Source organism: Acinonyx jubatus, chromosome A3 (assembly GCF_027475565.1).
Source record: "Acinonyx jubatus isolate Ajub_Pintada_27869175 chromosome A3, VMU_Ajub_asm_v1.0, whole genome shotgun sequence".
NCBI lineage: Eukaryota > Metazoa > Chordata > Mammalia > Carnivora > Felidae > Acinonyx > Acinonyx jubatus.
In genome coordinates this window covers 812,282-871,185 of record NC_069388.1, presented here as the reverse complement: position 1 = coordinate 871,185, position 58,904 = coordinate 812,282, and the positions used below count along the sequence as shown (strand labels likewise).

The window sequence follows — 58,904 nt, the reverse complement described above, 5'->3', positions numbered from 1 at the left end:
GGGGACAAAGGGCCGAGAGGTGGCCGCCGGGAGACAGGACACGGGACGGGGGTCAGTGGGGACAGAGTCGCAGCTTCAGCGGATGAATCCACCGCGGACGCAGGTGGCTCTGAGGCCGCACAACGTTGGGAGTACATTTAACGCCACTGAACCGCACACTGAAAACGGCTGAGGTGGTAAATGTTGTTACGCGTATTTTACCACAATAGACGTTGTTTTGAGAAAAAGAAAGTACTGATCCGTGCTGCAGTGTGGATGAACCTGGACAGCACTAGGCTGAGGGAAAGAAACCCGATACTGATTCCACGGAGACAGACACAGATTGGTGGTTCCCGGGGCTGGGGGAGGGACTGCTTGGTGGGGACAAGGTTTCCTTTTGGGGAGATGAAAATGCTTTGGAACTAGACAGAGGTGATGGCTGCACAACATTGCGAATGTGCGAAAATGCGCGCTCTAAAACGGTGACGTCCATGTTCTGGGAACTTAGAACTTACCCTCCATGAAAGGATCTGGGTACCGGGATCGTTCCTTGTTCTTAGGCTTCAAACATGTTTCGGTTAGTGTAGCTTATTTGTCTTTTCACACCAATTCTAGGACCTGCTTGTCTGTTTTCACTGATCTCGCAGGGACTTGACTTGCATTGCCCTAAGTCTGTGTATCAGTTTGGAGGAAGCTGGTCTTCGCTGTGTTGAGTCTCCGTTTACTTAGGTCTGGCTTGACATCTTCCTTTGGCATTTCGCTTTGGGCACACACGTCTTGCTAGGTTTATATTTAAGTGCTTCACGGACAGAGGGTAACTATGAAAAATGGTATGTTTTAGGGGCGCCTGGATGGCTCAGTCGTTTGAGTGTCAGGCTCCTGATTTTGGCCCAGGTCATGATCCTAGGGTCATGGGATTGAGCCCCGCATCAGGCTCTGCCCTGAGAGCGTGGAGCCTGCTTGGGATTCTCTCTCCCTCTCTCTGCCCCTCCGCCACTCACACACATGCTCTCTCTCTCTCTCTCTCAAAATGGGTTAATAAACTTTAAAAAGATAAAAATGAAAAAATGTCTGCTTCCAGTTGTAAATTGCTAGCGTGTCACAATATGGCTGACTCTGCCTCGTGCCAGTCACGTTTGCTCTATCCGCTTGGCGTACTTTCCGTGACCACAGAGCATCATGTTGTCGGTGAGCAGGGATAGTTGTATTTCTCAGTCTCAACCCATAGGCTTTGTGTTTCTTTTCCTTGCCTTATCGTACCGGCCAAGACTCCCAGGAGGTGTGGAGGAGTTGTAGCGAGAGTGGACGTCCTTGCCTCATCCCAGTCCTGGACGGGGGGTGCAGACCTTCTCCAACGTGCACAATGCTGAACGTACTTGGCATGAGCTCTTCGCCAGTGCTCTGTATTAGATTGAAAACCTTTCTGATCCTCATTTCCGAGCTGTCGTCACGGACGGATGCTGGGTCCCCAGCACACGGTATGAATGCTCCCGGTTGCTGGTAACAGGTGCTTTCGAGCCTGAGTCCGATCATCCAGCATCTGGGCCTCCCAGGCCTGTTTATTGTTTCCCACACCAGTTGAGATTTTCCTGGGGCTTTTATGCCAAGTAATTTTGGGTTTTGTCCTGAAACTCAGAATTCTTGATGAATGAACTCTTTTCAGCTTGTTGTGTGCCTTGAGCACTAAAACGGTTGTTTCTGACAGTTTTTTCCAGGTGTATAGTCGCATTCTGGGGAGAACATTTGTTGACCTCCTCACTCCTTCATGCCCAAAATCTGTAATGTCTTTCATTACTCAATTCATCCTTTCATCAACTGTATTTATTGAATGTCTACTACATGGCCGATTCTTTCTTAGCCATTGGGCGCACAACAGACACAAACGCTCTTCCTGTAGATTTTGTTTAACCAACAAGTAAACAAATTAGGCTATTCCCAGCAGTGAAAAGCACTGTTAATAAAGATCATGTCTAACTTTCACCACTACGTGCTCAGTGCTGGTCTAAGCGTTTACATCTTACAGGTAGGAAAACGGGAACAGCGGTGGGGCTTGTGGCCCCCAAGGACATCGTCCGGCCACACAAAGTGCCCCCACATCGTTCACCAAATATCAGTCAGCTGTTTTATTTTCTTCTGCAAATGGTGACTCCACCTACAGAGGTGCCAGTGCATGTGCTGGAGAAGCCTGCAGAAGCTGCTGCCTGGGGCACCAGGGGCTGGGGCTGGGCTGCTGTGCTCCCGGGGGGACCCTCATTCCCCAGGAGTAGGCTGAGCCCTGAGGGCCCCAGACCTGGCCTCTGGCTTCAGCACAGGTCTCACCTCAGGGCAAACACCTGCGGCCAGGGTGACAATCCACACACTCACACAGCCACAGTGCCCGGCTATGAGGGGCTGCTGTGAGCCTTGCCTCTCCCAGCCCGTCACCACGGAACACCTGTTAGGACCGCACGGTCGTTACCCTGACCTCTCATCTCCCCAGAAGGGAGTGGAGGCTCCAGATGTCACACGGCTGTGACACAGTTGGGACTCAAGCCCCAGTCCCAGCAACCCCCGGGGCCTGAGCCTTTCCCTGCCACCCTGCGGGAGCCTGTGGTCGCGAGAGGGACGGCCACTTGGTGTTCAGCAGAGATGTCCGCCCACCTTGTGCGACCAGCCCGAGGCAGCACGCACGTCTCTGCCCCACTGAGTGATTATTCTGTCACCGTTTCCCCAGTGGCTGGAGGCTTGGGTGTTTCCCAACACAGAACCCAGCCCTGTGCACCCTGAGCACGCGATCACCCTCCAGGCACATGGCCACACTCCCCGCAGAGCCAGCGGAAGGGAAGGGCTGACCTGTCCAAGCTCCGACCGCCCGGCCCAGATACTGAGCAGCTGGCTGGGTGGGGGTCCTGCTGCCAGCAGCAGGTGGAGGCAGATTCGACCCCAGGCCTCATGGCCCCAGAGCTGGGGACGCCCCCCCCTCCCATGTTGGAGCCACACCTGGGGGCCGGCCGGCAGGACAGCGGCCCTGACTCCTCCTCTCGGTGCCTCGGTGGACACCAGACAGGAGCATCGCCCACCTCAGGCCATGCCACGCAGTCTGCACACGGGCTGGGGATGCACCAGTGGCGATGGGTCCCCACTGTAACCAGGTTGTCCCACAAGCCCCCTTCTGGGTCCCTGACACTTAGTAAGTGGGGGGACTGGCAGAGCCTCCACCCTCCTGGCTCAGTAAATGTAGCTTTTCTGTTTACACTTTAAAGAAAAAAAAAAAACCACCTCCTTTCAGATTTTCTGTTCTTGAAGATGCCGGTGAGGCTGGGGATGTGTCAGCTGGCCCAGCGGACAGCTGGAGGGTGGCCTGGGGAGACGGGAGACGCACTCCTCCAGGGAAGGCCTCGCTGCGCGGCTGGGGTGGTCAGCACACAGTCCCTGCTGACAGCTCCCGCAGGGCTGGCCTCCATCACAGTCCACAGAGCCGCCTCCCCTCAGGACTCCTCCCCAGGCTGGTCTGAGTGGAGTGGGGGCCAATGCAGGTTACCCCTGACTGTTCCTTCTCACGCCAAGGACCCCCACTGGCCCCGCGGCCCCCCCACCCAACATGCGCCCTGCCTCTCAGTCTCCATCTCACTTCTGTTCCCGAGAGCCTGGCCTATGACACTTCTACAAGGGGGGGCCCCAGAGGGGAGGTGACCACAGCCAGGTGGCGGCCAAGTGCCCCGCCTGCCTGGGCCCCCAGATAGGGTCCCCGACCCTGAGGTAAGTGACTCTTGGGCATGGCTGGCTTTGCCCTCAGCCCTAGAGGGGGGCTCACAGGCTCTGCCTGGCATCCACACCCAGCACATGTCTGCACCCAGCCAGGGTGGGGCGTCATGTGGCCTGAGGAAGGGCCTGGCTGGCTGGAGCTAGAGGGTCAGTGTGAACGGAAGCAAATCTAGTCAAATTGAAGTGAAAAGCACCAAGTCATAGAAAAGTCATAGAACCGGTGCTCACATGTGAAAGAGGGACAAAATGTCAAGAAGTCACAGCTCCAAGCCACAGAGGCCGGCCTGACCACTCCGGGTCTCTCCTGTGAGAGTCTGAAGCTTCTGTCCATGCGATGGAGGCAGCCGTGCCTGGGGTTGGAGGTTCTGCAGGAGGGGGGTCAGGACCCCAACTGCCTGGCCCCTCTACACTTCTCCCAGAACCCTCTGCCCCAGATGCCCGGGCCTAAGAAGACCCGAGAAGCCCCCAAGAGGCACAGGCCTGGGTCCCTGGGGAGCAGCTGCGTCAGGGCCCTCACTGTTGTGAGCACAGCTGAAGGAGGAGCTTTGAGGCCTCAGGGAAGGACTGCCCAGCCTGCAGGGCCGTGCCTGGTGTGCCCACTTGGGGGGAGGCAGAAGGACGCCTCGCCCGCTGCTCCCCACCAGGAGGCAGGACATAGCTTCAACCTCCACGCACCTTGAGCCCAGTGTGCGAGGGGTTTTGGGTCCAGGGCCTGTGTACCTCCCTGCCCTGGGGGCTGTGACAGCACGTTCTCAAGCTCTGGGGACTGAGCCTGGGACTGAGCCCTGGGAGAGCAGGGGCTCCCACTCATCCAGCTCTGCACACACAGGCCTTGCACTGCCAGGCACACAGTAGGCTTCCAGTACTCTCTGGAAGAACAGACAGACGAGCCTCAGCCGGGAAAGCAACGTCAACACTGGCCTCCAGCACCAAGCCCCTCCCAGCAGAGGCTGGGCAGCCCTTCTGTCCCTGGGAGCCCCAAGCTGGCCCCATCCTTCCAGGTGGCCCCCAATCCCAGCTGTCTCCACTCAGACCCCCCCCCCCCCCACACAGGATGGGTCTGCCCCAGGGATCCCAGCCTGTCCTCCTCCTGCTCACACTGGTGTCTCCCCACCCCCAGGACACTCTCTTTGACCCACCCAGGCCCCCCCGAGTAGCACCAGCCTTTGCCACCCCTCCAACCCCAGCTGCGCCCCTTTTGAGTGACCACCATGCCCAGGATTCAGAACAGACACCCCACTGCTTCAGAGACTGTGGCCTGACCTCCAAGCCCCGACCCCATTTTCTGGCCATAAGCGCTGTCCAAGGTCCTCAAGCCCTGAAACCACAGTCCTGTTGGACGCGTGTGTGAGACATACAAGACAGTCACACACTCAGCCACAGACCACAGGTCTGTGGGTCTTACTAGAACGTTGCTCCCTCCTGGTCAGTACATTGACCAATCTGCCTTACGAGTGACCCTCAGTGGCCCCAGTGGGCCGGCCTGGCCCCTCCCCATCCCAGGGTCTACCAGCCTCCCTGCTCTCGCCCGGCAGCACTGAGAGCTGGGTCTCAGGGTGTCCCTGCCGGTCCCTCCCCCCATCTCCACCTTCCTCAGATCTCAGCTTAAACCTGACACCCCCTCTGCTGTCTTGCCTCACCGCATTGGGTCCCCCTGCACTCTGGACTGGCCTTTCCACTCCTGTCTGGCTCAGCCATTTGGTCATAGTAGATATTCAACAAACCCATGTACTGAGTACCAGAACGGTGCAAGGTCTGAGTCAGGCCCATCTCTGTGTTCTTGGGGGCATGAGAAACCCCTCCCCAGCATCCCTGCCTCGCTCTCTGTGTCTTTACTGTGCAGTGAGTGCAGGTGCTATTGGCCTCGGTTTCCCCCACAGCACCCAGCACAGAGCTGGCACCCAGCCACCCCAGCCACCTTTGTGGACCACAAAACACCAAATCCAGTCATTCTCCAAGCCTCCTAGGAGCTGCCCCTAGCTTGGGAGGGGGGTCCGGTGCTTCTCAGGGGAGGAAGAGTCAGGCAAAGGCACAGGCACCCCGTGAGTTGGGGGGGTGCACATGGGCCTGGCCCATTCGAGGCCAGCATCAGGAGCTGGCACTGAAGCCCATGGCGGCACCCCAGCACGGACCCCAGACAGCCACTGACCCACTAACCTGACGGAGGGGCTCGAGGTGTGGTGAGTGTGAGGGTGAGGTAGAGGATGACAAATGTCCTTTAATAATTAAATGTGATTCGCACCAAGTCGCACCTAGTTTATGATCCAGAATCAGCCTGACGCAGGGACAGGAAACTGGAGACAGTGGGAGTCGACGAGAGGGGAAGGTCGTCGGCTGTGAAGGCGGCTTGGGGTTGTGGTGAAATGAGAGCAAGCTGGCGGGGGCCAGGCTGTCTCCTCCATGCGTGTGGCCTGGTTGACCCCCTGCGTGAGAGGCCCCCCGGAACTGCCAGCAGGGGACTCGCCCATGGGGAAGAGAGGGTGAAGGTGGAGAAGGAGTGGGCATTACCCAGACTGAGCTCCTCTTACAGTGCCCTGGGCCACGCTGCTGCCCAAGCCAGGTCCTGGTCAGAATGTCCAAAGCCTCGACCCCCCACCCAGCCAGATAAAGGGTCACATCCAGGGGCTGCCAGGTCCCTCCCGTCCTGAGGCCTTGACTTCCTGTCTGCTGGGTGAGAAGTTGGACTGAGGTCCAGGAATCCTGGAGGGGTCCTTGCCGGGGTCTGAAGATGGGGAGGGCCTGGCAGAAGGCATTATGAGATCTCCCTGGCTTCTCCCTGATGCCCGCGGGACTTCTCAAGACCCTCCCAACCATCAGGGAAGAGACACCCAGACAGGGCCTAGAATGCAAAAAGCCAAGTTTGCCTCTCCCTGCAGAGGGAGGTTGGGGCTCGGGGCCTTTGACAAGGAGCTGAGGGGCTGGGGGGAGGGCTGATTTCCACAACAGAAAAGGAAGTTGTCGTCCTGGTTGACCAACCGGGGTGTGGCAAGGCCCCAGACACTTCAGAGAACATTCTGTCGTTGCCCCAAACAGGGGGCCTCTGTTTCCCGCTGGGGGAGACATCCTCAGATGGCAGTTCTTTACCTCCACTCATTCAAATGAGGCCCCCTCCCTGGCCCGCTGCCCTCCCACCCCCACCCTCCCCTGCAAGCTGTGCTCACAAGCAGGGGGATGCTGGCTGAAGCTGGAGGCCTGGGGTGTGGGTCCCAGAGCCACCAGAACTGGGAGAGGGACACCCCGGAAGGGCTTCGTCTGCCACAGCCCAGCTGGAGGGCTCCAGGCACCACCCCGAGCCCACAGAGGCAGAGAAGGGAGCTGCTGGGGACCCACATCTGGTTGGAGGGCTGGGCACGCAGAGCAGAGGCCCCAGTCTGTCCTGGGTGACAGTGGGACTGGCTCTGTCCCCAGGGGAGAAGGCTGAAGGAGAAAGGCACCGCAGGGGCTGGGCCTGTGTGGCCACGTCCAGCGCCCCCACCGCCTCTGAAGGGCTGGAGAAGTCGAGACAGGTTGGACCACCTGGGGTCCCGGGGTTTCAGGAAGGGTGGACAAGCCTTGCTCTGGGACAGGAGAGAGGGTCTCTTCAGGACAGGGGAGGTGGCCGGACAGGCACTGCTCCGGGACGGGGTAGGGAGGTCATTTAACCATCCCAATCCCAGGCCAGGCCGAGACGGGCTTCCCAGGTGGCCCCAGACCGGACCGATGCCGCAGGTCGGCACTTGCACCCTGGCCAGCCTGCGGGAGCCAGGCCACTAAGGGCGGGGTTCGGACGGACCCAGGGGCGGGGCCCAATGGGACTGGAGCGGCCCGGGGCCGAGCTCGGGGCGGGGCCTCGCAGAGGCGGGGGTCGGGAGTGGGGGTGTGTCTTGGACGAGCGGGGCAGGGCCAGTCTCGGGGCGGGGCCTCGCCTGGCCTCGCCCCCGTGACGCGAGCGCGGAGCCGCTATATAAGCGGCCGCGGCCGCGCGTGCGCAATCCGCGCGCGCTTCGGTCGTGGAGCGGCCTTAGGCGGTCTCGTCTGCAAATGGGCTCCGTGGCCTAGCGTCCCCGTCCCCGCCACCCGTGATCGCGCGCCGAGGCCCGCGAGGGGTCGCCGCCTAGGTGAGGACCCGGGCGGCGCGTGAGTGGGGTCGAGCGATCCGAAGGGGCGCCCCCGTGCGCCACGGCTGGCGGGACAGACAGACTAGCGGACGGAAGGCCGGACGGCCGGGGGCGCGGGCTGGGCTAGGGCCGGACGGGCCGGGCGGGCTGGGCAGGTGCCCGGAGCCCCGGGCCCGCGGCCCCGCGCACAAAGCGCCTTTGTTGCTCCCGCGCGGCCGGTTCGGGCCGGTTGGAGCCGCCCGCGCCCTGCGCGATGAAGGCGGCCGGGAGTTCCGGGCTCGGGCTCCGCCTCCGCTCGGGAAATAAACTCAGCGTGGCGGACTCCGCGGAGTCTGGGTGGGGGCGGGTACCCGAGTGGGGAACGCCCCTCCCGAGGGCCGGCGGGTGACCGGGGGGCTCCCCGACCCCTGTGTGCGCAGGCTTCCACCGGCCATAGAAGCGACAGCATGGCAGCCATCCCCTCCAGCGGCTCGCTCGTGGCCACCCACGACTATTACCGGCGTAAGTCAGCCCCCTCGTCCTCTGCCCTACAGGTCCCGTCGGGGCGGGGGGTGGGCCGCTAGATGCGCTGGCTCTGCCGCTGTGCTGCCAGCAAAGCTAGCGCTTGGCCTGGTGGACAGGGCAGGGGACTCGGTGCCCTGCAGAGCTGACCAGGCCTCTCTTCTCCAGGCCGCCTGGGTTCCACTTCCAGTAACAGCTCCTGCGGAAGTGCGGAGTATCCTGGGGAAGCCATCCCTCACCACCCCGGTGAGCGCAGGGCCACTCCCCTTCGGTGGGCGGCACTATGTGGAGGGATCCCACCAGGAGTAGGCAGGGGCACCACCACCCTACTTTGCCTGTCTCAGGTCTCCCCAAGGCTGACCCAGGTCACTGGTGGGCAAGCTTCTTTTTCGGGAAGTCCACTCTCCCGTTCATGGCTACAGTGTTGGAGTCCCCAGAGCGGTGAGTCCACATTCCTGGGGGCCAGCATGGGAGGTGGGGGCAGGTGGAACCCCCCCTGACCCCAAGCTCTCCCCCAGCTCGGAATCTCCCCAGGCGTCCAGCGGCTCCATCGCCTGCGACCTGGCTCTGGAAGCCATGAGGAAGCAGCCTGGTGGCCAGCCTGGCAAAGCCAACACCAGGCCCCAGTCCTGAGCGGCCTGTGCCAGGCTGCAGGAGGCGCTAGGCTCATCAGAGCCCGTCCCCTGCCCTCCCTTCCCCCCTCTCCTCCCCTCCCCCTCCCCTCTCTCCTCCCCTCCCCCCCTCCCCCTCTCCTCCCTCCCCCTCCCCTCTCTCCTCCCTCCCTCTTCCCCTCCCTCCTCCCCTCCCCCCCCACCATAGACTAGGCGGGCTGCGGCAGAAGCACTTGGGTTCTTTTATATCAAAATAACAACAAAACACCAAAAAGGAAGTCGAGAGAACCCCACTCTTTACTATCCAAGCCACACGCAAGCCTTCCCGACACCCTGTGACCGTGTGCCTTGCACCAAGTGGAAAATAAACCGAGCAGCCAGTAGCCCTGATGGTGTGTGTGACCATGTGTTCCCGGGGCCCGTGGGAGAAGCTGATGTTTCTCAACCTCACTTCCTGGCAGAGGTGGAGAGTTGGCCCTGTTCCCTGGGCCTTCCTGGGTTCCCTCACTGGGGAGCCACCTCTTGGGTCTGGCCCAGGTTCGCAGCGGCAAGCCACCACAGCGAGTGTGGAGCCTTGGCACCTGAGAAGGGGTGGGGGGCCTGGAAGAGCAGGCAGTTCAGAGGTTGGACAAGAAGCTCCGGGGCAGCCGCTGGAGTCCTGGGCCTCTGCTTGTGGGTTTAGGGGCCGTCAGCTGGAGGCACCTGGTGCCCCTGGAAGGACCTTGGCAAGGGCCCCTGCCCTTGACACCCTGGAGGGCAGTGAGGGGCCGGTACCAGAGCTGTCCCAACTGGTGTGCGGCTCACGGGGCCGGACTATCTCCCGGAGCCTTCCTGTGAGGGTGTCGTCTCTTCTAGCCTGTTGCAGGACGCGCTCTGGGTAGGGTCCCCCAACTCTGGGGGCGGGGACCCAAAATTAAGACTGAGTCGTAAGTGGTACGGGGGCGTTCCCAAGGGACCTTCCCACCACTGGTGACCCGGCTCTGGACGAACTCCAGCCTTGGGAGGGTGTGGCTGTGTCGTCCTCCGCCAGCCTCCATGGGCGGGCGTGATTGGTGGACTGTGTGTCCACACACCTTCAGTGGCCAGCAGAGATTGGCCCGGGTCTGTTGGGCAGGAGGGGGCAGCTTAGGGAGGGCGTGGATGGGGGCTTGGTATGAAGTTAGGGGCCCCACGGGCCACTGAGGGAGCCCAGCCTCCTCTTTGGCCACTCTGCCCCCACTCTGTGCTAGAAACGGTTCAGTCCAATCCAGGGCATCCCGTGTAGCTGATGGCCCTCAAGGGCCTCTGTCCTGTCTGCCCTCATCGTGTCAAGGCAGGCTGCAGGGTCGGTGCAGTCTTACCCAGGCCCCCTGTGCTCCCAAAGCCGGTAGTCCGTGCTGAGGCCTGTACGGGAGGCCTTCATTCCCACCTCACACGGACCCAGGGTGGGGGCAGGTGCCCAGTCTCCTGCTACAGCGTCCAGATGAGGCCCTCAGGACTCCTGGTGGCCGCTGCTGATGGCCACGGCCCTGGGTAGCAGACTGCAGTGCCCCACCAGCAAATAGCCCGTTTTCACAGAATACTGAGAAGGCCATGTCGCCCCATATCAGGAGTTGCACACAGGCCAGGTGACCCAGGGTGAGCCCGCCCCAAATCCAGGCCCCTCCTCATGCCCCACCTGGGGAGCTGCGCCCTGGTCCTGACAGCTGATGGGCTTTGAGTCAGGACCAGGGACAGGTCCACTCCCTTTGGAAAGAAGAGTGGCCAGGCTCCTGGAGGGTTAGAGCTGGCTGCGGAGAGTCCCGGCACTTTCCAGGAGCTGGTGTCTTTGAAGAAGCAGACGGGAGGAATGGGCAGCCTCAGCCCCCCCCCGACTTCAAGGGGACTGCTTCCCCCAGCCCTGGGGCAGGGTGGGCCCCTGGCTGGAGGATCTCCATCCCCCAAGCGTTCAGCCCGGTCCTGCGAACTTGTCCACACCTTCGTCTGCCCGTACCCTTGATCTGAGGTCCAGGGCGGCACCCGGGCCCCCCTTCACAGGGCCTCGTGGCCTCAGAGGCAGCACCAGAGGGGTGTCCCTTTCAGAGCGGGTTCTCGTACCTGCTGACACTGGAGAGCTTCTCCCGCAGGGCTCTGAAGCAGGGTCTCTGCTCCGGGTCCCTGTTCCAGCACGACAGCATCAGCTTGTACGCAGCGGGTGGGCTCTCCGGGGGACAGGGCATCCGGTAGCCCGAGTCCACCCTCAGGAAGGCCTCGTGGTTGGACATGCCTGTGGCGGGCCGGTAGCAGGGGCTGCAGGGGCTGTCCCCTCACCACCTTCTTCCACCCTCCCGGGGGACCCTGGGCCACTCTCCTGCCCTCTGCATCCCCTGCACCCTCCTGACGCCGTCTGGAGGCCGCCCCAGGGAGGCAGCCTGGCGCTCTGTGTGGCGCACTCCCCGAGTCCAGGTGGCGGCACCCTCCCACCCTGCCCACAGCTGGGGACGTCGTTGGGGGCCAGTACCTGCATAGGGCATCTGACCCCTGCTGAAAATCTCGTGGAGGAGAATCCCGAAGGACCACACGTCCGACTTGATGGAGTAAAGCCCTCTTGACAGGGCCTCCGGGGCGGTCCACTTGTAGGGGATGTTGCGGCCGTGGGAAAGGTAGATGTCCTCCTGCGAGCGGAGACGTGCTGGGGCAGACCACGGGGCAGCCTGCAGGCTCTGGCCCCGCAGCACGGACGCATGTGGGGACGCACGTGGGGAGCTGGGTTCGCGGTGGGCCAGAGCAGACTGGGCACTGATGATAGACAGTTGCCACTAGAGGGAGGTGGTGCTGGCACTGGGAGACAGGCAGGCCCCGGGCCACCAGATTCAGGGGCTGGGGGCGGGGGGTGCGCAGGAAGCACTGGGATACACGTGGCCCTCCCCAGGTGGTATCCGTGTCCCAGAGGTCGGCCAGCGTGAGCTCGAGCAGGGACAGTGCCTGCCACGCTGGAGCCTGCCGGTGTGTTCAAACCATGGGCTCATAGAGACAGCCCGGATGGGCTGGCCACCAAGCGAATGAGGGAAATGCCTTTCTAGAAGTACCCAGCCTACAGTCAAGGACTACAGCATCAGGGTATCAGCCCCTGAGTGGAGGGCCCTGGACTCTGGCCATCAGTGCCCCACCATGCCAGGGGAACTGAGGCAGAACCCACTCACCCACTGACAGACCCCACCCTGAGTGGAAGGCCCTGCCACAAGGGGGGTTTCTGGGAAGAGGCCCAGCACCGAAGGAGCCGCAGGGGAGCACAGACTGAAGGGGTCAGGCAGTGGGAGCAAACAAATGAGTTCTCGGTTCTCGGGAATTTGGAAACGTAGCTCCGAGGGGGCATGTGATGACCTTAAGGAGTCCCACTAATTGTCAGAAACGTGTCTGTGTCTGTTTCTGTCTGGAGTCTCAGTGTGCACGTGTCGACCTGGGTCTAACCGTGGAAGGAGGGGACACCGGATGGGGCTGGGGAGGGGGCTCGTTACACCGTTTTGTCCACGTTTGTCTTCAGAACCCTCCACGATAAAAGTGTCTTCTGTGGGGGGGACATTGCCCTAAGCTCACAAGCCACTCCCACCCTCTCCCCTCGCTGAGCGCTGAACGCAAGACACCACGAAAGAGTGAGCAGGTGCCCCACCCGCCCAGGAGCGCCCCACCGGCCCCCGTGTGGCTTCTCTCTCCTCCGGGGGTCCCCCTGCCCCTCCAGCTCTCAGTCCCCGGAGAGGCCTGCCCACCCCATCAGGGCTGCGCCCTGGGCCTCGCCTGGGAGCTGCCGCTACTCCGGCGTCCCGCCCCCTGGCTGCTCAGCCGGCCTCCCTTGAGCCCCGGCTCCATGCGCAGAGGGAGTCCTGCGTGCTCCCCGGGCCCTACCTTGATGAGCCTGGCTAGCCCAAAGTCCCCGACTTTGCAGATGTTGTTTTCCCCCACAAGGATGTTCCTGGCCGCCAGGTCCCGGTGGATGTAATTCTGCGATTCCAGGTAGCACATGCCCTCGGCCACCTGTGATGCGAGGCCCACCAGCTCCGAGACAGGCAGGGTTTTCTCGTCAGAGCCTGCAGAGGCCAGGGGAGGCCACGGTCAGAGGGGCAGGGGGCCACGTCCTCCCCTCCACCGGCCCTGTGTGCCGCTGGGACAGAGGGTGGCTGCCTGACTTGAACAGTGCACCTGTCATGGCCCTTCTGGAAGGCCAGATGCGGTCCACGCGTGTGCTCTTTGCCCCACTCCCCGGTTCCCTTCCTGGGAATCCACACGGAAGTGTCCGTGCAGAGAAGCTCATCACAACGTTATTCACACGACTAAAAACCTCAGAAAGCTTCAACGAGAGGGGACTCGCCAAACAGGCACAGCTCGTGGGTGCGGTAGCGTGCCGTTGGTGGGGCCGCCTTCTAGAGAAGGGCTCGTAGCAACGGCGCCCCAGCTAATAGGCAGTGGCCGCGTTCGCTTTGGGTGTTCGATGAGGTACAGATGACGAGGTCTGTGAGTCCGTGCATGTTGAAGTGTGTGCGTGTCTGTGTGTGTGTGTGTGTGTACCACATGAGGGTGTCTGTGTACATGCGTGGGCAAGTGTACGTGCACATTCGGACACCAGAAGAAGGTCAGCACCTTCTAGAAAGAAAAGCCGTAAGAACCAGGCCAGCGTGTCCCCCAGGCTAAGAGGTGGGCTGGCCACGCCTGGCATTTGAACACAATGGTCTCAGTTAATGGGGATGGAGGGCTGGCCTGTCTAGTCTTATCTCACTTGACCTCCATAGATGAACGGATGGTGCATTTACCACAGGATATTTGAAATCATTTCTTAAGCAGGCAAGGCTGTCAAGGAGCCCCCGGGCTGTCCTATCCCTGGTACGGGCGCAATTTGGGTTTTCTCTTTCTTTTTTTATTAAAAAATTTTAAATGTTTATTCCTGAGAGAGACAGAGAGTTGAGCAGGGCAGGGGCAGAGAGAGAGAGGGAGACGCAGAATCCGAGCTGTCAGCACAAAGCCAGACACGGGGCTCGAACCCACGAACCGCGAGATCGTGACCGGAGCCGAAGTCGGACGCTCAACCGACTGAGCCCATGTGGATTTCCTCTTTCTTTGTGCAAGTTTCCCATGCCCTCAAGCACATGTCACTTTTATCCCCAGGAAAGGAGCCCCGAGTGCGGCCCCGCGGCCAGCTCACCCCGCAGCAGCTCCAGCAGGGCTCCCCTTGGCATGAGCTCTGTGATGATGTACACGGGGTCCCCCACGGACACCACGGCATACAGCGGCAGAATGTGTTTGTGCCGAAGCTTCTTCATGGCCTGAATCTCCGCCTGGAAGTTGTGCTGGTGCGGGAGGTCATCTGTGGGGGCAGGCGGCCTCCGTGGGTGCGGCCCAGTCCCGGCCTCCTCCCACCCGCCCGCTCGCGGCAGCGGCTCGGGACACGTGGGCGCCCTCCCCGGGGCGCCCCAGCACTGCCCCACAGCGTCCACGTGAAGGCTGTGCCGAGCCCACCACCTGCTGGCCACACACCGGGCTCCACATTGATGCCCTGTCCCCAGCCTGACGTGGAGTGGCTCACCCTCCGGGTGTGTCTCCACGTGCCCCTGCCTCAATTCCTGAAGCGGGGGGTCCAAACCTCTAGTGGGTTCACAGGAGACTTTAGACGAACCCTTTCAGATATCTAGTGATCTGTTTATTTTAATAGCTTTCCATGTACGTTATGAATTTAAAATTGCCTGGGTGCCCGGGGGGCTCAGTCGGTTAAGTGTCCAACTCTTGATTTTGGCTCAGGCCATGATCTTAGGGTTCATGAGTTCGAGCCCCGCACCGGGCTCAGTGCCGACAGCATGGAGCCTGCTTGGGATTCTCTCTCTCTCTCTCTCTCTCTCTCTCTGCCCCTCCCCACTCGTGCTTGCTGTCTATATCTCTATCAAAATAAATAAAACTAAACTTGAAAAGAATTTAAAATTCCCTTTTAAAACAAATGCCTTTAAGGATGCCTGGGTGGCTCGGTCGGTTAAGCGACTGACTTCCGCTCAGGTCAGGATCTCCCAGTTCACGAGTTCGAGCCCCAAGTCGGGCTCTGTGCTGACAGCTCGGAGCCTGGAGCCTGCTTCCGATTCTGTGTCTCTCTCTCTGCCCCTCCCCTGCTCATGCACGCTCTCGCTCTCTCTCTCAAAAATTAATATACATAAAAATTTTTTTTTCATAAAATAAACGCATTTTCAGTAAAAACATGCACATTGAAAGGAAGACGCCACGTGGACACTGTTGGAGACGACGCATGCAATGCACATACAGCCGCAGGTGGTGCGGGGGATGGCGGGGACGCTTGGCCACCCCGCCCGTCCCCAGGGAGCAAGGCCCGAAGTCCCTGCTGGGGCGCCTGGCCTGGGGCCCACTCACCTCGAGCAATCACCTTAATAGCCACTCGGACCTGGTCTTTCCAGAGCCCTTCAAAGACCTCCCCGAAGCAGCCGGACCCCAGCTTCCTGCAGAGTGTGAACTCCTCCCGTGGCATCTCCCAGTCGTCGCAGTGGGGCAGGGGCTTGGGCTCATGCTGGAGGGACAGGCAGGGTGCCGTGCCCATCACCCAGCCCACCCACTCTGACCCCAGGATGGGAGCCCCTGATCTATCCTCGGATTCAGGGCAACGCCCCAGGGCCCAGCACGCAGCCAGGCTTTCCCAGGAACTGCCCTGGTGACCCCAGCCATGTGCTGCAGACACCCTCACCTGCCCACTCTAGGCCAGTGACATCCACCTGAGTGCCAGTCCCACAGAGCTCTTGTCCCCAGGCTCCCACTGCCCCAGAGAGACTCGGGACTGGCAGGAGCACAGGCCTCTCCCTGGCCCAGGGGCAAGGGTGACCCAGCAAAGGAAGGCACGGCCCTGCCCCCACGCCCCGCTCTGTGGGAACACGGCCGGAGACGGCCAGAGTCCCTGGGGCCAGGTGTCCCCGTGCCCCCTCCACCCACGTCAGGAGAGAGGGAGGCGGGCGACGAGTGGGGGCAGCAGGTGCAGGCGACCCTACCTTCCAGCAGGGCACAGTGAGCCGCAGGCCGTGGGACAGGCTCTGGGCTTTGTGGTGGTCCACGAGCTCGGACAGGCTGGGGAAGGACACGGCCTCGCTGAGGTGCAGCCGGCCAGCACGCCCCCAGATCCTGTAGTGTCGCACGACCTGGCCGTCACGCACTGGGGAGCAGGGAGGGTGGGCTGAGGCAGGGACGCGCGTTGACACGCGCCCACCATCACTGTCCCCTCTCGAGAAGCGCTCGCGGGCCCCGCGTCCCGCCCCCGGCACGCCCAGCGGCGATGGGAGAAAACCCAGACCCAGGACCACTGGGACGAGCCGCCCTGGCCGGCCGAGGGCCCGCCCGCCGGAGGGAGGTCCTGGCTGTGGCAGACAGAGAGGCATAGGCCAGCGGGGCTGGGTTTGGGGGCAAGCGGCCCCAGGGTCAACTGCACGGGGGACACGGGGGGAGAAGGGCAAGGGAGGCTGTACCTGAGAGAACGTAGTCGGCGCCCGGCTTTTCGCTGACCCTGACCAGGAAGGCCCCGGCTGTGTTGCCCTCTGCCTGCAGCCTGTGCAGCGCTTCGGAGCGGGAGATGCGGCCAAAAAACCACCTGCAGGGCAGGTTGCAGGGGGTGGGGGGCGGTCCTGAGCCCCCACTGACCTTCGTCCCCTGCCCTCTCTGCCCCCGCTTCCTCCCACCCTGCCCACGCTGAATCCCAGCCCCAAAATGGCCCGTCCGGACACCAAGGGAAGGCCTGCCCGGGGAGTCCCCTGTCTGTGGGCTCAGAGCCACTCCTGTCCCAGAGACGTGCCATCTTGTCCCGTGAGAGGGACCACGTTGTTCCGTGACCCTGGCCACAGACGCTCTGCTGTGAGACTGTGGGGCCCGGGGTCGGCGTCTGAGCGGCGAGGCTCTGCACGTGTGCCCTCACACACGCATACCCACACTCACGCCTGCTCATACACACCCGTGCCCAGGCGCGGGCGAGCCCCGGACTCTGGGCTGCAGGGTGGGGTCTACAGAATTACCTAGGTGACTTCTGCTGCCGGCTGCTCGGCCCTCAGCTCCCCCTTTCCCTGCAGGGGTCCCTGGAACAGGAAGCCCCCGCGGGGAGCCTCGTGAGGGCCACGCCCCCGCCCCCACCCTGAGCCTGGCCGAGGTAGCACCTCTGGAGTCTCTCTCGTTGGCTCACCCCTGCAACCACCCTGCTTCCTTCCTGCTTTACAAATGCACTAGGTTCTCAGGACCTCGGGGCCTTAGCACCAATCACGCCCACCTCTGCACGATCCCCGTGGCCAGACCCTGCCTTCTGAAGTTGTGCGGTTTACGACCCTGTTGCTCGTCCCTCTTCAGCAGGAGGAAACCCCCACGCCCGTTCACCGTGCGACAGCACCGGCTCACAGCAGCTCCTGGGGCCTCTCACGCTGGACCGTCCTGGCCCAGAGCTCGGGGGGCTGTGCGGACGCCCACTCCAGGCTGCCCTTGTGGCCCAAGTTTCCTGGGCAGCCCCTTGGGACCAACCACCACCTCCAGGAGCCTCCCTGCCGGTGATGGGAAAGCCCGCGGCCCACGCCCAGACCCGGCATGTCGCAATTACCTTCCTGCTCCCTCTAACTAGGTCATGCATCTGGTTTGGGTTGTTTGGAAGGTGAGCGAAGCTTTGCTCCCCAAAAGGCCCAGTCCCTGCCTCGGACGCCTACGCAGACCACATCCCTGTCGGCTGGTCCGGAAGCCCACCGTGGACCCTTCTGTCCTGTTTAAGTCCTGGCACCTCCAAGTGACCGTGGGGGAGCCCAGGGAAGGGGCCGCCTGCCTCTGTGGCTCTGTATCCCCAGATGTCGCACAGAGAAAGCCTCGTCAGCTCTCCCGGGACCCGCGTGGTGGGGTCTGGCCCCGACTAGGGACCATAGGGAGATGGAGTCCCATGTCCCCTATCCTCACCGGCCTCCCCAGAGCCCAGCTGCAGCAGTGCAGAGCTCTGTCCTGAGGGCTGCCCTACCCTGAGCTCCCGAGGGGCCACAGGGCCCAGAGTGGGGGGGGGGCCTTGGGGTGACCCACGAGGGCCATGGGGACACTCACGGTTCAGACTCCACCGTCTCCTTCTCGGCCAGGTAGCTGTGGGGCACGTAGCCCTCAGCCAGGGCCCTGCCCGCCTCGTCCAGCCGCACAGCCCAGCACCACTCCTCCCCCTTCCTGGCCACGTGGAACAGGTCCCCGGCCCGGAAGCTCAGCTCTTTGTCCGTCCGGGCCTCGAAGTCCCACAGGCCCACGTACCGGGGGCCCGGGTGAGGCTGGTCCCGGGACACCATGGCAGGTGCAGCGGCAGGACTGGCTTCCTGGCCTCAACACCTGTCACCGGGCTGGTGGCGGCACCACCTGTGGCTAGGAACGGCGGGTGGGGCCCGCCCTGACAGGCCACCTCCACCCGGCTGAGAAGCCAGCCCACTTCCTGGTACCGAGGCGGCTAAGCCAGGCCGGCCGCACCCACAGCCCGGATGGGCCTCTGCCCTGGGCTCCGCCTGTCCTCCTGCCCACTGAGGCCAAGTCAGTCTGGGTACTGCTCCCGCCCACCTGCCCTGGAAAGCGTGCCCACCACATGGTCGCATGGCTGGACCTGAGCCCCCGCCCTCCCCGGGGGGGGACGAGTAGCGGGTCAGACAGGGCCTCCCTGGGGTCCAGTTTAGCAACCGGGGCTCTGGCGTGAGTGGAACCTAGGTGGGAGTGAGCGGGAGGGGGGTTGGAGACCCGTGGGCTCATCAGCGCTGCCCGACCCCCAGGGCCGCTGGGGCTGAGCTCTCCAGAGTCACCCCTGGAGCCCCGGTGGGTGTGGCCTCCCATCCCCTCCCTAAAGGCTGACTCCTGGGGGCCCACCACACACTCCCTTCCCCAGATGTCCGACCACCCAGGGGAGCTGCGCTGGTCTCCAAGACACAGGACAGGGTGGGCAGGTGCCGGAAAGAGGGAGCGGCACCGAGGCCTCGGGGTGGGGGCAGGCGGGGCCCAGCCCCCAAGGGGAGCCGGCAGCCAGGGCGCGGGGAGGGCTCCAGGTGCGCCGTCCATCCGTGGTCGGCCTGCCCCAGCCTGCCCCCTTGATGGGAGGTCCGGGAGGACAATGACCAGGGAAAACCAGATACTAAGCCTGATTTCTTGGCACTTCCCTCTTTTGGAAAGGGAAGGGTCAAGAACAGGAGTGTGGTCACTCAGTAAGGTCACAGTCCTACTGGCAGAGCAGGGTGGGGAGGGGGCCCAGCTGGGCGGGGCCTGCGAGGCATCTCCCACACCCAGGGCTCCAAGGCAGCCCCCCCCCACCAGCCACGAGGCCTCCCTCATTGTGGGGCCATTTGCTCCAGTCGGCTCCTGGGCACGGACGTCCCGGTTCTGCCCGGGCCACACCTGAAAGCCCCTGAGCACCAAACCCATCCAGCTTGTGGCTGATGACACACGCCAGGCACGCACCGGTGACCCCCACGCACACCTGCGTCTGGTCCAAGCCCAGCTGTTCCCTCCCTTCCTTCCCTCAGAGGCCACGGCCCGGCCCCACGCCACACTCACCTGCTCCTCCGTCTGTCGCGGGCAGGACCGGGGGGTAGGGGATGGGGGAACCTGGGGCTGCCGCCAAGCCCACCCATTCCTCCCTGCCCCCCCCCCCGTGAGGGCTGGCCCACGCCCGGCACCCAATGTAAGGAGCCCCCGTCCTCTCCCCGCTCAGCCCTGACTCACACACACCCGGGCCCTGCCGTGTCCTCCCTCCTCCCTCTGTGCGGCCCTCCCCTTGGTGACCTCAGCACCCTCCCCTCTGGGAAGCCCCCTACCATCCAGCCCTGCACAGCCTCCTGCCAGCCCAAGGGCAGGGCCTGTCATCAGTGGTGATGTGGGAAACAAAGGCCAGCTGAGGGCTGAGCACAAGCTACCCCCTCCCCCGCCTCGGGCCCCTCCCCCATGGGATGTGTGTGACTCTCTTCACGCTCTCCTGGCCCCCAGAACAAAGGAAAAGGGGCAAACAAACAGATAACTGGTAGAGATCACGGTCACACAGGACACGAGTCTGTCAGTCTACAACCGTCTTAATGATTTACAAGGAAAAAAGCCATTTTATCAACAGCCAAACTCCCAGGAACCTATGGATTCAATTTCCTGAAGCCCCAACGTCACGTTCCCCTCCATAGGATAGAACATTTTATATAACCCATCACCCCCCACAACCCCAGTGCGGCTCTTGCTGCCCACAGGTCCTGTCCTCACGCTTCAATAAAACCACCTTTTGCACCAAAAACATCTCAAGAGTTCTTTCTTAGCCGTCGGCTCCGAACCCCAACACTTCACGTCAAGCGGGGCGGGGCTAATTGGCCTCAGCAGGCGCATCCCTGCCTCGAACTGTGCACATGGGCAGTTCTCTCCAGGGGACGGTAAGCAGACTCAGCCGCCTCTGTCCTTCCGTCCCACAGGCCTTCGGGGCGCAGCTGTCATCATGGGGGGCACAGGAGTGGAGGGTAAAGACCCTGAGCATAGATCTCCCCTGCCCGGGGCCCCCGGCCCTCCATCTGTCCGTCTCTTAGTGACCAGAGCTGGGCAGGATGATTGAGAAGCAATGCTGTTCGTCCCCGCTCCCCTCCCAGCACCCAGCACCTCATTCAGTGACATCAACAGTGGCTTGAAATCAGCCGCTGGGGGAGCAGTCACACGCTGGAAACCGCCCGTTTCCTTTTCCCCAGAGACCGGGTTGTGACCCAGTTGCCTGAACACCGTGGCATCCAACCCCACCCCTGCCTGACCCTGCACGGGCAGGCCAGCACCCGGGACCCTGAGCCGCTGAGGCCCAGACTCTGCCTCCCTGACCTTTGCCCTGTCCCCAGAAAGAGCCAGCCAGCCGGACCTTCCCAAGGCCTGACCCAGTCCCTCCCTCCGCCCCTTCAATTCCGGCCCCAGGGAAATGGAAGCGGCTATCACACAGCTCCCGCGGCCGGCACAGAGTCCTGCCAGTGGCCCAGAAGTCATGCTTCCTCTGGGTCCCCGGTCTGGGCGCTAGGATCCTGGGCCGGGGGCCGGGGCCGCGTGGGGCCAGCTGTCTGTCTGCCACGATGAACCAGCTGGTGGGCCATGACAGCTCCGGGTCTGTTCCGGGGCTGGGGCTGCGGCCTGTGGGTGACGCGTGTCTGTGCGTGTGTCTGAGTCAGCTCGGTGTGCATTCATCGCGTGCCTGCTGCCTTCCCGTGTGCCCGGGTCTGTTCCTGGGCCGTGTGTGCCCAGCGCCTGGGGTCTGCCCACCAGCCCAACATCGGCCACAGGGGGGCCCTGCAGAACACTGGGAAGTCCGGCCTCTGGCTCTCGACCGGGGAGGGGGTGGAGGGCGTCCAGGGCGGCAGGCCCAGCACATCCCCCCACCTGGACTTCTATGCCGAGTTCTTCCCTCGGCAGGGACACCGGGTCACTCAGGGCAAAGGCCATCATACCCTCCTGTGTCAGCGGGTGTCTGCGTGTGTCAGCCATCCACACGCACAGTATGGGTCAGTGTGTGTGTCAGGGCCCTCAGCCCTCGGTCAGAGTTGGCTCCAGGCTGCCGGCACCCGTGTGTGTTGGCGGCCAGTGCTGCCCTGCGGGGACACGCAGGTGGGGAGGAGTGGCCCCAGCCCCTGCGTCCAGCGCCCCAGGTCACGTGAGGGCAGGGTGGAGGCGCCTGCGGGCTGCGTCCAGCGTCTCCTGCAGCGCGGCGAAGGCGGGCCTCTCCTCGGGGCTGCTCCGCCAGCACTCCAGCATGAGCGCATAGACCTCGGCCGGGCAGGACGCCGGGCGCGGCAGCCGGTACCCCCAGGTGACCTGCTGCAGGGTCTCGTGGTTGCTCAGTCCTGGCGAGGGGCAACGAGAGGGCTGGGGGGGGGGCTCTCTTCCGCTGAGGGCTCAGCGTGGGTACCTCCCCCCAGCTCTTGGCCAGACCCTGCCCGGCCGGCATCAGGCGCCCCCTGCGGCCCACCTTCATAGGGACACTGGCCGTAGGTAAAGACCTCATAGAGCAGGACTCCGAAGGACCAGACGTCCGACTTCTGAGAGTAGACACGGTAGTTGGCTGCCTCGGGCGCCGTCCATTTGACGGGGATCTTGGAGCCGCTGCTTGGGGAGTAGATGTCCTCCTGGGTGAGGGGACACCGGTGGTGGGCGGGGCAGAGCGGCGCCCTTGCCTCCCAGCCACGGTGGGGTCGGTGGTCTCAAGCTGAACTGACCTTGAGCAGCCGGGCCAGGCCAAAGTCGGCCACCTTGCACCCCAGGTCATCACCCACAAGCACGTTCCTGGCGGCCAGGTCGCGGTGCACGATGCGCCTCTCCTCCAGGTAGCTCATGCCCTCGGCCACGTGGCAGGCAAAACCCAGCAGGAGGGACAGGCCCAGGGCCCGTCCCTCGGGGCCTGTGGGACGGGGCGGGATGGGCCATCAGGGGGGCGGGCGTCTTCACCGGTCACTTCCGCCTGTGCCTCAGCCTCCTCACCCTGAAGAGGGGGTGAGGGCAGGGCTACCCACCAAGGCTGCAGGGTCACTGTGCTGTGCAGGGACCACTCAGTGAGGCAACCCACCTGGGGCCCCCGGGAGAGACCAGACACAGAGGGGGGCCAAGGCAGGGAAGGCACGCAGGGCTGGTGACACGGGCGGGCCCCACCCCTTGTGCACCCGCTCAGCCTGGAACCTCGACGCTCCGAGTGCCCCCACAAGGCACAGCACGGGCCCGGGGCCCGAACCCGCTGTGGGCCAGAGCCCTGACGGTCGAGCCTGGCACGCCGCGAAAGGCCCAAGCCGAGAAGGAGGACGACGGTCGTGGCTGCGCAGGGAGACCTGGGCCACCCACGGCCCCTGGTCGGGGGCAGAACTCACTGCCCAGGAAGGCCTGCAGATTGCCCTTGCGCATGAGCTCGGTGACGATGTACACGGGCTCGCCGGCCGAGCACACGGCATGCAGCCGGATGAGACGCTCGTGCCTCAGGCTCTTGAGAGTCTGGATCTCCTTGGTGAGGTCTGCCAGCTTCACGTAGGCTGCAGGAGAGGCACCGCTCCAGGCTCCGCCCGTGCCACCCTGCCGCTGCCCCGGGGCGAGAGGGGCCAGAGGGCGTGGCGGACAGGGGCGGGCAGGCCTCACCCACCTGACTTGATGACCTTGACTGCCACCGGTGTGGAGTCGAGCCACAGACCTTCCCACACCTCCCCGAAGTAGCCTTCACCCAGCTTCCTCTGCAAGGCAAACTCGGAGCGAGGCCGCTCCCACCCGTCCTGCAGGAGAGGCTGCTGAGGGGGTGGGGGGCACTCGGGGCCTCCGCCTGCTGCGCCCTGGACAGAGGGGACAGTTCCCCCTGGAGCGCCGGCCTCCAGCACCTGTGCCGCGGCGCTCGCCCTACGCCGGCCTGGTGGAGGCCTGGGGAGCCAGGTGATGAGCTCCAGGAGTCTAGCCCCGGTGGTTCCGGGCTCTAAGTGGCCCCTTTGCCGGAGGTGGACACCCACCCACGCGCACTCATTACTGTGCCTGGCCAGACTGTCATTAGAAACCAGAGCAACTGGATGGCTGCCTGGACCCTGGCAGGACGGCTGGTGCGTGGTGGCCCGGGGGCTCCAGCTCTGGCACGGGTGTGCAGCCGGTCCCGGCGTCTCCTCCTACAGCTTCCTCCTGGGGCGCACAGCTGCTGTGGGCACCTTCCCCAGACGCCTCCCCACACTCGTCCCGGCCCTCACCTGTCCCCCACAGAACTGGGTATGGCGGGGGGGGGGGGCATCAGAAGTCCTTGGAGATAGAGACGCAGTACCTGTGAGAGCAAACCCGACCCCAGGCAGGGCCCCCAGTGCTCCGGGCCGTGTCAGACCCCTGCAGCCGCGCTCGCACTCGGAGACTGGCCTGGGCCTGCTGCCTGGCTCGCACCCCCCTCTGCCCCTCCCCACTTGTGCTGGGCAGGGGTCGGGGGCGGGACTGGCCCACCCACCTGGGGCACACAGGGCTGCAGCAGCGGGTTGTGGATCAGCTTCCAGTTGGCCTTGTAGTAGGCGAGCAGCTCCTCCAGGCTGGGGAAGAGCCGGCCCTTCTGCAGGTAGAGGCCGTTAGCCGCCGTGCAGATGCGGTAGTGGCGAACGCTGGCCTGGGCCCGGACTGTGAGCGCACAGAGATGAAGGCCTCCTCCGGCTGCTGCCTGCCCCAGACCCTCCCGCCAGCCCAACCAGATGGCCACCACAACCTTCCACGGGCCGGGCTCGGATCCCGCCTCAGGGGCCTCACGGAAAAGGAGGGAGCGTGGACAGCCGCAAGCCAGAGGTGCAGTAAGAGGGGCACTGGGGGCTCCTGGCCACAGGGCACAGAGCCCAGGGCACGTGGAGAGTCCGAGAATGAGCGGAAGAAGGGAGGGAGGGTGAGTGATGGCCGGGCAGCTCAGAGGCACAGGAGGGAAGGTAACCAGCAGGTTGGTGAGCTGAGAGGTGACCAGCTGCAGGTGCCTTCGAGCTCGACGTGCGGCCAGCGAGACCTGGGGAGCACCTGCCCCAAGGTCAGGGGCGTTCTGGCGCAGGCTCAGCCCGGGGACAGGCACAAGCGGCCGCCACATTACCTGACAGTGAGTAGTGGCCGTGGCTGCTCTCGCTGGGTCGGATGAGGAAGGCCCCAGGCCCATTGGCCGGAGACAGGAGCATCTGCTGGGCCTGGGCACGGCTGATGCCGCTGAAGTACCAGCTGCAAAGGGCAGGTGGGTGGTCACCAGCAGGCCCAGACCTGAGCGACCCCTGCCCCCACACCGGTCAGAGGCCCCGATGCCCGGCTCCCACCGTCTTCCCAGGCACAAGGTGCACCCAGGGCCCAGTGCACGGTCCCGGCCCAAGGTCTGCATCTGTCCCAGCCCTTGGTGCCCAGCCTCTGGAGCCGTCGGGGAGGGGACAGGGGGACCACTTGGGCCGGCCACCAGCAGGGACCTGAGTCGGGAGACACTGTCTACACTCCTCGGCCACAGGTTCTCCACTAGCCCTGCTCGTAAAATGACCACCGGCCCCGGCCCCGGCCCCGGCCCAACCTGCCCGGGGGAGGGGGACACCAGGAACCAGGGCCCCCGGGGAGCGGTCCCAACCGGGCTGCAGGGGTGTATGGAGGACCACGAGCAGCCGGGCCAGGCAGAGCCCACCCGCCCAAGGGGAGGACAGCGTGGCTGACGGTAGCTTGGCCAGGAAGGCCCGGGAGGAGGCCGCTGAGCCAGGCTGGGCAGGCCTGCAGAGGCGGGAGGGGCTCAAAACACCTCTGCCTCTGAGGGGCCCCAGCCCCCCGGCCCTCCACACACTGAGATGCTTCGAGCACCGGGTGCCCAGATACCAGGAGCCTACGCACCCGAGTGTGGAGCGGGGCAGGGGGTGAGGGCTTGCCCGGGGCTCCCCCATCTGACACCCGTTTGGGCCGTAACCCACCTGGGCCACACCAGGTGCAGCTCCCTGCTCCACATCCTTGGAAGGAAAATGGAAGGCACCAGGCCCCACCCCATTGCCTGTGTCTGCCTCCCAAGGCCCAGGTCGGGGAGCCCTACGCCTGAGTCAGGTTCCCACCCTGGAGGCTCCTGCTTCCCGGAGATTCTGAGGACCCCGTGTCAGAAGGCCTGCCTCCTGTAAGGGGGGGGCACAGCCACTAGGCGACTAGCCCTGTGAGCATGGCTCTCATCCCCTCTGACGGAGGGAAACTCAGTGTTCTGGGGGCTGGAGGGTGGGCTCTGACCCCCACCTGGGCGTGTGGGACTGGCAGTTACCCCAGGGGACCCCAGGCATGACTCGAAGTGAGTCGACACAAAGTGGGGTGCCCTGAAAAGAGGGGACTGGGTGGTCAAACCTGTGCCATCCCAGGCAGGCGGATACTGCCGGAGGCTGGGGTGAGGCCAGTGCCTGGCAGGAGGGAGACAGAGGGAGGCTGGCACTGGCACAGAGGCCTCTGGGCACCTGGGCAGCTATGGGGGGGGGGGAGAGCTAGGAACTACGCAGCCGGACCCCGCCTTCTGCGGCCCACCAGCCAGGAGGGCATCAGAAGGGCTACAGAGGCCCCTCCCAGGACAGCAGGGCGGGGGGTTGGGGGGGGAGAGGAGGGGCAGAAGTGTCCCCAGCCCCACAGCAAAGGCCGACGGCAGGCCAAGACCCTGCACACGCCGAGCTTCAGGCACCTTCTCGGGAGTCTCTCCCCGGGGTGGGGCAGTGGCTGAGCCAAGATTGGAGGAGCCTCGTTCTCAGGTCAACCCTCAACCCTGAGAATGAGGCTCCTCCCCTGCCCAGTCAGTCTGGCCCCGAGGACAGACAGCCAGGTGTCTGGGGCTAATGACACCGTGAGTGTGGTCGGCCCTTTCATCCCAGGCCCAGGCAAACACTCATTACTGCTTCCTCCCGGCACCGCCCCCTCTGACGCTCCCAGCCCTGCCAGCCACCTCTAAGAGTGGCTCATGGGATCTGCCCTCCACACCTGGAGTGACTGTGGGCCCCCTCCCCATCAGAACGGCTGCTTGGTCCCTCCCATCACTCCCAGCAAGCTGGTCACTGGGTGGGAGTCCCCTCAGGAGGCACCTTCCTAGGACTCAGGCTTTCCAGGCCACATGCAAAACCCCCGGGGGACTGGAGATGGCTTGAGTGAAGTTGAGACCCAGTGCTGGTCTGCAGAGGACATGTCTAGGGCTCAGTCCTAGCCTAGCCGGGCACAGGATAAGAAACCAGTGTCAGCCTGGGCAGGTCTGACAGGGCAGGGGTCTGGGCAGCTGGGCCTGGCTTTGCTGAGCCTGGTCACCGACCAGCTTCTGGCCTGTTCTCACCCAGCACATCACCTCCGTGCATGCCGGGGCTGGGGGGTGGCGTCTCTGCCGCCCCCGGAGGTCCTCCTAGCCAGTGCCACATCTGTCTGGACGTCAGGCACTGCGACGGCCATGACATCCAGGCTGACCCACTGCATTAAGGGGAAAGACAGGTGGGGCCACAACCAGAGTTTGGATCGAATGGTCGAGGCCCGTGCACGATGTCTACGAAGACGGGGACGGGTGGACCCACGGCTACCCTGTCATCCAGACCCTAAGCCTGGGCTGAGAGGTCATCTCCCTCTCCAAGCCCTGCAGCAGAGCCTCCACTGTCTGTCTTCCTCCCTCCACGATTGCAGACGGGTGTGCGACCCGCCAGGTGTCCGTGCCGGCCAATCCCTGCCTGTGGAATGCCCCGGCCCTGGGGGCCTCGGGCATGCTGGGGGGGGCGGGGGGGCGGGATGGGTGAGCCCCCCCCTCCACCTGTGTCCCCCTCTCAAAACAAGCTTCTTTGGGAGCAGTTCCAAAGGCCAGGGTCATGTCTGCCCCACACCTGGCCCGGGCAGCAAGAAGAGTTCTGGGTGAATGTGGACCGGTGAGGGGCAGGTGAATGCAGCCCTCCGACTCAGCATGGCACCCCCTCACCCCCTCACCCCCTCAGCATCTGGATGGCCCCTCTGGTCACTTACGTCCTGATCAGGAGCGCAGGGAGGACGGGCCGTGTCGTGTCTCACCTGGAACTACACTCAGGACCCTGGCCCCTGCCCTCCAAGCAATGGCCACTCGGCTTAATGTTGTGGAGACCCCCAGAGTGCTTGGCTCCCCAGGCTGAATCCCTGTGTGAGAGCAGGAGGGCCCGGCTGGCGGGACCGGGCCCCAGAGCGACCACCGTGCGGGGGGCCCGGCCAGTGGCGTGTGTACGCGCCATGCGGCTTATTCAGCACCGGACCCGACCGCGCCTGCAGGAGGCCTGCAGGAGCCACTACCGTCCTCCCTTTTGGCAGGACCAGGAGACAGTCACCGGTGTGTGTGCGCCGCCCCGTGTGCTCGCTCACCGCCGCATGGCAAGGCCTTGTGGGTCCAGGCCTGAGAGGGAGGGCGTGAGGGACAGGAGGGAGGAAGGGTGGGTCGGGACATGTGATCCTAGGACTCACTTGTGTCCTCACTCCTGACACTGCAGAGCAGGCTGATACTCACGGTTGGTCCAAGAGCGTCTCCGGGGTGGCCTTGGCCAGGTGGGTGATGGGCACCAGCCCGGCCCTGGGCGGACCGGAGAGCCTGCGGGCAAAGATGTAGCCGCCCTCCTCCTTGAGGCCATAGAGCCTGTCCCCGCGGCTGACACTCAGCTCGTGGGCGCACCGCGCGGTGAAGTCGTACAGCGCCCTGAAGAGCTGCGCGGGCGCCGGGGAGCTGTGGGGCTCTACGGCGGGGGGCTCTGGCTCCGCGCCGGCCTCCGGGTCGGGGAGCCCCAGGACCCCGTCGTCCGGCGCGCCCACCGGCCAGATCTTGTCCCAGAAGAAGGACAGGAAGGCCAGGCGCTTTCTGAGGAAGGGCTCCATGCTCCGGGGCGTCCCGGGCCGAAACCGGGGCGCTCAGCGGAGGGGCCGTGGCCGCAGGGGTCAGCGGGTGGCGCGGAGCGTGGGCCACAGGTCACTGCAGAGCCCTCCAACAAGGTGCCCGCCTCCCGGGCTGGGGTTCAGACCAGGGAGGGGCTCAGGGTGGCCACGCCACGGCTGCTCCCCAGCTGCTGCTCGTGTCCAGGGGCTCACAGCCGCTCTCCCTGGCCCGGGCGGACGCGGCCCCAGGACCTGCCGGGGGGGCGGGGCCTCTGGGGGCGGGGCCTCTGGGCGGGGCCTCTGGGGGCGGGCCACGGGGCGGGGCCTAGGGGACGGGGCCTCGGGGCGGGGCCGTGGGTGCAGGTGGGACGACGGAGGTGGGGGCGCACGCAAGAGGTCACGCTCAAGTGAACCACACGCCCGCCCTTGACCCGAGCCTTGCCCTCAGAGAGGGAGGCACCGATGCGCAGCGCCTGGCCGTGACCCGGATTTGCTAGAAAACTGTCTGGTTCTTTACGTGTTGGCCAAACCTCTCAACACAAAACCCTGCGCAGGACAGGCTCACATGCTTGGCCAGGAACGTCTGCAGCCAAGTCTGAGTCCGGCTGGGGACAGCCTGGGACCTCGCACAAGGCGGGCAGGCTCCCTGCCCTCTGGTTTTTCCCTCGTAAGGTGGGAGTTGGTGACCGCCAGGGCTCGGTGAGCACCAGAGTGGGTGCCGCACGGACGATGGGGCGATGTATCTTCTGGGCCCCTGGGGGTCGGGAGACCCCCCAACAGCCACCACCGGGAGGGGGAAGCTCTGATGTCTGACCCCCACCTCAGGGATGTGAACTGGCAGAGAGGCCGGGTGAGCCCTGCCTCTGTCTCTGGGCAGGGTGGGGAGACCAAACCCTGAGCGGCCTGGGGCAGGGTGGGGGAAGGGTGGGGGCAGGTGGGTCCGGGCCCAGGCCGCCGCATGCTCCCCCCCACCCCCCAACCCCACGCTGGCCTCCCCCCAGCTCATCCACTTTAGCGCTCGGAGCCCACACCCCTCTTGTGACAGCCGCAAGCCCCCTTCCCAATCCTGCCCTGGATCCACGGCTGGATGTTCATGTGGTTGAGCAGAGCCAACAGACGGGTGTGACCGCTGGTCACTGAGAGGCCGAACAGCCACCTACCCGGGCCAGACCCGCGGCAGACACTCCTCTCTGGAGCCCACCCACTGAAGGGACCTGGAGCTTCCACTCCACCAGCCGCTTGGCGACCCTGCCGCCACACCCACGACCTGCTCCTCCCATCCCTGGGCGAGTCTGCCTTTCGCACACAGGTCCCCTCAAGTCCTTTATGCCTGCGCTGCTCTCCTCCTGGGAAGCCATGCTTCCTGTCTTTGACCCACCTGGCGCAGGGAGGCCTCTTCGGGTCCTGGAAGGGTCCTGCTTGTGCTGACCGTGCTCGGGGTCAAGCGCTCCGAGCACTGGACACAGATTCCTTCTGGACACTCCCAGTCCCTCCGAGCCCCAGAGCCCCAGGCTCTCGGATCAGCACGTTCATTTGGTGGCCAGAGCAGGCAGGGAAGGTTCCTCCTCATCCTCTGGCCTGGCCCCAGGCCTGGTGCCCAAAGGAAAGAGCCCAGTGGGCTGCCCACCCTCTCCCCACTATAAAGACCTCCAGGACATCCTATAGGTGAGGAAGCAAGCTTCAGTCCACCTCGTTAAGGTCAGAACAGGGACATTTTCTAGCAGGAACCTGTGCTGGGCGGTGGGGACCCGGCTCACAAAGAATGCCTGCCCCACCTCCCGGTGACCAGGACGGGTCCTCCTCCTCGTCTGCCCCGCGCAGCAGGCTCTGCAGGGAGCACCCCGCGCCTGGCAACCCCTGCCCGGGCCCTCTCCCATCCCCTCACCCCACAAACCCCCAGACGGCCCGCCGCCCCGGCACCACACACACCCGGCATCAGGCAGCCGGCAGTGAGAGCCACCTGTGTCCGTGTTGTCGCTGGCGGCTCTCAGGACTCCCTGCCCGCCCTCCGGCCTCCAGGTTCTGGGACCCGCCATTCCCTTTCTCACCTCACCCACCTGACACAGCAGCGTCCAGGCCCCCAGGACGGTCCCTGCCCTGACTCTGCCACTCACGCCCTCCATCGGCCCTGACCACAGAGACAGTGCTGGATGGGGCAGGGGGTGTAGAGGTGTGTGAAGGGGGGAGAGGACCCCCAACCCTGGACGGGGTCAGATGATGGCGTTCTAGCCCTGCTGTCAGGCTCACTAGCCGTATGGCCTCGGGTAAGGTGCTAGACCTCTCTGCCTCCGCGTCCCCATCTCTAAGAGCATTGGGCTTGCAGGGGCCGAGTGAGGGTTCAGACCAGATCTGCCGGGATGAGGAGGCGGCCCCCTGGGTATCCGGGCCGAGGCTGGCAGCCCAGAGTACCACACCGTGTGTTCGGTTCATCTTCCGGAGGACACATATTGGGGGCCTGCGGTGGAGGTGAACCCTCCTAGGGTTGCTCCTAGGACCAAGTGGCGGCACACAGCGCTGGGCAGACTGGTCCATCCATGCCAGGCACGGTCGCTCAGCAATGAAGGGAAATATGCCCAGCGAAGGAGCCAGTCCCCAAAAGCATCCAGCTCTCTTACACAGCATTCTGGAAAGGACACGGCTGCAGAAATGGAGATGACGTTAGTGGTTGCTGGGGAAAGGAGGGCTTGGGGTGGTGGCAGAAGGCCATGTGAGGGTCCCTGCGGGATGGACCAGTCCTGCTCTTGCCGGGTCACCGTCACTGTCCTGGGTGGCCCTTTGTGACAAGATGTTCTGAACGGGACAAGAGTATGTGGACTGTGTTATACTGCATGGGAATCTACAACTCTCTCAAAACTGAGTTTAATTTTTCACTAGAACTTAAATCGAAATTTGAAAAGAAAAAGAAGAGGCTAATTTTTTAAAGTTAAACAGAAAAAAGGGGGTGGGACCAAGGAGATGGCAGAAGTCCCAGACATGCCCAGAACAGGGTGGGGGCAGGGGCGTCTCTGTCCCCTCTGCGGGGGCCGGGCATCTCCCTCCCCCGTCCCCCTTCCGGTGCCAGCCTCCCCCTCAGCCTTCAGACAGCACCCCCCTTTCCAAATAATCCTCAGACCCCTGAATAACAACACCAACAGCTAGCATTTACTGAAAGCCCAGAACAGAGAGAGGAGGGCAGAAACGCACCCACCGGCCCCCCTCCAGGTCTGACCTCCTGGGGGCGCCATACCCAGGCCTGGGCCTGAGGGTAAACTGATGGACGCCCAGCCAGGGGAGCCTCCTCGCAAGAGTGGGGCCAGCCGTAGGGGAGGGGTGCAGTGGAGGGAGGCTCTGGACCCACCTCTGTCGTCCCCCGAGGACAGAGACCCGGGGAGCATCCCTCCCTCCCCCGCCTCCCTCCCTCCCTCCCTCCCGCCTCTCCCAAAGGGGCACAACTAGTGTCTTGGGTATCTGAGACTGACTACTGCCTGAGGGAGGCCCCAGGCTTGCTGAGAGAGCCCAGAGGTCCTGAGTCCAGCTGGGGGCTAGAGATGGGGTCACGGAGGGGGCTGAGAACCCCTCTGACAGGCTCCCTGGAACTGTGGAGACCCCGTTCGTCCAGACCCAGGTAGATGAGCAGCGCCAGCACCCCCGCACTGTCAGAGGTGGGAGAGGAAGCCTGCTGTCGCAGGAAAGGCTGCTCTGATCCCTGCGCTGTTCCCTGCGGTGACAGGTGTTCACTCCGAGGTCACTGCTGCTCCCCCCAGGTCCTCCCAGGGCTTCCTGGAGCAGGTCTCAGGCTGGGACACGAGCAGGAGCCCTCTTCCCCACTAGCACTCCCCCCCCCTCCCCCCGGCTCTGGCAGCCCCACGTGAGCACTGTGTCCACAGGACTCTGGGACAGGGGCACTCGCAGAGGGACGGACGGCCAGCCTCAGTTACTCCTCTCCGGGAACCCTACTTTAGGCTTGGCTTTTGGAATAGCCACTCGAGGTGGTTCCCAAGTCAGGGCGCAGGGCACGTTGCCCCAGGTTCCTCGGGGAGGGAACGAAGCCCCCAGATAGTTCCTGGCACCTGAGACCAGGGTGGGGGGCGGGACCGGAGGCTGACACCAGTGGCTCCTGTCTGGGTGTTGAGACCAGAGAGCGCCCCGCCCCCGCCCCCGCCCCCCGGCGACGTCTCCCCGCACCCCTGGGCCCTGGGCTCCCGCTCCACCCTGGAGACTGGCGGGGCGTCACAAAGGCCCGCGGTCCCCATGGCAACCCGCGGGCCTCGGAGGTGCGCGCTGGGCGCACAGTCAGCCGCGTGGTTCTCTCCGCTCCGGGAGGCAGGGCAAGTGGGCGCGCCAAGAGGCTGGGCGCGGGCCGGGGAGGCGGGCAGGTTGCTGGGGGAGGCGACGGGGGAGGTGTCTGGGGCTTCTGGAAGGCCCGGGAGGGTGTAGGTCTGGGCGCCCGGCCCCGGGCGCAGAGCGGCCCCTTCCCCAGAACTCACACGCAGCCCCGCGGCGCTTTTCCGACTGACAGCCTGGGAGGCATCCCTGAACCGGTGGTGAGACCCAGGGGCCAACAGGACTCGGGCTGGGATTGCTAGAGGCACGCTTCACTGCATCCCAGTACCTTTATGGTGGTGCCCAGGGCCTGCTCTCGTTTCTGCGCCCCCGGAAGGTGGCCTCTGGGGAGGGAGGCAGACTTGGGTCCCGACCTCACTGTCACTTAGCGGGTGTGGCCTTGGGCAGGTCACTCAACCTGTGAGCTGTCTTCATAGTTCATCCAACCCTTGGGACAACCTGAGGTCTCCCACGTGGTGCTGACCCAGCGGCTATCTCACTGCCCTGGGGGTGGCCGGGACCCGGGACGCCAGCCAGATTGCTGGCACCTTCTCCAAAGAGCCCCAGCTTGCAGGGCCAATCCTTGTGTCCCGGTCCTGGAAGGACAGCTGCACCGGCCCCTCCACGGCCCCCCAGAGCTGGGAACCCAGGCAGGAGTAGCACAGAAGGAGAATCAGGCTCTGGAGTTGACGGCTGGGGTCAAACCCTGAACTGAGAGCAAACTCCGAAGCATGTCAGCCTCAGGCGCCCCATCTGTGAGATGAGGTCAGGGGACCTTACCACTCTGAGGGGTTTTGTGTGCAGTGAGCTCGTTAAAGGTAGAGAGCGTGGACCCGGTAACTAGGAGCCGGCGTGATTATCCCTCCGAGCTGAGGCTGGGGCCACCCTGCCACCCTCGCTGGCTCCAGCCACCAACTGGCCTTGTCTCTGGGTGAGCCCTGGCACTTTGCTCTGCACCTGCAGCCAGGCATGGAAGGTCTACAGGGCAGTGGTGTCCCCAGGGGGGAGTCTGGTGCAGCACACACAGGATCACACTGAATCCTCTCGACTGTCCCGAGGGAGCACCTTCACCCCACTCAGACGAGGAACTGAGACCTTGGCCAGGCCACGCAGCTGGTCAGTGGGCTGGGGTTTCTGCCCCAGAGCTCATTGTATCAGCTCCTCCCTGTGCCATCACGATTGACCGTCAGTGGAGTGCTGGCCCCTCGGTGTCCAACTTTATGCACGTCTGCAGCCTGCCGGCCTGGCCCTCCATCAGGCTCTTTGCAGAGGGCCATGCTCTCCCCGCAAGCTCCCCCCGCCCCCCTGCCCAGGGGAGGACAGAGGGACCCGTAGGGAGGGCAGTGGGCCCGAAGTCACCCCCACACACAAATCCTGCCCTGAGGGAGCCCCTGGGCAGGTGGCGGAGGCCAACTGACGTTCAGCTCACACCCCGCCCTCCGCCCCTGCTCCCAGACAATGAGCTTCCAGGTGACGGGCCTGGGCCTGAACAAGATGAAGCTGGACAGTCCCCCGTCCTTCCTGGACCAGGAGGAGGCAGAGGAGGCTGACGATCCACAGCTGCTGGAACCGGAGGCCTGGAGGACCTACATAGAGCGCCGCACCGCCCTGCGCGGCTTCCTGACCTCCGACCTGAGCCCCCACCTGCTCCGGCGCCACCACGCCCGCACGGAGCTGCTCAAGAAATGCTCCTACTACATCGAGATCCTCCCCAAGCACCTGGCCCTGGGCAACCAGAACCCGCTGGTGCTGCCCACCGCCATGTTCCAGCTCATCGACCCCTGGAAGTTCCAGCGCATGAAGAAGGTGGGCGCGGCCCAGACCAAGATCCAGCTCCTCCTGCTCACGGACCTGCTGGAGCAGCTGGACCGCGGCCGCGCCGAGCTGGGCGCTCTGCTGGGGTCACCCGACCCCCAGCCCTTCCTGGCGGGCTGGGGGCTGGTGGAGCGCAGGCTGGCGGACCTGGCGGCTGTCATGGACAGCTTCCTGGCCATGACGGTACCTGGGCGCCTGCACATGAAGCACCGCCTGGTGTCCGACGTCGGTGCCACCAAGATCCCGCACATCCGGCTCATGCTAAGCACCAAGATGCCCGTCATGTTTGACCGAAAAGAGTCGGTGGCCCACCAGGACTGGGTCAGCCTGCGGTGGTTTGCCACCATCCAGCCGGTGGCGCCGGAGCAGTTTGAGCTCCGCTTCAAGCTGCTGGACCCGCGGACACAGCAGGAGTGCACGCAGTGTGGCATCATCCCCGTGGCCGCCTGCACCTTCGACATCCACAACCTGATGCCCAACCGCTCCTACAACTTCACCGTCAAGAGAGCCGACAGCTACACGCTGGTGTATGAGCCCTGGCGGGACAGCCTCACGCTGCAGACCAGGCCGGGGCCCCCCAAAGGGCCCACCCCCAGTCGGCCGGGCAAGCCAGGCCCGCCCCTGACCACGCTTTCCGAAAGATGATTTTCTAATATTTATCCACTAGTGAAGAGGAGTATAAACAGACACACACACACACACACCATTAAAGAAGCAAACCTGCTTACGTTTTAGAGGCAGCAGCAGCCGTGTGAGTGCTTCTTTGGACTCCGGCCAGCCTCCCCTCCAGCCCCAGGCCCCCCAGGCTCCAGCCCCCTTTCCCGGTCGGGCCCGGGGCTGGACCTTCCAGGAGAGCTGACCCCTGGAGAAAGGAGCATCGCCCCGGCGACTGGCTACCACCACCAGTGAAGGAGAGCTTCTCCAGGGCTTTGCCGCATGGGCCCAGCCGCTCCCACATCTCTCCTTCCCGCTCCGTCACAACAGCCCGGCTCTGCCCGTCCTTTCCTGTGTTCTTGGCCCGTCTCCAGGGGGTATAGTAATCTCGATGGGGGCAGCCATGCCCCATACTACTGCTCCCAGCTTCACTGGAGTTGGCACCAAGGCCAAGAGGACATTTTATTTTATTTTATTTTATTGTAAAATATATGTTAAGTTTTATGTATTTTGAGAGCGGGGAGGCAGAGAGAGAGGGAAGGAGAATCCCAAGTAGGCTCCACACTGTCAGCACGGAGCCCAGTGTGGGGCTGGAAATCACGAACCGTGAGATCGTTGCCTCGATGGTCTGTCCTCGCCCTCCGGTGTGGTCATCTGACCACCAGTGTGGCCAGCAGCTCGCTCCCTCCCGGCCACCGCTTGGGGTGGGCGAATGCGTCTGGCTCCTGCCGCAGCTTGGCTGGGTCTGGGGCCAGGGTGGCCAGTGCCACGAGTCACGGCCGAGGGGGACTGTCGGGACGCTGACATCTCATGAGCTGCCTGCCCGCGTACCTTGGTGGTCACTAGGACAGTGGGCCCTCTGAGAACATAGGGCAGGGTGACCAGGAGGAGGGACTCTCTCCTCCACTGGCAGAGAAGTGGTTTGGACAGAGGCAGGTTTGGACAGAGCAGGCCCCCCACTGGGTCGGAAAGGCCCCAGGACCTGCCCCCCAGCCATAGGCCGTGCTCTCTGAGAGGTGGGGTGGGTCCTCCCAGGCGTCCGCAGTTGCTGACCCACTGTGTGCTGCTGCGGCATGGGTGTGCTGGCCCACATCATCCAGGGGCTCAAGTCAGACTGTCACACACTCTGTGACATCATGTGGCTATGGGGCGGACACTCCTGGACGTTCCTCAGGGTCTGGTCATCCCAAGGCTTCCAGGGGTGGGGGGCTGGAGGGTGTTCCGGGCAGAGCCAGGGTGCTCCTAGCAAATGGCGTGTGGTGAGGCAGGGCACAGGGTAGAGCGGACAGGGCAGGGATCAGAGATCAGGATTTGTGCGGGGTCACACCGTCCCACCGAGAATGAGGCAGGCTGGGGTGGGGGGTGCCTCCAGCCCTCACCAAGGAAGGCAGCTACACAGAGGCCGGCCCACTCAGGTGCCCACTCTGAGACGACCGCACCGCGCTGGCCTGGGGTTCCCGAGTCTTTGAACGGCCGCACACAGGGCCAGGCGCTTTTTCTCAGCTCCGGCTCGCTGGGTTCGCTGCCTGGAACAAGATCGCCCCTAACTCGAAACCACGACTCTCCCTGGGACGAGGCTGACCCTCCACCAGCCACCGGGCTCGCGAACGCTGCCTCTGGGCGCCGCTGCCCATGCCCTCGGGTCGTCAACGCCCCCTCCTCTGTGAAGCCCTCCCTGACTCCAGGCTGAAAGGTTCTGACTTCCCGCCTCGGGGCCCCTGTCCGTCCTCCTTTCAACTGCTTTTCACCAGCCAGGAAAACTTCTCCGAGCCTGGACGGCTGCTCTTCCAGGTAAGGCCGCATGGCCCCTCTGCAGTCCCACAGTGAACACACGGGCCTTAGAGACTCCTTTTCTCTTTGATTCTCTGTGACTTCCAATCCCTGCCGAGACCCATGCTGGCATCTAGGGAGGCCAGGGCCCTGGCGTGCCTTCCTCCGCACAGCCGGTGCTGTGGCTCTGGGGGCTCGGCCACAAGCATGCCGAGTCCTGAGTAGCCCAAGTTGGCCTGGAGGGGGTGGGCGTTGGTCCAGGGTCAGAGCCTGGACCCTGCAGGACTCCAGCAGGACTGGCAGCTGTGGGGACTCTGGACTTGGACTGTGAAGCCAGCCCTGCTTGGGGTCAGAGTTCAGTAGGCAGGCCCTGCCCAAATTCCCTGGACACAGCTTGGGGCTGTAGCCCACCCTCACCAAGTCAGCCGCCCCCCGCCCCACCCCACACCCCCCACCCTCCCGGCAGGCCGAGAGCTGTGACGTGGCGACGCCAGCCTCTCCGAGCTCGCTTGTCCGGCATCTGGCTGTAATGGGCTCCTGACTCTTGACAGACTGGGTAGCCACCCTGTGACCCAAGAGGAGGGGCCACCCCTCCTTGCCCCCCAATAAAACCTCAAACACCCAGAAGGGAGAACTTTCAGAGTGGTCTTTGTAATAAAATTATTATTCAATCATATAACACAGAGCCAAAGAAAAGATATAAAAATTGGAATGTAGACATTGGATTTGTAGAAAGCGCGGAACGCATAGACACATCCTCCCCCCGCCCCTCCCCCGCCAGCAGAGGGTTCAGTAAGGCCACAGAGAGGGCACACCCCTCCTAGAGTAAGCGGCTTATTTGCAGCAAACCCTCAGGCCATGGGGACCGTGGAAGTGGTGGAGGGGGGGGTGCTGGGGTCTGGGGTGGCCCGAGGTGAGGGCTGATATTGAGGCAAGAGGTTTCCAGAAAAAGCAGGATATAAATACACCCTGAGAGGCAGGTGAAGGTCCTCAACCTTGCAAAGACAGACTCGCAGCACAGGTTGTCCTGAAGGCCCTGAACCAGGAGCAGGCTTGAGGTTGTAAAGGGGAGGAAAGCTCAGGGTGAAGGCACAAGGCTGCCCATCCAGGGGGCGCTCAGTCCCAGCCCCCACCCACACACCACAGGTGTGCCGCCCGGTATAGGCGGGGCTGTGTGGGCATCTGGTTCTGCTCTGCCCTTCCTCCTGAGAGGACACAGGGCTGTGGGCCCCAGTCAGGTGGGGCAGTGATGACAGAGGAAAGGCCCTCTCTTCCAGGGAGGCCTCTTGGCCCTACGTTTGGGCGAAGGACCTTGTTCCAGTAATAAAGACACTGGTTTTTGGTTTATTTAAAAATAGAAAATAGGGGCACCTGGCTGACTCGGTAGAACAGGCAACTCTTACTCTCAGGGTCATGAGTTCAAGCCCCACATTAGGCATGGAGCTTACTTTAAAGAAAGAGAGAGAGAGAGAGAGAAAGAAGGAAAGGAAGGATGGAAGGAAGGAAGGAAGGAAGGAAGGAAGGGAAAGAAAGAAAAAAAAGAAAAAGAAGAAAGAATAAAGAAAGGAAAGAAAGAAAGGAAGCAAGAAAAGAAAGAAAGAAAGAAAGAAAGAAAAGAAAGAAAGGAAAGAAAGGAAAAAGAAAAAAGAGAGAAAGAAAGAAGAAAGGAAGGAAGGAAAGAAAGAAAGGAAAGAAAAAGAAAAAAAGAAAGAGAAAGAAAGAAGAAAGAAAGGAAAGAAAGAGAGGGAAGGAAGGAAGGAAAGAAAGAAGGAAGTGAGAAAGGGAAAAAAGGAAACGATGAGCTCCACAGCCAGCGCCCAGTGTCTCAGGGATGGTGCTCAAAGACCAAAAAGTAGCCCCAGCAGGATTTTCTTCTGACCCCAAGCCTTCCTAGTAACACCAGAAGGTCCAGAGGACCTCCCCGAGCCCCTGACCCCTGAGATGTCCCCTGTCACCAGATTTCCAGACGAAAGGCTCAGTAGGGAGAGAGGGATTCTTCCTCCCCAGTGCAGGCGCACAGCACGTCGGTATGGTGGGGCCTGGCCTGCTCTCTGCCCTGGGGAGAGGCCAAGACTCCAGAAGGAGATTATTGCTCAGAAGTTGGCCTCAGAAACCCAGTCCGATAGGCGGGGTGGCCACAGTGCCCACCGAAGGCACACGGGATGCTCCTGAGTGGTGCCTGACTAGGGAGCCCTCAGAAGAGGGCACGGTCTTTTCCTCCAAGTCCTGGCAGCTTGAGAGCGGTGGGCAGGTGGAGAGGGCTCTTCAGGGAGACACGGCTGGCCTCTTCCGAACTCGCACCTGGTTGGCGGGCACAAGGCTCTGCTGGGCCTCGCAGAAGTCCAGGAATCTACGCCAGAGAGGGCAACAACGCAGGAGGCGGTGGTCTCCTGCAGGGGTGGGGAGAGGGGAGAAGAGTCCATGGTAGACCCCGGTCCCGCCCCAGTCCTCCCCTCCCCCAGCCAAGCAGCCACCCCCCCCGCCCCCGCCAGGGAGGAGCCCCGCCCCCGCCCCGCCCCCCACCCCACCCAAGAAGCCACGCCCCCAGGAGGAGCCCCGCCCCAGCCCTCCCCATCCCCAGCCAAGCAGCCACTCCCGCAGGGAGGAGCTCCCCGCAGCCCTCTCACCTCAGCCAAGCAGCCACGCCCCCAGGGAGGAGCCCCGCCCCCGCCCTCCCCACCCCCAGCCAAGCAGCCGCACCCCCAGGGGGGAGCCCCGCCCCAGCCCTCCGCCAGCCAAGCTGTCCCACCGATGAGGCAGAGCCCCTCTTGGGCCCGGGTGATGGCCACGTTCACTTGGTTGGGGTCCACAACAAAGCCCAGGAACTTCTTAAGCCAGCTCTTAGTCGGCCGCTGGTCCAGGTCACTTTCCTGGCACGTGCGGACCGTGCTCACCAGCACGTAGCGCCACTCGCTTCCTGCGCAGTTGGGCAGGCATGCTGAGGCCCCTGTCAGCTGCCGCTGACCATGCTGCTTGCATCCTCCCTCGTGACCCGCTGGCCCACGTGCCCCCTGCCCCAGAGCCACCCTCACCCTGGCTCTTGGAGATGGAGCACACAGTCACTCCAGCGACACCCTCCCGCAGGAGACTCTTGCTGATCTCTGCAGCCTGAGCGTTGTAGGGAGTGAGAACTGCGATGTCCTTGGGGTCCACTGTCCTGCCCAGGGTCATCTGTTTGGCAATGCGGACCTGAGGGACCAAGAGGGTGTTGTCGAAGCTAACCCTGGGCGCCGGAGCCTCACCTGTTCCCTCGGTTCCTCTGCCTCCTCCTCCAGGAAGCCCTCCGTGACCAAGGGGCAGCAGGAAAGGCCTCACGGACACTCACCACCTCTGTTACCTCCTCCAGGTTGGCCTTGGAGTTTTCATTGCCTTCATCTGTGGACACCAGTAGGCTCTGTTCATGGCCTTGCACGTGGCCAAAAATGACAGGGCAGCTCTCCTTGTCAATGTGGCCGAGGACGCTGGGTGGCCGCCTCAGGCCCTGCCAGGTCTTCAGCTTCCCATTGTAGAACTCCATGGACGGGAAGGTACAGATGCCCTCGTGCTGCAAGGCAGGGCATAAGCCAGAGCAGGTCTCCTGTCCACCTGTCCTGGGGCCGAGGGCTGGGGTCTCGGGGGGGGCCTGCTGTGGCCCCAGGACAAGGCCAGGGTGGACACAGGAGGTAGGGGTGTGGGCAGCAGCACCTGTGGCACCCCTGGCCTCGGGTCACATCTTGGGCGGGAGGGGCAGAGGCTGGGACGGGCTTACCATGCGGTACTGTGTGTCCAACATGTAGGCCTCCGTGTGGTACCTCTCGAAGAGAGACCGGTCCAGCCCCAGATTTTGCAGCTGCTCGTTCTTGACCACAGGCCGCAGCTGCTTGTGGTCCCCGAGAAGAACCACCTGGAGGGACAGGCAGGTGTGGTCCTGACACCCCCCAGACCCAGAGGTACCCAGCTCCGTGGCCGCTGCCACTCGGCCCTGCCTGCGGTGCTGCCCTCTTAGGCGAAAGACCACGCCAGGGACGCCTGCCTGGGGCTTCCGGCTCTCCGCCCACCTCACTCACCTTCTCAGCCTTCGAGAACTTCACCAGCGGGATGAGGGTCTCGGGCTCTGTGGCCATGCCGGCCTCATCGATAAGGATCTGCCGGACGTTGAGCTTCTTGAGGCTGGCCAGGGCCGCACATGAGCACGTGCACAGGATGACTGTGTGCCGGTCCAGCTCGAACTTCCGTGCCATCCCCAGGACATTCCTGTACCTGCGTGCGGTCACCGTGTGGTCATCCGGGGACACCGTTTCCCCCTCCCCCCTCCCTCTGCCACCTCCACGGCAGAGGACAAACCCCACGCCCCTAACTGCTTACCAGCTGAGATCCTCCTTGGAAAAGATCTCCCCTTTCTGCAGCCGGGCGTCAAGCGCCCTGATGTCTGGTGCATAGGGGTTGGAAGCCTGCCGGATCCTGTGGTGCAGGGTGATGCTCCTGGGGTGCGGGGGGGACATCTGTGAAGCCCCGCGTTAACCCCTGTCCGAGACAGGACGGTGGGGCCTTTTGCCTCCACCCACAGGCAGACGGTGGAGAGACCGCACCTGAGCGTCTGGTTGGGACTGCCCTCCCGAGGGCTCTTCTTGGGCAGACCCCTGCTGCCCACACCCGGCATCGGGAAGTCCGCAGCCTCCGCCTGCTCACTGTACACTCGAAGGGGCTTCAGCTCCGTTCTCCTGCTCAGGAGCAGTCCTGGGGGCAGCGGGGCATGAGGGACCGTTCCCCGGGGCCAGCACCCCCAGGCAGAGCCCCCACACCACCAGCCCAGCGCACCTGCCAGGACGTCCACCGACTTGTTAGAGGGGCCGCAGTACAAGATGCAGGGCCCCCCCGGCTGCTTCTCCTCACTGGGGGGGGCACAGGCCCCCACCTGCTCCTCGTTTGACTTGTGAAACCAGAACACAATGTGGAAGCCCACCACCGTCTTCCCTGCGCCTGCGGGCAGAGGGCACCGTGAACAGGGTCCCCCGGGCCCGCCCCGGGCAGCCGGAAGCAGCACCTCCACCAGCGTGAGCCCCACCTGGAGGGCCCTGGATCACAGTGAACTGCTTCTTCAGAGCCTCCCTGATGGCCCCATTCTGGCTGGGGTTCAGCGTGTGGCGGCCTCCGGGGAGGTCGAACGTCTGTTTCTCCAGGAGCCTGCCGTAGGTCCCTAAAGAAGGGCCAGGCCTCCGTGAGCAGGGGCCCAGGGCAGGGCTCAGGCACGACGAAGGGACATGGGGGAAGCCGGAGGGACCTACCCCGGCGGAGGGTCTGCTGGCAGTGCGCAGGGATGGGCTGGCCCAGGGCAATGCTGATGACCAGCGGGGACGCGTCCTTCAGCCCACACACGGCTTCTTCCTTGCGGCTGGGGGCAGGTGGCAACGAGGGTGGACACCAGAACCTCCACGGGACTCCCCCTGGGAGGGGCCGCAGCCCCACCAGCTACGCCCTACCAGCCGAGGGAACCCAGAGTGTCCTCCACCCGCCCCACCCACCGGCCTCTCCCCGTGGAGGCCACTCACATGTCAGGAAGCTGCTTGGGCAGCACCTCGACGGTGAATGGGGTGCCCGGCCTCAGCACCTCTTCGGGAACCTTCTCCATGGCCACGTGCTGGACGGAGAAGTGCACCTGCTTGGGGACCTCCTGCCGGTCCGCCTGGCTCTCTCTCAGGTCCCAGTCTTCCGTCAGCCCGTGGGCCACCCACGTGTACGTGTCGGGGTCGATGCTCAGGAAGGGCCCGAGGCTGCTGGGCCTGGAGGATGGGGCGGCCGGGGGAGGCTGGCCGGGTCCAGCACCGGCCCCAGCCGGCAGCCCCTCGAGCCGGACGCACAGGTAGCAGTGCCTGAAGCTGAGGTCGGCACAGCGCTCGCTGAGGAAGGAGGTTTCCAGGCAGAAGGCGCCCCGCAGCCGCCCCTGCGCCGTGCGCTCCCAGGATATGCGCACGTGCTGCAGCGTGACCGAGTCATTCTCCGAGACCGCGCTGGTGGCCGCCTCCAGGGAGCAGAAGGGCCCCCACACGCGGCAGTGCTCGCCCACGTCCGAACACCGGTCCCGCCCCGCCTGGGGCATCTGGCCCGAGAAGCAGTCGCCTGGCCTCTCCACGTGCTCCAGGCAGAGGGTGAGGCCGGGGGCCACGGTCCACAGCTGCAGGGTCGGTGCCAGGAACCCGCGCTGCAGGGTGGCGCTGAGCTGCACCTGCAGCGTGTCCCCCGCGCCCAGCTCCCGAGCCACCTCCACAAAGTGGCCACAGTGGCTCCGCCGCACCCGCCCCAGCTCCCGCCGCTGGGGCTCCGCCGCACCTCGCTCCTGCACCAGGGCGGCCGCCTGGGGCCACCGCTGCTCCTCCACCAGCCGCAGCAGCCGTTGCCACAGGTCGGCGTCCACAGGCCGGGTGTGCGGGTCCAGCAGGGTGCCGGGCGGCGGGGAGCACGGCCTGCCCTCCTGCACTGAGTAGACGCGGCGCCGCCACGAAAGCCGCAGGCCCGGCCGCCTCTCCAGGCAGCCGGGGTGCTCGGCCAGCTGCAGGGCGCGGTAGAAGATAGGGCAGGGGTCGGGCAGGGTCTCGCGGTTGGCTGGGAAGAGCAGCTTGAAGCAGCGGGCGCCCGCCTCCAGGTCCACCACGAAGCCCAGCTTGCTGCGCGACTGGGTCTTGAGCTGTACCGCCAGGTGCAGGCTCCGGGCCCGGCGCTGGTAGCTCTGGGCGCGCCCGTGCTGGTAGCCAAACTCGTGGCACAGCCCGCCGATGTCCCGGGCGGAGTAGGCGGAGCCGCCGTGGCCCAGCGCCAGCAGGATCAGCCGCTGCAGCACCACGTCCAGGTACCTGCGGATGGGGGAGGTGGCCCACGTGTAGCAGTCCACCTGCAGCGCGTAGTGGCCGGCCACCGGCCGTCCGCCCTCGCCGGAGCGGCCGAACACGGAGCGGCCCAGGGCCTTGCGGAGGTCGAGGCCCACGGGCGCCAGAGGCGGGTGCACGTCGTCCGTGGTGATGAGGTCCGCCAGGCGGTCACCGTCGTGGGCGCGGGCTGCGAGCTGGACGTGCCTCCACAGGGAGGCCAGGAGGTAGAGCTGCGGCGGGGGGGGGCCGCAGCCCCCCAGGTGGTGGCGGAGGTGCAGCGACAGGGGCACCAGCTGCCCGTGCTTCTCGCGCAGCGCCGCGAGCTGGCGGTCACTGGGCGCGGGCTGCCAGCGCAGCGGCGTGACCGTCCGCGTGCGCTCGCTGCTCACCAGGAGCTCGGCCACCAGGCTGTTGAACTGGATCATGTACTCTTTGACCATGACGTGGGCCGCACGGAAGCCCAGCGCGCAGTCCTCGGTCGGCTGCTCGTAGTGGGCGTCCGTCTGCAGGCGGTGCCGGCGCAGCACCCGGGACAAGTGGCACGCGGCCACGACGCAGGCGTCCACGGAGTCCAGCTGGGCGGGCAGCTCCTGGCCCGCACCCGGGTGCCTCTTGATGGCGCGCTCGGCCTCCTCGTACGACAGCTGGCGGTCGGAGCGGATCACGGAGGGCGCGAAGCGCAGGCTTTTGAGCTGGTCGCTGCCCTTCTCGACGGTGAGGAAGAGGGAGATGGCCAAGCGGTCCTGGCCCGGCAGGAGGCTGAGCACATCCTGGCAGAGGCTGTCGGGCAGCATGGGCACCGGCTCCCGGTCGGGGGCGTAGAACGCGGTGCCCCGCCTGCGGGCCTCCACGTCCAGAGCCCCGTCCCTGGGGACAGAGCTGGCCACGTCAGCAATGTGCACGGCCACTTCGTACCTGGCGCCCAGATCTCGGACGCTGAGGGCGTCATCCAGGTAGCGGGCGCCCTGGGGGTCCACGGTGAAGGTCAGGAAGCCGCGGCAGTCCTCCCGGCGGCCGGGTGCCCAGTGCTTCTTTGAGGCCCTGCAGGTGGAGGCCGGCTCTGGCGAGGGCTCCCCCAGGCCGTGCTCCAGGTCCAGGACGCGGAGGCCCCGCTCCCAGGTGCTGGCCTCGGGCAGCACCTCCAGGACGATGCCCAGCGGGTAATAGAAACGCTGCCGCCACAGGACGATGCGCACGCGGAAGAGCCGGCTGCCCCGCGCCTCGGCGGTGAGCCGCTCGTGCCCCACGCGCTGCACGCGGCCCTGCAGGACGCGGTGGATGGGCACCCGCAGGGGGTCTTTCAGCTCGGCCACGAAGATCTTCGTCACGGAGCCGTCGATGGGGGTCATGATGCGGGGGTCCCACTCGTCCATGCGGCACACGAACACCAGCTCCCGGTGCTTCCTCTTCAGCACGCCCACCACGCGGCCCTGCAGCCTCCCCGAGGCGCCTCTGTCTCCGCCCAGGACCTCCACCAGCACCTCGTCCCCGCTGAAGGCCATCCCACAGCGCAAGCGGCCCCTGACCTGGATGGGGCGGGGGTCCACGCCGTCCAGCGGGACGGCCGTCGCCCGCTCAAAGGTCTCCTGCACGAAGGCACAGTGGCGGTACAGCTCCGGCTGCGAGCGGAGAAGCTTCCGCAGCTTGGCCCGCGGCAGGTTCATGTACCCCCAGGCCTGGTGCGGGGACTCGGACCCGGCCACGGTGTCCAGAAGCCCATCTTCCCGGACGGTCACCATCACGTTCCGGCCTTCGTCCAGGAGCTCCTGCAGGATGGAGTCATCGGCGTTGAGCTCGCTGTCAGGCCAGAAGTCGGACTCGGAGTCCTCAGGGTCCTCGGGGTCCCTGCCTTCCGTGGCCATCAGCCCTGCTCCCGCGTCCCCGGGGGCCACGTCGCCCCTCGCTGAGCTCTCTGCTGATGTCGTGTCCTCCACCTCCGTGTGCCCCACTGCTGGGCGCCCCCCGGCCGTAGACCCCGACGCTGTATCCCCAGCCTCTGCCGCCTGTGTGGCTGTGTCTCCCGCCGCCGTGGTCCCGGGCAGGAAGGTACCGCCTTGGGCCACCGCCCCCGGTTCCACCTTTTCCACTGCTGTGCGCGCTGTAGCTGGGCCCTCGGTTGCCCCCTCCTGGGGGACAGTGCCCTGCGCCACAGCTGCCAGCATTGGCTCTGCTCCGAGGGCCCAGTGCCGCCTGTGGACCACGGCCTGCTCGATGTGCCCCAGCGACAGGCCCTCGGGGCAGACGCTGCGATGCTTCACACACTCACAGATGAAGCTCTTCCACAACTTGCTGCAGGCCCCGAAGGAGCAGAGGGCCACGGCGTCACCCACAGCCACCAGCTGGGACTGGGCGCGGGTCATGACGGTGTTGAGCACGCGGGCGTCCGTGAAGAAGCCCAGGGCAGGGGCCTCGGGGCTCCGCAGGCTGTGCGGGCTGTGCACGGTGCTCAGCACCACCACCCGGAACTCGCGCCCTGCGGGGCGGTGCCGTCAGGCCGGGCCGGGCTCGAGGGGGGCCCCCGCCCTGCCCTCCCCGCCCCCAGCACCCAGCACCCACCTGGCAGGACCTCGAAGCTGCCCACGGACACCTGGCCCAAGTCCCTCTTCCTCAGCTCCTGCCTTAGCGCGCTCACCTGGAGACACACGGCCGGAGCAGCAGGCCCGGGTGAGCGCTCTGTGTGCAGTGAGGGTCCCCGGCAAGGGTGGGACACTGGCCCCCGCACCCTGGTGCCCTCGAGCCGCCCGGCCCTGGCACCAATCACATGGTGTCTGGAAGATTAAGTCCACGGCCAGCCTCGCAGAGGCTGAGAAGGCCCACCGGGGCGGGGGCGCGCGGGTCCCCCAGACCACCCAGGGACCCCCCCCGCTCCTCTGAGCTGCTCTGACGGGAGTGGGGAAGGGGGGCTGTCCCGGTGGCCGGGGCTTACCTGGGCGCCGTGGGACACCACACAGATGTGCCTCTGCTCCCGGCGGCCCCAGCAGTGGGGCCAGGAGGCATAGATCTCCTGCACCTTGGCGATGACCTGGGCAATCTCGGCTGTGTTGAGCCAGGACGTCCTTGACACGTCACGCTCAGGGTTGCCCGCCACGTGGCAGAACGCGAGCGGGTAGTGCTGGGGGTGGCGAGGAACCTTGCCACTGGCGTGGATGGGGCTGCCCTTGGCCACGTAGAAGTGACGCGAGACGAAGCTGAGGATGGCCTCGGTGCTGCGGTAGTTCTGGTGGAAGATGACGCGGCTGCGCCGGGCCACCTCGTGCGCCTCCTGCTGGTAGTGCTGGAAGAGGCGGCACAGCAGCGTGTGCCCGGCCGCCTGGCCCGGGGCCACGCTGAAGAGCTTGGGCGCGACCTGCATGTGGTCACCGGCCAGCACCACGCGGGTGCGGGCCGTGGCATAGCGCAGCGGGGTGAGGGCCTCGCACTCCAGCATCTGGGCGGCCTCGTCGATGAGGATGTGCGAGAAGAAGCCGGCAGGCACCCTGAGCTCGCGGGCCTGGGAGGTGGTGGTGATGACGATGCGGTGCCTCTCCAGCTCCGCCCGCGTGGGGAGGCGGAAGGCCCGGCCGTCCTCCGTCAGGCAGCAGTACCGCAGCGTGGCCGCGTCCGTCTGGCTGGGCGGGCGGTCCGTGTACATCACCCGCAGCGGGGTGGCCTCAGGGTGGCCGCTGCTGACGTGGCCATGGAAATGCTCCTCAATGTAGATGTCGGCCGCACTGAGGGGAGAAGGGCCCACGGGGCCTCAGCCGCCGTCCGCTAAGACACCTACAGTGAGCCCAGCCCAGCCCGGATGCCAGGAATTCAAGAGAGGCAGACAGACCTGTGTCCTGCCCCCACGGAGCGTAAACGTCAGTGGAGGGGACAGACAGACAGAGAGACAGGGAAGGTCAGAGCCGGACGAGGGGAGACGGCAACGGCACAGAGGGTCTAGGTGGTCAGGGAGGGCTTCCTGGGGGGGGTGAAAGAGCTGGCCGTGCAGAGAGGCAGGAAGGGAACAGCCGGGCCACTGCCCAAGGCAGCCCAGGGTGGCCAGAGGCTGCGGCTGGCCCTGAGCTCAGCTCCCAGTTGGCTGTCAGTGGGTGAGCAGTAAGGTTGGGCGTGGCTGGAAGGGGCCCTGAGGCCAGCGCGTCCTGGGGACGCGTCACAGCCCTGGGGCATCTCAGAGACCCAGGGACCCCCAGGCCCACCCCAGGGAGGAGTGGTGGCGGGGAGGGCTCTGCCCAAGCAGCAGGAAGTGTTGGGAGCTAAGAAAACCATACTGACCGCGGGAGACCATCACAGCTGAGACAAGAGTCTGTGTTTCTCTGAAAGACCACAGCAGAGCCCCCCTCTCCCCGGGGAAGTGCCAGATGGGCCATGCCGGACCCCCTACCCGCTGCTCTCTCTGGCTCGGGGCCTTTGTGGAGGCGCCCGCCCCTCCCCCATACAGCAGACCCTGACCCCCGGGGCACCCTGTGCTGGGCCTGAAGCACAAACGTCCCCTGTCCCTTTCGGCCCAGGACCAGTCAGCTATCAGGGAGAGTCCCAGGGATCAGAGTGACCCTGACGCAGCCCAAGGGCTGCACCGTGCTCCCCCGCCCCCCTCCCCCCAGCATGCGCCGAGCAGCCAGAGGAGGAAGCTCCGCCAGGCAATCCCGGCAGGTCTCCTCTGGAACCAGCTGCCCAGACCTCCAGGGAACCTGAGAACCCGGGCTCCCCTTCTCCTGCAGCGACACCCCCACAGCGGTGCCCTCGCCCCAGCCCAGGAAGCAGGTGGCGGGCCGGTCCCAGGGGTGGCTCCGGGCTCACCTGTTGGTGTGCGTGCAGATGAGCACCTTGGTGTGCGGCTGCCGGATGACCTCCAGGGAGGCCACGGCCAGCGTGTAGGTCTTGCCGGTGCCGAAAGGGCCGTAGAGCAGCAGCGGGGCGACGGGCCGCTCGCCCCTGGGGCTGCTGCCCGCAATGAACGCCACCGCCAACTTCTGCTTCTGGTTGCCGCGCAGCACGGGCAGGGCGGGCAGGGGGCGCGGCAGCTCGCAGGCCGGCAGGTGGGGCACCACCAGGCGCTCCTCAGGCAGCGCGTCCACCGCCTGGTGCCAGAAGCGGAAGGTCAGCGGGTCGACCTGGAACTGCACCTCCAGGACGGGGCTGGTGTCGGGCTGCAGACCCAGGGCCGCGCAGCAGCGGGCCGGCAGCAGCAGCCACAGCGCCCTCTCCGAGCCAGCCTGGGCCTCCAGCCGCGCTTCGAACACCGTGTCGTCAGGGGCGGGCACGGGGGCCACCAGGGCGGTGCGGACCGCCCGGCTCAGCAGAAAGCCCTGGTCTGTGTCTGGCGTCAGAGGGGAGGGCGTGGGCACCTCGGCGTAGAGGGCCCCCGGCGGCGGGAAGACCATGCCCAGGGCCGGCGTCTCCAGTACTGTCCTCAGGGGCACCGGGCCCCGGAAGTTCAGCCTGGCGGGCAGGACAGGGGTCAGCCGGCCGGGGCCACGGCTCATGCGGCCGACGCCCCGGCGCCACCGCCCGCCCGCCGGCCCACACTCACTTGGCCACCAGCTCTTGCCGAACGGCTTCCTCCTCGTAGAGAAACTGGTGCATCCTCTGCCGGTAGTTGGTGCAGGAGATGGGACCTGGGGCCAGGCCGCCGGGGCTGAAGTCGAGGGCCAGGTCAGGCACCTTGTACTTGGCCAGCAGGGCCACCTGCTCGGCGGTCCGCTCCACGCCAGGCACCACGTGGCGGCTGCCACCGTGCCAGCGCTGCAGCTCCTCGGGGCGGCCGCGTGCCGGCTCCCCCTGGAGCCCCGGGCCCTGAGCCTGGCCCAGCTGCAGCACCAGCTTCCGCAGCAGCGCCGGCCTGCGGCCAAAGTCGAAGACCACCCACTGCTCGAAGGAGCCGAAGGAGGTGCTCTGCACGCGCACCTCCACCTGGAACCTGGCCGGCGAGGCCGCCGGCACGCGGAAGCGCTCGCCCCGTGCGTAGAGCCGGCCCGGCGGGAGGCAGGGCGCCACCAGCGAGAAGTCTGCTCCCAGCTCCTGCTTGAGCAGCGCCACGTGCAGCAGGGGCTCCTGGGGGAGGGACTCGATGGCAAGGTGGCCCCTGGACCCCACCCAGCGGTCAGAGACCAGAGTCCACCCTGCTGTGCTCCCAGAGGGGTGCTCGGCCCGTCCGAACCTCGGGGTTCCCCTCTGCAAGTGGGTCACCGAGCTGGCCCAGGCGGCCCCCCACGGACGCCGAGCAAGGTAATGGTGCAGCACAGGATGCTCAGGGCGCAGGTGGTAACCGGCCTGGTCCTCGCTCTCTGTGCCGGACACCCCACCAAAAAACCCTCACGGGGCTCGGCCCAAGCGGCTGAGGCTCGTGCTCCAGATCACAGACACGGGCGAGATCTCCGAGGCGGCAGCTCAGACCCCAAACCCCGACCCCTCACCTCAGAGCAGACGTCGAACATCCAGCTGTGCTGCGTTTTCTTCTCGTGGGCCTGATGCACCAAGGGCTGGCTGCAGGTGATGAACACGCCATCCACGGTCCCGGCCAGCTGCACGGAGAAGCCCGGCTGTGGGCAGGTCGTTCTGGCCCCAACGAGCCCCACCCGCTCACGAGGCCCCACTTACCACGAGGACCTCACTGCTGCTGTGCTGGTACTCGGCTAGCAGCCGCGCCTGGTAAGGCACCAGCCCCTCCTGCCACGCGGCCTGCTCCCGCAGCTCCACGTTCCGTGCCCGCTGGATCCACTCCTGCAGCTCCTGGTCTGAATGCGCCTTGGTGCAGATGTCCCCGTACTCACAGAGGCCGGATCTGGGAAAGGGGAGGTCAGCAAGCAGAGGCGGGGTGAGCCCTGGCCGCCAGATCCTGGCCTGGAGGTGGGGGAGGGGCACCTGAGGGCAGGGCTGGGGGAGGAACGGGGACCTCCTCCATCCCGTGCCCACGAGAAGAGGCCTGAATGGGCCCGCCTTAGCCACGCCTCAGAGGCCGGGGTGGGGGTCAGCCGGTAGGGAACACAGAGGGGACAGGAACCCCCTGGTTTCGGTCGAAGGGTCATCCCCTACCGCACGGTCCTTACTTCGGGCAGAGCTCAAACTCGGAGAGCCCGGCAGGCGGGCTGCGGTGTTTCCAGGGCACGGCCGGGTCCAAGGCCACCATCCACGCGTGCTCCAGGGATGAGCAGTGGTTCTCAAAGGCCTCCTGGGAGCAGCAGGTGACCAGGCAGGCACGGCAGTACAGCTTGGCTCCGGGGGGCTGGCGGTGGGGAGCCGTGTGCTCCTCCCCGCCGGCGCCGGGGGTCGAGAGCAGGTCCCGCCTCTGGAGCCCGTCCAGCTGCTCTGCCTCCCACACGGCCATCTCCACGGCGCTGTGTGCGTACTGGCAGCGGGCCGCCCCGTGCCGGCAGGGCCGCCCGCGCCCCACGAACCTGCAGTAGGCCAGGGGCTGGCCGTACTGGGGCTGCGGCCGCACCTCCACCACCTGCTGCCTGCGGCGGCCCTCCGTGCTCACGTGGGTCAGGAGCGAAGGGCAGGCTCCGTGCTGGGGGCACCGCCCCTGGGGGTCCACGGGGCAGAGGCGTGGCGGGCAGCCTTGGAAGCAGTGGGCACAGAGCAGCTGGAAGCGGCCGCCGTACTCGGCACGGATGGTGTCGGCCGGGCTGCGCGGGTCGCCCTGGGCCCCGCTGCCCTGCACCTCGCACTTGAGCCACAGACGCCGGACGTCGTGCTCACGCTCGAAGGTCCAGACCAGCGCCTCCTCCGGGCTCCGGGCAAACGTGCACTGGTGGTGGTGGCGCCGGCAGCCCAGCCCCGGGCTGTAGTAGCGGCACACTTCGTAGCGGGCAGGCCGCGGGAAGCTGGGCCGGCGGTCCACCTTGCGCCAGACGTGCTTCTTGGTGGCTCGCTTGAAGCGGGCCAGCAGGATCTCGTGGCGACAGCTGTGCTCTACCCTGCGCAGGAGGTAGGTGCTCTCGTTGAGCCGCTGAGTGCACTGGGAGCAGCCCAGACACAGGTCCAGTTGGGCGCACAGCCTGGCCAGGGACAGCTCCTTGGCGGCCGCCGAGCTGCTGGGTGGTGGGCCAGACCCCGGGGACGCCATCTCTGGCCTGGCTCTGTGGAGTGGCGTCCGAGGCTCACGGGTTCAGCCGGCGGTCTGGGGCTGTTCGCTCATGAGGAGGAGTCTGGAATGGGAGCAGCAGGGAGCAAGGTCAGGTCCCGAGGCCAGGAGGTCCACGTGGGCCCAGGTGGGGGCTCAGACACACTCTGACTCTCCGTCAGGCAGGGGCAGAGGAAACAGAAGCAGGGAGAACCCCGTCCCCCAGATGGGAGGAGAGGGTTGGTAGGTCCAAGGAGCTGGGCCCCATTGACCTTGACCCAACCAAGACCCCTCCCCTTCTGAAAGGTCTCTGGGCCCTGCTCAAAAGGAGCCAGCTGGCCGGCGAGTGGGAGGAAGGTTGCCCCGGCGACAGGAGCCCTGCAGGCTGGCAGAGGCTCTGGAGGCCCCTGGAGGCTTGGGGCTCCCCGGCAGCCTCCCGCTAGGGCCCTTGTATTGAAACGCTCGCTCCGGGAGCACTGACTCATCTGAACACAGCACCTCCCTGTTCTGTGAGATGGTGCACCCTGCACCTGCCTACAAGGGGAGACTGGGCTCCTCCCCGTGGGGGCAGGGGCGGAGGCAGGCAGAACCTTTCAGAGGCCGGCCCTGCCAGACAGGACAGGACAGGACGGCACATTTTCCTCCCAGAGGAAACAGGGATGCCCAGGATCTAGAACTTTCACAGGAAACTTTGAGGACAACACAAAGACGTTTTAAAGGGAAATGATTGCAGCCCCAGCCTTAAGCGGGAGAACCCACCCCACTCCAAAGTGAGTCTTGAGTCCACCCCCAGAGGGACCAGGGTGAGAACCCAGAACCAGGTGGATATTCAGAAATAGGAGGACCTAAAGGGGTCCGGAGATCACGGCCCCTCCCCAGGTGGCCAGTGTCGCGGCTTCTCAGGGCTGGGGGCTCAGAGGTAGCTTCTGGGTCCCCCCACCGCCTCACCACCCCAGCACCCCCTCGGGTGGGGTGCGGCCTCCCCTCCTCTCCCTCTGACACGGGGATCCCACAAAAGCCGGAGCCTGGAGGGCACTGGGCAGCCGCCACCTGGCGGGGAAAACCCCAGGCCCGGCCCCCAGCCCCCCGTTCACCTTCCCGGCCCCCCCCACCCCCCCGCTCACCCTCCGCGATCCTGTCTTCCCCGCAGCCCGGTGCACCGTCCCCGCCCCGCCAAGCGCCAAGCGATCACTTTCGATTCTGCCCCCAGGGTGACTCAAAGCGCTGACGCCCCATCGCGGAAATTACCTCACCGCCCCCCACCCCGCCCCCGGTACCGCCCTCAAGTGACAGCTCCTCTCCCCGCCCCCGGTGGGGCCCCGGAGCGGCTGCGACCCCCTCCTCGAGTCCCAGTGTCCGGAGCGCACAGACCCGCCCACCCGCGCGGCGCCTGGGCCTCGGGGAGGATGGGATCCTCCGAGGTTGGCAAGCCGTCCCCTGCGGCGGGGAGCGGGAGGGCGGGTGGAGAAAACCAGAAAACGAGAAATCAGAGCAAAGGGGGAAGGTGGTCCCAAGAACCCCGGGTGGGTGGCCGCTGACTGACCCCGGCAGCAGAGACCTGAGCCACAGCGCACCTGCAGGGAGAGGGCTGAGGGCTGGGGCAGTGACCCTTTCCTAAAAGGCTCCATCCAGTCTAGGTTAGAGGGGACCTGCCTTCTTACCTGGCGATGACTCTGGAGTTCTCTCCAGCCCCTTAAAATACTCAGGACATGTTTGGCCCATGCCAGCACCAGGACCGAGGGAGAGCTTCCCCCTTCTAGACGCAGGAAGCGTCAGGAGAATTTTGCAGCTTAATCGCATTTGACCCCCCAACTTTCCCTTGAGGAAACAGGCACCGTGGTCACTGGCTGAGGTTCAGCAGCTAGCAGCTAACAAAGCACCCGATCCCCCCACCATTACCTGACGTGACCCCAAGGACCCTTGCTTCCTAGATTCATATCCCTGTAGAGTCTCCTTGAACAATGAAGAGAGCTAACCCATGGCAGCAGTGTGACGACTGAGGCCACGTCACAGTACACGGTGCTTCCTCCCCGCTCTCAGGCCGACCGTGGGGGAAGCCAGCCTCCACGGTGTGGGGGCACTCAAGCAGCGGCCTGTGGAGAGTCCCATGCCAAGAAGGACGGAGGCCTCCCGCCCAACCCGGCCCGGTAGTTGGGAACGTGTGTGAGTCACCCCACGAGGAGACCCTCCAGGTGAGTGCAGCCTCGTGAGAGCCCCCACGCGTGAGCCACCAGCTAAGCCACTTCCAGCCACGAGCCAACCGACGTTTAATGTTGTTTTAGGTCACAAAGTCTGGGGGTGATCCCTCACACAGCAATGGAGGCCTGATACAGCAATATTGTTCCTCAGTGAAACCCACCTCTATGGAGCCAAGGTCAGCTCCATAGAGCTGTGTTGGGAGCGGCCAGTCAGGAAGTCGGCCGGCTGCACCGTTAGCAATCACACCAGAAGACTTGAGATACACAAGCGTCAAGTCAGAGGACAAAATAGAGGAGATATTCCATAAGCAATGGCAACAAAGGCCCAGGGATGAGCTTAACAAGAAACACGCAGGAAAACTGAAACGTTCCCAACAGACACCGTAGAAACTGGACCAGAATACCACATTCTTGGATGAGGGACTTAACATTGCATAAAGACATTAATCCTTCCTGAACTTATGTATGGATTTAATACCATCTCAGTAAACGTACGAGGAAGAATCAGGGGTAGACGTGCTCGTTTTAACTCATTAAGGAAAGCGTAACACAAACAAGCAAGAAGAGGAGGGAGGGTTATGCCAAAGAAGGAGTCATAAAAACTGAAGAAGGGAAACAGTCCCAAACTCATGTTACGAGCCCACACCCACCCCGGTACCAAAGCCGGATGGATACCACAATGAAAGAAAATTAAAGACCAATTGTCCTGATGAACATAGATGCAGACAGTCTCGCCAAAATATTAGCCAACCAAACTCAACAGCACATTAAAAGGATCATCCACCATGACCAAGCGGGATTTATCCCTGGGAGGCAAGATGGTTCAACATCAGCAAATCAACAAAAGTGATACATCACGTTCACGGAAGGAAGGATAAAAATCGTATGGTCGTCTCAGTAGATGCTTCTCTGCATGTGACCCAACACTGCCTCCTTTCATGATAAAAATGCTCAACAAACCGGGAATGGGAGGAATGTTCCTGGCATAATGAACACCATATGTGACAAGCCCACAGCTAACATCCTACTCAATGGTGAAAAGTTAAAAGCCTTTTTTCTAAGATCAGGACCAAGACAGGGATGCCTTCTGTCACCGTTTCTAGCCAACATAGCACTGGAAGTCCTAGGCGCAGCAATTAGAGAAGAAAGAGAGATAAAAGGCATCCATATCAGAAAGGAAGAAGTAAAATCATGTGTTTGCAGATGACATGATATTATATATAAAAAAATCCTAAAGACTCCACTGAAAAAACCTGCTAGCACTAATAAATTAATGCAGTGAAGTTGCAGGATACAAAATCAACATACAGAAAGCAGTTGTATGTCTGTACGCTAACAACAAACTATCTGAACAAGAAATAAAGCAATCTCATTTACAATAGCATCAAATATAACGAAATATTTAGGAATACATTTCACGAAGGAGGTGAAAGGCCTGTACGCTGAAAACAGTAAGACATAGATAAAGAAATTGAAGAAGACACACACAAGAAATGGAAAGATATTCCATGCTCATGGATTCGAAGAAATGATGTCCTGAAAATGTCCATACTACCCAAACCGATCTACAGATCCAATGTAATCCCAATCAAAATCTCAATGGCATTTTTCATAGAAATAGAAAAAAACTATCCTACAATTTATTTGGGACCACAGAAGACCCCAAATAGCCAAAGTAACCCTGGGAAAAAAGAGTAAAGCTGGAGGCATCACACTTCTTGGTTTCAAGCTCTACATACAAAGCTATAGTAACCAAAACAGTATGGTACTGGCCGAAATAAGGCACACGGGCCAGAGAAACAGAACAGAGAGCCCACACGTAAACCCACACAGATACGGTCAACTAACTTTTTATAAGCGTTCCAAGAACACGCAATGGGGATAGGCGCAGTCTCTTCAACGGATGGTGCTGGGAAAACCAGACGTCCACATGCAAAAGAATGACACTGGTGCCCTATCTTACACCACTCGCAAAAATTAACTCAAAGTGGATCAAAGACTTAAATGTAAGACCTAAAACCACAAAATTACTAGAAAAAGAAAACAGGGAGAAAGAGCCTTGCTATTTGTCCTGACAATGATTTCTTGGATATGACCCTGAAAGTACGGGCAGGGAGCACTAAACAAACAAGTGGGGTCACATCAGACTAAAGAGCTTCTGTTCCGCGAAGGCGCTATCAGCACATTGAAAAGGCAGCGTACAGAATGCAAAAAATATCCACAAACCATACATCCGATGAGCGGCTAATATCCAAAATTTGTAAGCAGCACATACAACTCAATAGCAAAAATAAAGAAATAATCAAATTTAAAAATGGGCAGAGGACCTGAATAGACATTTTTGCAAAGATGACATACGAATGAGCACCAGACACATGAAAAGATGCTCAGCATCACTCACCATCAGGGAAAACACAGATCAAAAGCACCAGGAGACACCTCACACCTGTTGGGATGGCGAATACCAAAAAGACAAGAGATAACAGGTGTCGGTCAGTGAGCATGTGGAGAGAAGGGAACCCTGTGCACTGTTGGTGGGAATGTAAACTGGTGCAGCCACGATGGAAAACAGTATGGAGGTTCCTCAAAAAATTAAAAATAGAACTACCGTCTGATCCGGTGATTTCTGGGTATAAATCTGGAGGAAATGAAATCAGGGTCTCCGAGAGCCATGTGCACTCGCGTGCTCCCTGCAGCACTATTCACAATGGCCAAGACGCAGAAACAACCTCAGTGTCTGTAATCAGATAAATGGGTGGAGAAGACATTAATTTAAAACGAGTAAGAGGATACTAGCCCTACCAGATATGAAAACATGCTGTAAACCCACTAGGAGTGTATTCCGGGAGTGCAAGCGGACAAGCGGCTCAAGGCAGCAGAACAGAGTCGAGAAAACGGCTGACTTGCGCACAGGGTTCCATACACGATGGAAGGCGGTGTGTCGGGTCCCCAGGAAAGGAGGTTCCCCTCCACCCAGGTTCTGTTAGAACTGCTGGATTTCTAACCATTCTGTTAGGACAACTGCTTAGCATCCTGAAACAAAAATAGGGCAGGGGGATTCTCTACCCAAGACCTTACACCAAAAATAAAACGGCAAATGGACCAAAGATTTAAACAGGAAAAACAAAAACAAAAACAAAAACAAAACAGCCATAAAGTCACTAGAAGAAGCCGAGGAAGAATGTGTTTATTTGTTAGTAGTCTTGTGGTGGGAAGGCCTTTCTCAGGAAAACCAACCCAAGCAGCCGGTGCTCCCATCTCCTCCCACGTGGTTCACTGACTTCTAGTTGATGGTTTGAAATCGGCCATGGAAATCAGCAAATGCTTTTTTTTTCCTTCTCAGAGAACCAGTAGTTAACCATCTACCAGCGCACCATTAACACATTCAACCACAAAAAAAAAAAAAAAAAGGGAAAACAAGAGTCAAAATCCAAACACAAACTGACAAAGAATTATACTTCATATCACAGCTCAAAGCTCTAAATGTAATGAAACCTCCTTTTGAGGAAATGCAAGTTCCAACTATATAATATTTTCCACCTCTCCATCAGCAAGGTCCCCAGACATTGCCCTGGCGGGGAGGGGGTGTCAGAACTGGAACCACAGTGGCAATCGGGCAGCACCGGGCCAGAAGCGCCGGGACACATCTGTCCAAAGGCTGACGGACGCACGTATGCAGAACCAAGTCTACACATGGCGTCTGTGGCAGCCTCCTGCCTAATCACAGTGGCCGAGGGCGCCCTGGTGCGCGTCATCACCAGCATCCCGTCCCTTGTGCCACCAACTACTCTGAGGCCATAAAAGAGGAGGCATCTCAAATGTCGTGAAATGCAGTTTTTTCCAAGATACTTTGTTAGAGAAGAAAATTGAGGTGTACCACAACGCACCTTGAGTTTTTAAGAAAAGAATTAAAAACTATACAAAGTTCAAAAGTCAGTTACAGAAATCAGAAGTAAACTGCATGGCCAGGAGAGGAGGGAGACTTACGTTTTTCCTTTACTTTTTTGGACATTGGAGTTTGGATTCAGTGCGCATATTCCTTAAGCAAATACAAAGGCAGAGTGTGAAAAGCACCACATTGGGTACTGAATCGTGGGCTCTTGCGAAGTAACCATCCTCTCTGGTCACTCACATGCCGGGGTGACAGCCTCTCCCCTTCCGGCCCTGCAGACCGTCCAGATGTCGATGGTGCCAATTTCATCTCCAAAACCCAGACCCACACAGCAAGCCCCAGCCTCTTCCCCTGCATGTCAGGCAGGCCTGTCACACTGCACTGGGCCCACACTTTCCCCTGCTCCTCCAAAAGCCTCCCGGGTTTAAGAAATGAGCACCCCATCCTCCCAGGTGCCCGGGCGCCCTGGACCCCTCCTCCCACTCCACCTCCAGCCATCAGCAAATGCTGCAGCTCCAAACCCAGGCCGCCCCAGAAAGCGTCGACGCCTACAGCAGCCTCCTGGCTCCCAGGTCCCTGCTACCATCATAGCATACCTTCCGACACTCTGCTCCGCTCCACCAACCAGTAAATGCAGCGGGACGAGTTCGGAAACGGATGATGTTTGCAACCTTGACAGTGACAACCTAAACAGATATTCATATCGTCTCCAAGTGTCTCCCCTGGGATGCCTTATAGTTACAGTGGAGAGCCCTCTCCTGGCCTTGGGACCAGGCACATCTGGCGCCGGGCGCCACGCAGGAAGGGACACCGCCCCTTCCTGTGGTTCCAGCCCCAAACGCAAAATCTCACGCCAATCACAAGGAAACATCGCAGACAAAATGCCTCCTCAGAGGCGTCCAGGCCGTGAGAGACCACGAATAGCTGGCCATTCGAAGAACCCATATCCGCACCTATGGAATTATGAGACGGTTAACAAAATGTGAATGTGGGCTGAGAACCAGCGATGTGTAAGTTTCCTGGTTTAATGATTGACAAAGTACGTGTTCTTAGGAAACAGGTGCTAAGGGGCGGGGGTAAAGGGCATGATGTCTGCAACTCGCCTGCAGACGGCTCAGAAATCACCGTGTATTTATGTAGTAAACCAAATGGGACAGGATGTCAGAAA

At 63.3% G+C, this 58,904-nt stretch overlaps 5 protein-coding genes and 1 long non-coding RNA gene across 19 annotated transcripts; 3 read left to right on the top strand and 3 right to left on the bottom strand.

The window, feature by feature from the left end:
* Positions 1–7,660: 7,660 nt before the first annotated feature.
* PPDPF (pancreatic progenitor cell differentiation and proliferation factor) lies at positions 7,661–9,315 on the top strand. Its single transcript, XM_027046606.2, has 5 exons — positions 7,661–7,820; positions 8,240–8,321; positions 8,490–8,567; positions 8,666–8,762; positions 8,840–9,315. The coding sequence occupies exons 2-5, from the start codon at positions 8,267–8,269 to the stop codon at positions 8,952–8,954; spliced, it is 345 nt and encodes a 114-aa protein (XP_026902407.1). The 5' UTR covers positions 7,661–7,820; positions 8,240–8,266; the 3' UTR covers positions 8,955–9,315.
* Positions 9,155–18,216, bottom strand: PTK6 (protein tyrosine kinase 6). Of its 3 annotated transcripts, none has more exons than XM_015070829.3 (8): positions 17,981–18,216; positions 16,390–16,511; positions 15,919–16,079; positions 15,293–15,446; positions 14,085–14,246; positions 12,794–12,975; positions 11,412–11,565; positions 9,155–11,177 (listed from the first exon to the last, which is right to left on the bottom strand). In XM_015070829.3, exons 1-8 carry the CDS (start codon positions 18,208–18,210, stop codon positions 10,990–10,992), a joined length of 1,353 nt encoding a protein of 450 aa, XP_014926315.1. In that variant the 5' UTR covers positions 18,211–18,216; the 3' UTR covers positions 9,155–10,989. The 3 variants fall into 3 exon arrangements, with proteins under 3 accessions (XP_014926315.1, XP_026902405.1, XP_026902406.1); XM_027046604.2 differs by having other exon boundaries at positions 9,155–11,068; XM_027046605.2 differs by lacking the exon at positions 14,085–14,246 and having other exon boundaries at positions 9,155–11,068.
* Positions 18,217–19,947: 1,731 nt separating this feature from the next.
* Positions 19,948–28,473, bottom strand: SRMS (src-related kinase lacking C-terminal regulatory tyrosine and N-terminal myristylation sites). 6 transcript variants are annotated; one of them, XM_053199717.1, is made up of 8 exons: positions 27,858–28,473; positions 24,468–24,589; positions 23,853–24,016; positions 23,025–23,166; positions 22,759–22,917; positions 22,117–22,298; positions 21,870–22,026; positions 19,948–21,744 (listed from the first exon to the last, which is right to left on the bottom strand). In XM_053199717.1, exons 1-8 carry the CDS (start codon positions 28,217–28,219, stop codon positions 21,551–21,553), a joined length of 1,482 nt encoding a protein of 493 aa, XP_053055692.1. In that variant the 5' UTR covers positions 28,220–28,473; the 3' UTR covers positions 19,948–21,550. The 6 variants fall into 6 exon arrangements, with proteins under 6 accessions (XP_053055692.1, XP_053055687.1, XP_053055688.1 ...); XM_053199712.1 differs by having other exon boundaries at positions 23,025–23,208; positions 23,853–24,589; positions 27,858–28,127; XM_053199713.1 differs by having other exon boundaries at positions 23,025–23,151; positions 23,853–24,589; positions 27,858–28,127.
* Positions 28,474–32,427: 3,954 nt separating this feature from the next.
* Positions 32,428–35,423, top strand: FNDC11 (fibronectin type III domain containing 11). 5 transcript variants are annotated; one of them, XM_027046744.2, is made up of 2 exons: positions 32,428–32,523; positions 33,974–35,423. In XM_027046744.2, exon 2 carries the CDS (start codon positions 33,977–33,979, stop codon positions 34,976–34,978), a length of 1,002 nt encoding a protein of 333 aa, XP_026902545.1. In that variant the 5' UTR covers positions 32,428–32,523; positions 33,974–33,976; the 3' UTR covers positions 34,979–35,423. The 5 variants fall into 5 exon arrangements, with proteins under 5 accessions (XP_026902545.1, XP_053057326.1, XP_053057327.1 ...); XM_053201351.1 differs by having other exon boundaries at positions 32,448–32,548; XM_053201352.1 differs by lacking the exon at positions 32,428–32,523 and adding an exon at positions 32,578–33,283.
* Positions 35,424–38,509: 3,086 nt separating this feature from the next.
* On the bottom strand, positions 38,510–58,467 carry HELZ2 (helicase with zinc finger 2). Of its 3 annotated transcripts, none has more exons than XM_053199706.1 (20): positions 58,333–58,467; positions 50,631–51,731; positions 50,182–50,365; positions 49,998–50,105; positions 49,115–49,635; positions 48,382–49,023; positions 46,526–47,309; positions 46,156–46,231; positions 42,286–46,072; positions 42,022–42,128; positions 41,802–41,933; positions 41,555–41,716; positions 41,326–41,473; positions 41,102–41,218; positions 40,804–40,996; positions 40,506–40,640; positions 40,083–40,301; positions 39,790–39,946; positions 39,507–39,674; positions 38,510–39,147 (listed from the first exon to the last, which is right to left on the bottom strand). In XM_053199706.1, the coding sequence occupies exons 2-20, from the start codon at positions 51,647–51,649 to the stop codon at positions 39,023–39,025; spliced, it is 8,784 nt and encodes a 2,927-aa protein (XP_053055681.1). In that variant the 5' UTR covers positions 51,650–51,731; positions 58,333–58,467; the 3' UTR covers positions 38,510–39,022. The 3 variants fall into 3 exon arrangements, with proteins under 3 accessions (XP_053055681.1, XP_026902328.2, XP_053055682.1); XM_027046527.2 differs by lacking the exon at positions 58,333–58,467 and adding an exon at positions 52,771–52,900; XM_053199707.1 differs by lacking the exons at positions 39,507–39,674; positions 58,333–58,467 and adding an exon at positions 52,771–52,901.
* LOC128311071 (uncharacterized) lies at positions 52,908–54,955 on the top strand. Its single transcript, XR_008288997.1, has 3 exons — positions 52,908–53,067; positions 53,578–53,838; positions 53,929–54,955. It is a non-coding gene; the product is annotated as an uncharacterized LOC128311071 (long non-coding RNA).
* Positions 58,468–58,904: the final 437 nt, after the last annotated feature.

Bases quoted from the DNA above. Each gene is read 5' to 3' on its own strand.
- PPDPF (XM_027046606.2), top strand. From the start codon at position 8,267: ATGGCAGCCATCCCCTCCAGCGGCTCGCTCGTGGCCACCCACGACTAT. The intron at 8,322-8,489 runs GTAAGTCAGCCC...TCTCTTCTCCAG, and splicing joins CACCCACGACTATTACCGGC to GCCGCCTGGGTTCCACTTCC. The intron at 8,568-8,665 runs GTGAGCGCAGGG...TGCCTGTCTCAG, and splicing joins AGCCATCCCTCACCACCCCG to GTCTCCCCAAGGCTGACCCA.
- PTK6 (XM_027046604.2), bottom strand. From the start codon at position 18,210: ATGGTGTCCCGGGACCAGCCTCACCCGGGCCCCCGGTACGTGGGCCTG. The intron at 15,447-15,918 runs GTAGGGTCGCCT...CTGTCCCTCCAG, and splicing joins TCACTGTGCCCTGCTGGAAG to CATGAGCCCAAGCCCCTGCC. The intron at 11,069-11,411 runs GTACTGGCCCCC...GTGCTGGAACAG, and splicing joins GGGTCAGATGCCCTATGCAG to GGACCCGGAGCAGAGACCCT.
- SRMS (XM_053199712.1), bottom strand. From the start codon at position 27,978: ATGGCCTCAAGGAGGAGGGCGGCTACATCTTTGCCCGCAGGCTCTCCG. The intron at 23,209-23,852 runs GTGGGTGGGCCA...CCCTCTGTCCAG, and splicing joins TGCAGCCCTGTGTGCCCCAG to GGCGCAGCAGGCGGAGGCCC. The intron at 22,027-22,116 runs GTCAGTTCAGCT...CCCCTCACCCAG, and splicing joins GCCTGGCCCGGCTGCTCAAG to GAGGACATCTACTCCCCAAG.
- FNDC11 (XM_027046744.2), top strand. From the start codon at position 33,977: ATGAGCTTCCAGGTGACGGGCCTGGGCCTGAACAAGATGAAGCTGGAC.
- HELZ2 (XM_053199706.1), bottom strand. From the start codon at position 51,649: ATGGCGTCCCCGGGGTCTGGCCCACCACCCAGCAGCTCGGCGGCCGCC. The intron at 46,232-46,525 runs GTAAGCCCCGGC...GTGTGTCTCCAG, and splicing joins TGGTGTCCCACGGCGCCCAG to GTGAGCGCGCTAAGGCAGGA. The intron at 40,302-40,505 runs GTAAGCCCGTCC...CCTGCCTTGCAG, and splicing joins TGGACACACAGTACCGCATG to CACGAGGGCATCTGTACCTT.